Source organism: Heloderma suspectum, chromosome 2 (assembly GCF_057233095.1).
Source record: "Heloderma suspectum isolate Gila_16-S chromosome 2, 16-S_ref, whole genome shotgun sequence".
NCBI lineage: Eukaryota > Metazoa > Chordata > Lepidosauria > Squamata > Helodermatidae > Heloderma > Heloderma suspectum.
Genome location: NC_139459.1, coordinates 359,670,979 through 359,736,122, shown reverse-complemented (window position 1 = coordinate 359,736,122; position 65,144 = coordinate 359,670,979). Strand labels below are relative to the sequence as shown.

The 65,144-nt window shown below is 46.0% G+C and overlaps 2 protein-coding genes and 2 pseudogenes across 8 annotated transcripts; 1 reads left to right on the top strand and 3 right to left on the bottom strand.

The window, feature by feature from the left end:
* Positions 1-4,816: 4,816 nt before the first annotated feature.
* Positions 4,817-7,896, bottom strand: LOC146355616 (uncharacterized; annotated as a pseudogene).
* On the bottom strand, positions 5,994-18,516 carry LOC146355615 (uncharacterized). Its single transcript, XM_084830671.1, has 6 exons — positions 18,246-18,516; positions 14,363-14,486; positions 13,725-13,857; positions 13,332-13,461; positions 11,519-11,602; positions 5,994-10,030 (listed from the first exon to the last, which is right to left on the bottom strand). Exons 4-6 carry the CDS (start codon positions 13,363-13,365, stop codon positions 8,061-8,063), a joined length of 2,088 nt encoding a protein of 695 aa, XP_084686797.1. The 5' UTR covers positions 13,366-13,461; positions 13,725-13,857; positions 14,363-14,486; positions 18,246-18,516; the 3' UTR covers positions 5,994-8,060.
* Positions 18,517-22,744: 4,228 nt separating this feature from the next.
* Positions 22,745-35,153, bottom strand: LOC146355614 (uncharacterized). Of its 7 annotated transcripts, none has more exons than XM_084830663.1 (6): positions 35,017-35,153; positions 30,582-30,705; positions 29,949-30,031; positions 29,558-29,687; positions 28,220-28,303; positions 22,745-26,726 (listed from the first exon to the last, which is right to left on the bottom strand). In XM_084830663.1, the coding sequence occupies exons 1-6, from the start codon at positions 35,020-35,022 to the stop codon at positions 24,079-24,081; spliced, it is 3,075 nt and encodes a 1,024-aa protein (XP_084686789.1). In that variant the 5' UTR covers positions 35,023-35,153; the 3' UTR covers positions 22,745-24,078. The 7 variants fall into 7 exon arrangements, with proteins under 7 accessions (XP_084686789.1, XP_084686791.1, XP_084686793.1 ...); XM_084830665.1 differs by lacking the exon at positions 35,017-35,153 and adding an exon at positions 34,649-34,852 and having other exon boundaries at positions 30,582-30,708; XM_084830667.1 differs by lacking the exon at positions 35,017-35,153 and adding an exon at positions 34,649-34,839.
* Positions 35,154-39,900: 4,747 nt separating this feature from the next.
* Positions 39,901-52,639, top strand: LOC146355613 (uncharacterized; annotated as a pseudogene).
* The last annotated feature ends 12,505 nt before the right edge of the window (positions 52,640-65,144 follow it).

The window sequence follows — 65,144 nt, the reverse complement described above, 5'->3', positions numbered from 1 at the left end:
AATGGAATATCGCGTGAGATTTCTGTTCCAGCACCACGAACTGGAATCTTCAAGCATGTTTTGCTAACTGGCTATGTTTAGTCTGGAAGATTCAGACTAGGCCAGAGATAATTGCTCATATAAATAGCTGTCGTCGTCGTCGTCATCATCATCACCATCATCATTTTCTCTCATTCTCTGTTTCTCTCTTTTCCTTAAATCCTTTCTTTTTAAAATGGATATGATATACTGTACTTAAATTTACTGTCTGAGGGTGTATAGTAATGTGCTGTATATTTTATAGTATAAAATATATTAGTGATTGTTGTAAGGTTGATTTTAGGCTTTATTATTATATAATATAAAATTTATCAGTGATTTGTTGTTATTATTATTTATCCTTTTAAATCTCCTTCCTGTTTCTTATTATTACTACTATTATTGTTTAGTAAGATTTTTGGCTGGTTAAATTGTTAAGCTTTACTATTATATGTTAGCTGAAGGGCAATACATGGTTATTGGAAATGAGTTATAGGCCTGCTTCCTTGCTATAAGACTGATAAGATATTGAAATGTAAGGTTGATTATGCTGTATTGAATTGTAATATTGCCAATGTTGTAGGTATAATTTTTAAGTGGAATGGGATTTGAAGTTTCTGTGTAACGGAGTTTAAATGTAATCCTTGTAAATAATTTTGTATATATCTTTCTTCTCCTTTTTTTGTTTACTTTTTGTCTTTCTTTTTCTTTCATTTTTCCTTTTGCTCTTTCGTTATTGCTGTGGCCTCCTAAGAATACAGTATTGTTGGGAAATTGTAGTTATTGATTAGGTTGTTGGTAATGTTTATTTCATTTATAAAGATAAAAAATAGAATACAAAGTATTCTCAAAAAAGTATTTCAGGGAATACCAGCCAGGGTGGCAGGAAAATAGTTTGGAGATGTTGGCAATAGCAAAGTATGTGTTTGATGGAAGGGGCGTTGAAGGCGCAGAAGGAACGGAAGAAGGAGAAAGAGTTAGAGGCAACGTTGGCGGCAGCCATTATGGGAACAAGGTTCCCGGGGTGTGGCCGAGGGAGAGGATGAGAGTTTGGTCATGGACGTGGTCAGGGAGGATGTGATAGAGGAGCAAGTGCAGGGACAAATGAGGGAGGACAGAGTGGTAGTTCTAACCGAGAGGTGTGCCGTTATTGCAAGCAACCTAGTCATTGGAAAAATGAGTGTCCCCTTCTCAAAGACAAGAAGGTCAGTGGACGTGGCAGTGGCAGGGGCCCGCCACTTACCATGGAGCAGAAAGTGTTGGAACATCAGAATGACGGGTAGAAGGAGGTCTAGGGTTTGTTGGCAGTGAGAGCAAGAGTCAAACCCCAAGCAGCTGGAAATTGAAATTTGCAAACCCTTTTCTGACCCATAACCTAAATAGGAAACCTTATGACTGTCTTCTTGACACTGGCGCTGCAAAAAGCATGCTGAATAAAATCACCTTACCCCTTTCTGGTGCCGCAGAAAGTGTAATGGGAATTGATGGAAAATTATCCACTGTTCCCTTGAGTCAACCAGTTACAGTTAAAATTGGCCCTTTTGCACCAGATCATTCCTTCCTGAGGATGTCAAAAAGCCTAGTAAACCTCTTGGGAAGAGACCTGCTAGCAAAACACTTAAACACTTCTATCAGTTGCAGCCAAGATGGGCTCTATGTCCCCTTGCCTTCCTCCAATGTCATGGCTTTTTTACGGGAGGCCAGTCCCCCGACAGGCGCAGATCTGCCGGAGGAGCTCAGAGGGCTGCCATCTGAGTACCGGGTGGAAGGTTTGGGTGAAGTCGGTCTGCTAAAATCTGCAGCTCCTGTAAAAAAATTACTGTCCGTACTGACATCCCCCCCCCTCCACGGGGGAAGCAATATCCCATGTCATTGGAAGCCAGAGAATGCATTGAGATTGAAAAAGTCATAAAACAAGGTGCCTTAGTACAATGTTCTTCGCCATGTAACACCCCAGTTCTGGCTGTCAAAAAGAGGGAAGAGCCAGGACAGCCCCCCAGTTACCGAATGGTGCAAAACCTCAGGCTAATCAGTACATTTGTGATCCCAAGACATAATGTTGCGGCGACAGCCGACAGGAAGCTCTGGCGTGGGCTGGTCCATGAAGTCACGAGGAGTCGGAAGCGACTGACCGAATAAACAACAACAACAGCACTTGGAAGGATTTGGGGTTTCCAAATGCTCACACATGGTCATTCCTACATTGAAAACATTCTGTTTTAATAGCACCCATAAAGATGGACCGTTTTGGGGTAAGTCCAGCTGTCTTTGAACTCAATATAGTAGCATGAGATTTGACATATCTCACCAGTAAACATATTAGGCTACAGGTAGCAGTTGTAGTATTTGCCAATCATACTGCAGATGCCTTGGGTCTGGTGACTACTCAAATGACTCAAATGTGGGAAGCCAGATTTGTGTTGGGTATTCTATTTGTGGTATTGTTCTTACCCTGTGTCTTTGCATGCTTCACGTCTTGTACAAGAAGACAAGTTAGCCAGCAATTTCTTGCTAGGTATCAAGGCTTGCCACAGGAAGAGGTAGAAAATCAGAAAGAACTGCTGAAGCAGTGGGCTGGTGGCACTGTCTAGGTGATCCAGTATGAAGAATTCAGCCCCTATTGGATCAAATGAGGGAATGTGGAAAAGAACTAAGGCAAAGCCATGATGTCTTGGCTTCTTCGTGCCTACGTGGCAGATTCCTCAAAAGCCTAAAACTGTTGTCTCTGTTTCTTCCATATTGAAGGAGAAACTGCTAGGACAGTAGAGATAAGTTATCTTGTTGGCACAACAGCTCACCCCATGCCTATGAAACATCGTGCTTCCAAAATAATTGGGTCATAAATCTTGGGAAAGTTACAGGGTTCTCAGAGAGGAAGCCGGGGGTTGGGGGAGGGGGGTTCAGTAAAAGTTCAGATGATAATGAGCAGACATGCGTGTTAGGCTTAGCTGATGTCACTTATTTAGCCACAGTATGATTATAAATGTAACTGGTGAGTGTTGATCTGCGCTGCCTCTGGGTTGATGGAGCTGCCTTCATTGTACACGAATAAACTCGAGTTGGATCTTACTCGCGTGTCCAGAGCTTAATTGGAGGGCAGCTGGTTATGGACCTCCAAGTCCAGTTTGGGACTTTTACCACACCAACAGCTAATTCCTTCCCATTATTTTTTCCTCCTCATCCCAATCCACCACAATAATTAATTGGGCAGTGAGTAGGCAGTTCCCGTTGTTTTTTTAAATCAGTTTTTAATTATGAGTTTCAACAAAACAAACTGAAAGCACGACAACATGCTCTGAAGTCTTCAATTTCAAGTTTTACAACATTGTAGAAAAAAGGAAAAAAAGAAGAGATTATACCTACACTTCAGGAAAAACGGACCAAATATCCAAATATTAAGTCCATTCACACATGATGCCTATATACTACTCTTTCAAATGTTGCTAGAGTTGGTAAGTCCATTGCTTTATAGGCGGTGAGCTTTTATCCTTCCATTATTGCAGTATCAGTGTTTTAGCAGCCAAGAGAGCTGGAAAACACCGTTTACGCTGACCATGTGAAAATTCCAAAAAGCAGGTAAATACTTTAAGAGAACAGGTACATCAGCAATTATTAAAGAGCTTGCCAATACAATGGTTATCCGTATGATAACTTCCTCCTCAAAGGAGGCAACAATTGGACACTTCCAAGCATATGAATAAAAGAAGCATAAACTGCATGATGCCTCCAAACATTAGCTGAGTTTGACAAACCTTTGTTAAAGAGAAGTTGTGGCGTCCAATAGACCCGAAACAAGGTTTTGCTGAATAAGATGTAACTGGAGCTTCATAGACATATCAGCAACAGATGCCCAAATGGCAGTCCATTGATTAGACAAAACAGGACGCTCCAGTTGCTCGTTTCAATACTGCGGTAGACCCATGTATTCACTGATAAGCATTTATAAACATGGATCGTGGGTCGATATAACTAGTCAGCTTCATTGTTTCCAATAGCAAAGGGGACTCGGAAGCAGTCAAAGCAGCTAATTCCTTCCCTCATCCTAATCCACCCCAATAATCCTTTGGCAGTGAGTGGGCAGTACCCCTTCTTTGCTAAAGGGATCAGTGGAAGTGGTGGCCGGGGGGTACTTCAAGGACAGAAACCAAGCTGTTCACATTCTTGGAGCACAATGTTCCCTGCCACAGACCCATGGCTGTGCACCACTGCACACAACTCTGGTTCCCGCACGCTGCCCTCTGCTGGCAGGGACCTTCCTTGGCCGCATGAGCCGGTGAAGAACACCTCCTCTCAATGACCCTGAATGTAGGAAAAAATGGAAACTATTCATCCAACCAGATTGATCACAAAACCTTTAGACTAGGGAACATTTGACTGGTTTGCCTTCTTGGGAGTGTTCAGATGATTAGTAGGATGGAAGCTCTGAGTAAAAGCGTTACCACATCAGTACCAAAACTAATATTATTTGCACCAAACCTCTCTGGGCAGGGAGATTTCAGAGGCTCCAGCACTCACAGTTGAGATTGGTTTCCTTCCGAAGGAGATCACAAGAGGCTAATGAGCACTGTACAATATTTGTATTTCTTTACAAAGTGGAGCGTTGTGGAGATTCACAAGTTGAAACACCCCAACATATGCCCCAGACTTCACTGGTTCTCCATGAGATTTCAAAGGAGACCACCTCCTGCATCGGGTCTTTGCAAGGAGCAACGTTGCCCCCTCTGCGAAAAGGGGTGGTCAGAATCAGCACATTCCTTAGGGAGGGGAAGAAGGTGGCAGGAGGAACCCTATCAGAGAACTAGAGAACAGCTCTGTCCTTCCATAAGAAGCCAGGAAGTGAAAGCACTTTCCATAAATGAAAGGCGCTTGGCCTCTCTCCTCTCACGCAGCACTCTGCCGAGCAGAAAACTCTGACACAGAGGGTCCCCAAAGATGCAGGGAAAGCACCATTCCCCTGGTTCCACTGACTTGACCTAGCAATGAAGTTCTTTCCAAGCTCCATACATTTATCTGGTTTCTTCCCACTGTGAGTTCTTTGATGTAGAGTAAGATATGAGTTCTGACGGAGGCTTTCCACAATCCATGCATTTATATGGTTTCTCCCTTGTGTGCGTTCTTTCATGTTTATTAAGTATTCCGCTATCACTGAAGCTCTTTCCACACTCCATGAATTCAGCATAAAAGAACTCCCCTTTGTGGGTTCTTTCATCTTGAGTAAGACTTAAGCTAACACTGAAGCTCTTTCCAAGCTACGTACATTTACATGGTTTCTTCCCACTGTGAGTTCTTTGACGTACAGTAAGATATGAGTTCTGACTGAAGCTCTTTCCACGCTCCATGCATTTATATGGTTTCTCCCCTGTATTTACTTTGATGATACCTAAGTGCTCCAGTATCACTGAAGTGCTTTCCACACTCCATGCATTTATATGTTTTTTCTCCTGTGCAAGTTCTATGATGTCTAATAAGGTGTGGGTGCTGACTGAAGCTCTTTCCACGCTTCATGCACTTATATGGTTTCACCCCTGTGTGAGTTCCTTACCAGCAAAGCACTTTCCACACTCCCTGAATTTGTATGGTTTCTCCACTGTGTGGGTTCTATTATGCATATGAGATCGAACTGAAGCTCTTTCCACACTCCATGCATCTATATGGCTTCTCCTTTTTGTGCGTTCTTTCATGTTTATTAAGTATTTCGCTTCCACTGAAGCTCTTTCCACACTCCACGCATTTATATGGTTTCTCCCCTGTGTGAGTTCTTTGATGTACCCTAAGTGTTCCAGTATCAGCAAAGCTCTTTCCACACTCCCTGCATTTGTATGGTCCCTCCCCTGTGTGTTCTATTATGTACAAGTTGTGAACTCTGACTGAAGCTCTTTCCACACTCTGTGCATTGATATGTTTCTCCCATCTGTGAGTTCTTTGATGTGCCCTAGGTGTTGAACTCACACTAAAGCACTTTCCACACTCCATGCATTTATATGGTTTCTCTGTTGTATGTGTTCTTCAATGTTGCAGAAGTGTTCCAGTATCACTGAAGTGCTTTCCACACTCTACGCATTTATGTGGTTTCTCCGCTGTGTGAGTTCTTTGATGTGCCCTACGTGTTCAAATATCACGGAAGTTCCTTCCACACTCTATGCATATATATGGTTTTTCCCATGTGAGTTCTATTATAGAATCACAGAATCATAGAATAGTAGGGTTGGAGGGGCCTACGCGGCCATCGAGTCCAACCCCCTGCTCAATGCAGGAATCCAAGTCAGAGCTTCCCTGACAGATGGCTGTCCAGCCTCATCTTGAAGGCCTCCAGTGTGGGAGAGCCCACCACCTCCCCAGGTCATTGGTTCCACTGTCGTATTGCTCTAACAGTCAGGAAGTTTTTCCTGATGTTCAGCCGGAATCTGGTTTCCTGTAACTTGAGCCCATTATTCCGTATCCTTCACTCTGGCATGATCGAGAAGAGATCCTGGCCTTCCTCTCTGTGACAACCTTTCAAGTACTTGAAGAGCGCTATCATATCTCCCCTCAGTCTTCTCAAGACTAAACATGCCCAGTTCTTTCAGTCTCTCCTCATAGTTTCCATTCCCCTGATCATCTTCGTTGTCCTCCTCTGAACCCTCTCCAGTTTGTCTGCATCCTTCTTCAAGTGTGGTGCCCAGAACTGGACACAGTACTCCAGATGAGGCCTAACCAGTGCTGAGTAGAGGGGAACTAGTACTCCGGGGATTTGGAAGTTATGCTTCTATTAATGCAGCCCAAAATAGCATTGGCCTTTTTTGCAGCCACATCACATTGTTGGCTCATATTCAGCTTGTGATCGACAGCAATTCCAAGATCCTTCTCACTTGTAGTGTTGTTGAGCCATGTATCCCCCATCTTGTAACTGTGCATTTGGTTTCTTTTTCCTAGGTGCAGAACTTGGCATTTCTCCCTATTAAATGTCATTGTTGTTTTCTGCCCAGCGCTCCAGTCTATCCAGATCACTTTGAATGTTGTTTCTGTCTTCCAAAGTATAAGCTATCCTGCCCAATTTTGTGTCACCTGCAAATTTGATCAGCATTCCCTGCACCTCCTCCTCCAAGTCATTAATACAAGTGTTGAAGAGCACTGGGCCCAGGACTGAACCCTGCAGTACCCCGCTCGTTACCTCTCCCCAGTTTGAGAAGGTCCCATTGATAAGCACTCTTTGAGTCTGAGTCTGTAGCCTGGTCTACAGACTCACGGAGTCTGGGTGGCCGGTAGTAGATTCCCACCATCAGGTTCCTTTTATTCTTTGCTCCATTTATTTTGATCCAGATGCTCTCGATGGGGCTACCAAGCTCATCCTCCTGTATTTCTGTGCAGAGATATGTATTTTTCACATACAGTGCAACCTCACCTCCCTTTCTGTGCCTGTTCTTTTTGAACAAGTTATGTCTTTCAATTGCTGTATTCTAGTCATGAGAGTCATCCCACCAAGTCTCAGTTATACCTATCAAGTCATAATTTCCCTCTTGTATTAAGAGTTCAAATTCGTTCTGTTTGCTTCCCATACTCTGGGCATTAGTATATAGACATCGAAGACCATATGCTTCATAGTCTGGCTTTCTGCCTACATGTCTGAAGACTCTTATTGGGTGCTATTAGAGCTGTTCTCTCCATTGCACTGCATGAGCCTACATCCATTGTTACCCCCAACTTTACATCACCCTTCCCGGTAGGATTCAGTTTAAAGCCCTCCTGATGAAGTTCTTCATGCTGTGGCCAAACACATTCTTCCCATCCTTTGTGAGGTGCAACCCATCCCTTCCAACAGCCTATCTTCCAGGAAGTATAATATGTATACTTAAGTATAATAAGGTGTGAGCACTGGCTGAAGCTCTCTCCACACTCCATGCATTTATATGGTTTCTCCCGTGTGACTTCTTTGATTATTCCTACGTGTCCAACTCACACCGAAGTTGTTTCCACACTCTGTGTATTTATATGGTTTCTCCTGAGTTCTTTGATGTACATTGAGCTCTGAGGATTCACTGAAGCTCTTTCCACACTCAATGCATTTATACGGTTTCTCCCGTGTGAGTTCTTTGATGTGCCCTAAGTGTTGAACTCACACTGAAGCTCTTTCCACACTGCCTGCATTTATAAGGTTTTTCCCCCGTGTGAGTTCTATTATGTATAATAAGGTGTGAGCTCCGACTGAAGCCCTTTCCACACTCCATGCATATATATGGTTTCCCCCGTATGTGAGTTCTTTGATGATTCCTAAGTGTTGAATTCACACTGAAGCTTTTTCCACACTTCCTGCATTTATATGGTTTTTCCCCTGTGTGAGTTCTATTATGTATAATGAGGTGTGAACTCTGAGTGAAGCTCTTCCCACACTCCATGCATTTATATGGTTTCTCCCCTGTGTGACTTCTTTGATGAATCCTAAGTGTTGAACTGACACTGAAGCTCTTTCCACACTCCCTGCATTTATATGGTTTTTCCCCTGTGTGAGTTCTATTATGCATAGCAAGGTGTGAGCTCCGACTGAAGCTCTTTCCACACGCCATGCATATATATGGTTTCTCCCCTGTGTGAGTTCTTTGATGATTCCTAAGGGTTGAACTCACAGAGAAGCTCTTTCCACACTCCTGACATTTATATGGTTTCTCCCTTGTATGTGTTCTTCGATGTTGCGTAAGTGTTCCAGTATCACAGAAGCTCTTTCCACACTCCATGCATTTATATGGTTTTCCTACATTGTGGATTCTGTTATGTATAATAAGGTATGCGCTTTGACCGAAGCTCTTTCCACACTTGGTACATTTATATGGCTTCTCCCGTCTGTGAGTTCTTTGATGTGCCCTAAGTGTTGAACCAGCACTGAAGTTCTTTCCACACTCTGTGCATTTATATGGTTTCTCCCCTGTATGAGTTCTTTGATGTGCCCTAAGTGTTGAACTCACACTGAAGCTCTTTCCACACTCCATGCATTTATATGGTTTCTCCCCTGTGTGAGTTCTATTATGTATAACAAGGTGTGAGCTCCGACTGAAGCTCTTTCCACACGCTATGCATATATATGGTTTCTCCCCTGTGTGAGTCCTTTGATGATTCCTAAGTGTTGAATTCACAGTGAAGCTCTTTCCACACTCCATACATTTATATGGTTTCTCCTGTCTGTGGGTTCTTTGATGTACTCGTAGGTTTGAGCTGTCATTGAAGCCCTTTCCACACTCCATACATTTATATGGTTTCTCCCTTGTATGCGTTCTTCGATGTTGCATAAGTGTTCCAGTATCACAGAAGTTCATTCCACACTCCATGCATTTATATGGTTTCACCCCTGTGTGAGTTCTATGTATAATAAGGTGTGGGTTCTGACTGAAGCTCTTCCCACACTCTGTGCATTTATATCGTTTCTCCCCTGTGTGAGTTCTTCGATGTGCCCCAAGTGTTGAACTAGCACTGAAGTTCTTTCCACACTCTGTGCATTTATATGGTTTCTCCCCTGTGTGAGTTCTTAGATGTAGGGCAAGACTGAAGTGAACACTGAAGCTTTTACTGCACTCTAAGCATTTATATGGCTTCTCCCCTGTGTGACTCCTATGATGTAGACAAAGGTATGAGTGCCTACCAAATCTCTTTCCACACTCCATGCATTTATATTTTTTCACTCCTGTATGAATTCTTCGATGTAGTGTAAGACTTGGGAGAACACTGACGCTGTTACTATCCCCCATGCATTTCTGTGATTCCTCTCCTGGGTGGGATGCGTAATGTATATTTAATTCTACGTCATGTCTGACTATGTTCCCGCACACTGCACTTGTTTCCCTTGTCTTTTCTTTCTGATCTTCTTCAGTGATCAGGACATCATGGATGTCAGCAGTCCGAGAAGTTTTCCCTGTCATTGCTTGGTTGGTGTTGTGATTTTTGGGTCCCCTTTGATTCCCAAATAACTCTTTCCCCTCTTCAACAATGGTAGTTTTCAATGACTTAAGAGGTGGCTCTGGATAATTCTCAATGCCCCGCACGTCACCTGTTTGAGGAAGAAAACAAAAACACACGCCATCTTGTAGGAATTCAAGACAGAAATCGAGGATCTCACTAGGGATCAAGCACAATTCACGGTTTCTCTTAGTTCAAAAGATTCTCCCCCTTCCGCTCAGTGTGCCCCTGGCTGAAACATTGGTCACCTTTGGAGTACACTACTGTCTCCAATGGTAACATTATTTCCTTTCTGTCCCATTTCACGCATGATTGTACTAGGCACTGATGTGGGTGTTGTTTTCTGCTCATGATCAGCTCTGGAATCAATTTTTGCTAGATCATGTAATGAGAAGGGAACTGAAACCGATGTGCTGAAAGGCTAGGTGCATTGATCTGGGGTCCTGAGTCTGTTAGGTCACAGGCAGAGTAGATTGCTTGGCTTACCAAGATGAAACAAAGCCTCTTGTGCAAAAAGATGACTGTTTCTTGATAGAAAATACATGCAGAATATACATGCAAAGAACGTTTACAACTCTCTTCAGCTTATGAAGCTGTCAGAGCTGAATGTCTATTTGAGTCCCCAAACTAGACAGAAGCCGTTCTTAGAGCCACAAAAGTTCTCCAAGCTGGCAGTACAAGTATTGCCCCTGGGAGGGAGACCAAAGAGCCCAGCTTCCGTCTTTGGATTTTACGGACGTCTCCCTCTACACCCAGGAGCTGACAGGATACACCTCTCCCCCTTCTCGGAAGCTCACAGGCCAGCACACACACATTCAGACACAGGAGGGCTCCCTTCCCATGCGAAGCGAAACCTCTCTCATTCTAGACGGAGGAGGTCACTGGCAAAGGCCTTGCAGCTGTAAGCTTTGTTGAGATCTGGAGCTGTAGTTGCTCGGAACTACTGAACACGTGTGAAGCTGCCGGTTCAGCCAGGCTACACAGGTCTGAGGGTGGCTACCTGCTGGCATGCAGGAATGCTGTGAAGTCCACCTTTTTGCTCACTGACAAACTCACTACATTAGGGGAAGGCGAGAAAGGCCATTCTTGGGAAAGCATGCTGTTCTCTGTCCCCCGTTAATCTAGATGCAGTCGAAGGAGTAGATAGTAAGTGGAATTCCTCATCTGCTTACAACCAATTGGTTGTGCATTTTGCCTGCACCCTCTGAATCTGTTATCACTGAGTAAAGGAGAATGCCAAAGGCCACAATCCTGCTTAGATTATGGGGATGAGATGACAAAGGAGGAACCATTTCAGCTTCCACCTCTTATCTGAGCTCCGGTGAAGAAAAGGAGCAAGTGAAATAGCAAGTGGACATGAATGGGAAGAGCAAAGGCACAAGGCACTTCCATCAACAGGATTCACTGCCTGATGGATCATTCACTCCAGAGAGGCTGACCGACCAGGCTCTGTATCCGGCTGGGGGACATCCCTTGTGGCCGAGTAAGCTCACTGACTGAAGACAAGGCAAACAAATCCCCAAGGAACCCACTCAATTCCCAGACAAGAACCCTTCCCACCACCAATCTCAACAGGTACCTGCCAATCTCTCCCCCTCCTCAGAGCGCCGCACAAATGGATCTTCTCCTTCATCCAGCCAGGAAATGAGGTCTGGTTTGGGGACTTTGCAAAGAAAGAGAGGGACTAATGACTGCAATATAGCCACACATTCCAAGTGCTATGTATTTATGTCTTTGTGCTTTACAGTTATTTGTCACCTCTTGACCTAGTTCTCCAGATGATATAGAACAATTAAATAAGGAAAAATGGAAACCCAGATAAAATAATACAAAAAAAATGTCAAATCAAATTCAACCTCAGCACAAAAATAACAAATCCATAAAAGGCTACAATAACCCCATAAGGAGTCTAGAGTAATCAAGGCAAACGACAGAGTAATCAACATCAGCTTTAAAAGAGAACTTCAATGCACCATTTTAAAAACGTCAGAAGATTTTAAAAGGCCTGGGTGTAGGTGTCCCTGTAGGAACCAGGTGGGCCTCTCAAGGCAGAGCATTCAACAGTCAGGGGCCACAACTGACAGGACCATCTCTTTCATTGCCACCTTTCTTACTTGAGATGGAGGGGGCACTCGCAGATGGGCCTCAGTGGATGACCTTAGAAGAAAGGTAGGTACATAATGGCCCAGTTCAGACAGTCATCAGAGGGTACACAAGCCACACTGGCTTGTTTAAACCGTGGTGCAGGCCAGGCATGATCGACACAATCTAACCCAACAACAGCCCATGAGTTATTTGGGGTCATTTCCCCTTCGAACTAGTCATGCCACCTGGGTTTGGATGAACAAGCCGTGGCCAGATGGGCAATTATGCAGCATTGAGGCGGCTGTCTGGCCAGAACTTTGAGGAGGGGGAGTACTAGAGACCCCAAAAGGGTACAGCACGACCTCCCTCAGCTAGCAGACAATGGCTGGGCTCACACAACACGCTACATCACGGTGGTTAGGCACGCTGAGCTGCCCATGTTGGGCTAGCATGTTGTGTGGGGCGTGTTTTTCCCGCCCCTGATGGGTTGATTGCCCCAAATAAGCCACCTGCACAACCTCTGCTGCAGTGTGTGGGTTCCGCGGGTGGCTTATTTAGGGCAGTTAACCTGTGATGGGGGGGGAAGAACACCCCACACACAACACGGTAGCCCATCATGGGCAGCTCAGCCCGCCTAACCACCATGGCTCAGTGTGGGGTATGAATCCAGCCAATGACTGTTTGAAGTGCATCCTGTGAGCACAGGAGCTCAGCAGGGATTTGAAACGATGTCATCCTACTCCTCGTCCTGCATTCTGCCTACTAGACCATACAGGTGGTAACAGTGACAAGGAGTATATTTTTCCACCCAAATGAGCTTTCTACGTGCATTCTTTCATGGGTTATCACATATCCCCACTGGCGTTTCAGCCATCTTGGAAAACAGCAGCTACAGAATTCGTGTACCAGAATGTGTCGGGATAGGTCCAAACACCTCTGCGGGCATACCGCAGGAAGACACGGGAAAAGTCCGAGTCAGATTCTGTGCATATCTTTTTTAAGGGGGGTCTATGGCTGGTCCTGAACTAATGTCTAGCCATCCCCATAGTCAGCTGAAGTGTATACCACAGAACTGCCCACACTTTGCTCAACAGGAAAAGTAGCTTGAGAGCATCTGTGTCAACCAGCCAAATCATCTCTGCCTTCCAGATATGCACCAGGGTTTCAACAGGAGCGCTGGCCGTACCGTAAGCAAAACCCTCCACAGCCCTCTGCAATCCATTAGCCCCTGGGGAGGACCATCCTAATGGCAACGGCCAAGCAAAGAAAGTCATCGCACTGGCGTGAGTTAACCAAGGCGTCTTTACCCAGAGAGGCCACGTTCCCGTAGTTCTCCAGCATGACTTCCACATACAGAGCTCTTTGGCCTGGATCCAGGAGATCCCACTCCCTCTTGGTGAAATACACAGCCACCTCCTCAAAGGCCAGCAGCAGCCACTGAAAGAGAAAAAAAAAAAACCCTCTCCTCAGAAATAGTCTCCCAGTTTAAAAGGGGACGTGGCCGGAATAACTGCGTAGCTTTATGTGTGTGTTTTTATTTCATTTTATTTTTACAGGATGTATGGGAGAAATATAGTAGATTTCACAGGCTTCTTAATTGGTCACCAAAAATAACGGGAAGAGCTCCCTTGCCACCACCTCAACAAAGGGAGAGGCACTCTGGTTGTCCCCTGCACCCATCTCCACCATCCCTCTTTTACCTGAGGCTGTTGCAGAGCAGCTCTTTGCACTCCGCCACAAGGAAGAGGTGATCCAAATCGGGCCTCTGGTGCCGCCGTATGGCCTGTGGAGGAAACAACTGAGGGGTAAACTAGACCAGCTGCTGTTGCCACCCTGCAGTGGAAAGGGAGAAGAAACTGGGTCTAGGAGTGCCTGACAAGCGATGCCATCCCAGGGCCTGTAGAGGAGGGGGCAGCTCATAGGGGGAAGGCCTCCACCCTCGGTACACCTCTGGGGTTCTTGGCTTTGCTTAGGACAAGCGGCCCCAAGCTTGTTGGGATCACCTGAATCAAGCGCTTTGAGCCTCACGCCCACAGGCCAAATCTAGCTTCCTGGGGTTCCCCAGGGACCAGTACCCTTTCCACTGGCCCTGCCCCTTCCCCCTGGCCAGCTGGGGGGCTTCCTGGTCTTGAGAAGGGCTTGCAAGGGAGAAGAAGACTGTGCAGCAACCAGATGGAGTTGGCTCCGCCCCTGGTGAACCTCCTCTGCCTCACCAGCAATCGTGGGCACCAGCATCCTGGACTCCAATAGCCCCTGGGGAGGGGCATCCCAGTGGCAATGGCCAAGCAAAGAAAGTCATCGCGTTGCCATGAGATAACCAGGGAAAAGGAGTCCTTACCCAGAGAGGCCACGTTCCCGCAGTTCTGCAGCATGGCTTCCTCGTACAGAGCCCTTTGGCCTGGATCCAGGAGTTCCCTCGCCCCCTTGCAGAAACTCACAGCCACCTCCACAGAGGACCCTAGCTGCTGAAAGAGACAGAAACAATCTCTACTCAGAAAAATTCTCCCCCACGTACACCACTGCTCTCAGTCTGGAATGGGACTGTCACCCTTTGGACACCTTTAGTTTTCAAGGCTTTCCTTATCATAGGTTGACTTCAGCTTTTGTGGAATGGGGAATGGGAAATAGCTGAGAGCTTCGGCTATTGGGCAGTATAAAAAGGAAATACAGTCAGGGCCAGAAATATTGGAACAAGGATAACTGTTTGGCAGTTAGCCTCTGTGCACCACCACATTGAAGTGGAAAGGAAACACACCCAGATGGGAGCAAAGTCAGGACTTTCAGCTGTAATTCAAGGGGTTTGGCAAAAGTGGGGCACTAACCATTCAGGAAGCACAGCCAGTGGCATACACACGTTGGTGGCTCATAAGTAATGGAACGAATGTCTGACAAGGAGCTGCATGGCCAGGTGCGGCCTGTTTCCTGGGTGCCCCATGACCAATCGAGCAGATAAAAGGCCTGGAGGTGGTTCTGAGTGTTACATTTGCATTTGGTAGCTGTTCACTGGAACTCCCAACAGGAGGTCCAAAGAGGTGTCCATGTGAGTGAGGGAGGCCATCTTTAGGCTGAGGAAACAAAATAAACCCATCAGAGAGATAGCAAAAACAGTGGGAGTGGCCAACACAACAGTTTGGAACAACCTGAAAAAGAATTAACTGGCAAGCTCAGCAACAGCAAAAGGCCTGGAAGACCACGGAAGACAACTAAAGGGGCTGACCGCAGAATTCTGCTCATGGTGAAGAGGAACCCTTTCACAACATCTAGCCAGGTCAAGAATGCTCTTGAGGAAGTAGGCATGTCATTGCCAACATCTACAGTCAAGAGATGGCTTTATGAATGTAAATACAGAGGCTTCTCAACAAGGTGCAAACCACTGGTAATGCTCAAGAACCGAAAGGCCAGATTAGCCTTTGCTAGCAAACACCTAAAAAAGCCTGTCCAGTTCTGGAATAAGATTCTTTGGACTGATGAAGCCAGGATTAACTTGTACCAGAATGATGGGAAAAGTATGGAGAAGGAAAGGAACAGCTCATGATCCAAAGCATACCACATCATCTGTCAAACATGGTGGAGGCAGTGTTATGTCATGGGCATGCATGGCTGCCAATGGAACCGGGTCACTGGTGTTTATGGATGACCTGACTGCTGATAAAAGCAGCAGGATGAATTCTGAAGTGTATAGGGCTATACTTTCTGCTCAGAATCAGCCGAATGCTGCCAAACTGATAGGACGCCGCTTCATATTGCAGATGGATAATGACCCAAAACAGACAGCAAAAGCTACCCAAGAGTTTCTCAAGGCAAAGACGTGGGATGTTCTTCAATGGCCAAGTCAGTCACCTGATCTCCACCCAATAGAGCATGCTTTTCACTTACTGAAGACAAGACTGAGGGCAGAAAGACCCACAAACAAGCAGCAGCTGAAGGCAGCTGCAGTAAAAGCCTGGCAAAGCATCTCAAGGGAGGAAACTCAGCATTTGGTCGTGTCCATGGATTCCAGACTTCAGGCAGTCATTGACTACAAAGGATTTTCATCCAGGTATTAAAGGTGATCCTTAAGTTTGAAATGATGTTGGTTTGTTCCATTACTTATGAGCCACCAACGATGGGGGCGTGTGTATGCCACTGGCTGTCCTTCCTGAATGGTTAGTGCCCCACTTTTGCCAAACCCCTTGAATTATAGCTGAAAGTCCTGACTTCGCTCCCATCTGGGTGTGTTTCCTTTCCACTTCAATGTGGTGGTGTACAGAGGCCAACTGCCAAAACAGTTATCCTTGTTCCAATATTGCTGGCCCTGACTGTACATCGCTAAAAGAAACAAATGGACCACATAAATTAAATAAATGGTATTTCACTGGCTCATCTTATCTTCCTTCAAGCTCTATTTCCTTCGAGGGCCTCGATCTAGGAAGGGCCTGATGTTTGGCCTCTAAATATCTTCTCAACATCCTCCCCCGATTTCTTCAAAACTGTTCCCCATGGCTGCGGAGGTTTCCCTTCCCTTCCCCATCAGATGAGATGGGCCCTTGGTCCCATCTTATCTTCACTCCTGCTTCCAAGAAGCTCTTCCTGCCCACCACAGGCTTTCCCCTTCCATGTTGCATATCATATCGAACGTTGCTTTTGGGCTTTTCCGTTGAGGCCAATGCGTCTCATGAAAAACGTGTCCACATACGCATCAGTTGTGTGAAATCCTCGACAGCTAGAAAGAAGGTTTTGGAAGCATGTCTAATAGCAACAGAGGATGTGCATTTGTACGACCGTCTGTCTGTTAGTGCCATAGCACCAAGACCATGAAAATGAGATCCCTGAAACTAGCCACGCACGCGCAGGGGGCCCAAGGGCGGAACACCTCGGGTCATTTTGTTGTATAATGCATTAATCTTATTCATTTTAATGTGTCCATGTGTTTGGAGCCTGCAGTAACATCTCCACTCACGAGCTGGCAGATGTTGCAAGCCAGTGCATCACTTGGCACTTGATACAGGCTGAAGGTAGGGTGGACTAGCAGACCATGGGGCAGAATTATAAAGTTGCCCCTCCCCACCGCTGTACGGCAGCCCCCTTCAGGGAAATGGAGCACAGAGACCCCTCCCTCAGGGGGTGATGGGGTGCCCCATAGCGGCAGGCTTGCCTAGGGATGCCAGCGCGTGTGCTTTCACTCAGGAGAAACATTGTCCATCTACACCTTACTACGATCCTCCATTCAAACCACGCTATATACACACAAATGTTGCTCTAGTAATTCTTAGATAGTCCTTGGCCAGAAGCACCATATGCAGAAATGGCCTTTTCAGTTTGACCAGTTTGCCAAGTTAGAAAAACTAGGGAAACAAACTGAAATCCTTTTAACAAGCCTTCACATCTATGCAGCCACCATCACTACTCACCACCACTAACATCAACACTAACCACGCGCCTTCATCAGCTATCAGGTGAGCCACCTTCTAACCTTTTAATGCATTTGCTATCAGAAAGGGTAACATGCGGTTGTCCCACGGTCGCAGTTCGGTGCTCTCAGGTTGGGCATTTCTAATACGGAGGTAACACATTCCCACAGGCATGCATAGATATATGTACGGGGGCTGCCTGGGATTCCGGCGCGTGCGTGGACCGGACGGCCAGAGCAGGGCCCCTGTAACGCTGATGGGCCCTCACTGCGCAGCAAGACAGGCCGCCTCGAAGTGTTCCGGATTAAACGGGGGACAACATCCCGCCGCTGGGGACCCGCCGCACTTCAGCTAAGCCCGGAGCGAACGGGGGCCCGGGGCGCGCGGCGCCGGCCTCCCACGGCGAGCCCAGGCTCCGCTGCGCCGCTAGAGAAGCTCCGTGCGGCACAGCGGCGGCGAGCCCAGCTCCCGCGTCCAGCCGGAGCGGGCCACGGCCCCCGCCCCACGAGGGCAGCACCCCCGGCCCAGGGGAGGCTGGTGGCGCCGATGGCGGAGCGGCCGGAGCCCTTCTGGCTGCGGCCGGAGTCAAGGCGCCGCCCGGGCCGAGCCCACTCTGGGGACGGCTCCGCACCTCGGGGAGCTGCGCGGGGGTGCGGCTGGAGCCCGCATGGCGCGGCGGCCCCGCCAGCGGCCCTCAGCAGGCCGGAGGCAGCGGCGCTCCAGGAGGGCGGCGGGAACGGCCTCCTCGCACAGCGGCCCGCCTTCCGCGGGAGGGGGCGCCCCCGCCGCAGCCGCAGCGCCTTCGCGGCAGCCCCGCCCCGCCCGGCTCGCCTCCGCTCCGCTCCGGGAACCTCTCGCCCGCCGCCCGCCGCGCGAAGGCCGGCCGCGCGCTCGCGAGGCCCAGCCCGGCCCGGCCCGGCCCGCTCCTGCAGCGCCCTGCCGCCCGCGGAGCCGCCCGCTCCTCTGCCCTCCGCCCGCCTGCCCTCCCCTGCCGGGGCCTCTGGGCCCCGGCCTGCCTGCCCCACCTGCGGCGCGCGTCCCGGCCGGGCTTCCCTGGGCGCCGCCCGGGCGCGAGGGCCGCGCCGCGCCGCCCGCCTCCCCCGAGGGCGCAGGCGACGCCTCGGCAGCGCAAGGCCGGAGAGGCCTTCGGGGGGGAGGCCGCGCCTGAGGCCCGCGAGGAAGCGGCGTCGGGCAGCCCGGCCGCCCCGAGGGGGCGGGGGACGGGCTCCGGCTCCGCGCGCGTCGTGCTGGCGCGGGGAGAAGCCTGTGCAGGGGCGGCGGAGCCGAGCATTTTGCAGGCCCCTTCCCGCTTCCTTTGCACCCGTTCCCGCAGCGCGGAGAAGGCCTTTGGAGGCCAATGTGCCCGGGCTGGCCTCCCTCGGCACTGTCCCACCTGCATGTGTACTCAATATGACGCCACCGTGGCCCCCGTTTCCAGTGTCATGCTCTTAATTTTATCACAGCTCACCTCTTCAATACATAAAAAGTAAGTTAGTGTTAATATTCAGAAAGCAATAAAAGACACCAATTATCAAAAAATCTATTCCAAACAATGTTGTTCAGTCTTTAAACTGAATGACTCTGGTTGGTTGCTCTTTATTTGGGTCACAGTTTCTTCTGGAAACGCTGCAGCTTTAATTGAAGTGCTGCAGGCTGTATTTTCTGCCTTTCATTTTCACTGGCGTTCCCTACATCCATGTGTGTGCATGGTCCACTCAGGATTACGCACCTCTCGTGCAGCTGAACCGCGGCTACAAAAGCCAATGCTAATGATTTGGGGCATCTTTCTGGGACCCCAGACGCAAGTCTCTCGTACGCACGCTCGCTTTTAAGCCTAACATTATGCAAATTGTTTCATGCTCTCAATTTTATCACAGTTCACTTCAGTACATAAAAAGTTAGTGTTAATATTAAAAAAGCAGTAAAATCTCAATTATCAAAAAATCTATTCCAAACAACGTTGCTGTTGTTCAGTCGTTAAGTCGTGTCCGACTCTTCGTGACCCCATGGACCATAACACGCCAGGCCTTCCTGTCCTCCACTCTCTCCCGGAGTGTGCTCAAGTTCACATTCATTGCATAGCCTCTCAATTTTATCACAGTTCACCACTTCAATACTTAAAAAGTAAGTTACAGTGTTAATATTCAAATGGCAATAAAAGATATAAATTATCCAAAATCTACTCTAAACAATGTTGTTGTTGTTGTTCAGTCGTTCAGTCGTGTCCGACTCTTCGTGACCCCACGGACCATAGCACGCCAGGCCTTCCTGTCCTGCGCTCTCTCCCGGAGCGTGCTCAAGTTCATATTCATTGCATCCGTGATGCTATCTAGCCATCTCATCCTCTGCCGTCCCCTTCTCCTTTTGCCTTCAGTCTTTCCCAGCATCAGGGTCTTTTCCAGGGAGTTTTCTCTTCGCATTAGGTGGCCAAAATATTGGAGCTTCAGCTTCATTATCTGTCCTTCCAATGAGCACTCAGGGTTGATTTCCTTTAGGATGGACTGATTTGACCTCCTTGCAGTCCAGGGGACTCGTAAGAGTCTTCTCCAGCACCACAGTTCGAAAGCATCAATTCTTCGGCGCTCAGCCTTCCTTATAGTCCAGCTCTCACAGCCATACATTACTACTGGGAAAACCATAGCTTTGATTAGACGGACCTTTGTCGGCAAGGTGATGTCTCTGCTTCTTACTATGCTGTCTAGGTTGGCCATAGCTTTCCTCCCCAGGAGCAAGCGTCTTTTAATTTCATGGCTACAGTCACCGTCTGCGGTGATCTTGGAGCCCAAGAAAGTAAAATCTGTCACTGCTTCCATTTCTTCCCCTTCTATATGCCAGGAAGTGATGGGTCCAGATGCCATGATCTTAAGTTTTTTTAATGTTGAGTTTCAAACCAGCTTTTGCACTCTCCTCTTTCACCCTCAACAAGAGGCTCTTGAGATCCTCTTCGCTTTCTGCCATTAGGGTGGTATCGTCTGCATATCTGAGGTTGTTGATAATTCTCCCAGCAATTCTAATTCCGACCTCTGATTCATCCAACCCAGCATTTCTCATGATGTACTCTGCATATAAGTTAAATAAGCAGGGTGACAATATGCAGCCTTGTCGTACTCCTTTCCCAATTTTGAACCAATCGGTTGTTCCATGTCTGGTTCTTACTGTTGCTTCTTGACCCTCGTACAGGTTTCTCAGGAGACAGGTAAGGTGGTCTGGTACTCCCATCACTTTAAGAATTTGCCACAATTTGTTGTGATCCACACAATCAAAGGCTTTAGCGTAGTCAATGAAGCAGAAATAGACGTTTTTCTGGAATTCTCTTGCTTTCTCCATGATGCAGCGAATGTTGGCGATTTGATCTCTAGTTCCTCTGCCTCTTCTAAACCCAGCTTGTACTTCCGGTAGTTCTCGGTTCGCATACTGTTGAAGCCTAGCTTGTAGGATTTTGAGCATCACCTTGCTGGCATGTGAAATGAGCGCAATGGTGCGGTAGTTTGAACACTCTTTGGCGTTGCCCTTCTTTGGAATTGGAATGTAAACTGACCTTTTCCAGTCTTGTGGCCACTGTTGAGTGTTCCAGATTTGTTGGCATATTGAATGCAGCACTTTAACAGCATCATCTTTTAGGATTTTAAATAGCTCGGCTGGAATACTGTCATCTCCGCTAGCTTTGTTGTTACTAATGCTTCCTAAGGCCCACTTGACTTCACTCTCGAGGATGTCCAGCTCAAGTTCAGTGAGCGCACTATCATGGCTATCAGGGACATTCAGATCTTTCCTGTATAGTTCTTCTGTGTATTCTTGCCACCTCTTCTTAATCTCATCTGCTTCTGTTAGGTCTCTGCCTTCTTTGTCCTTTATCATGCCCGTCTTTGCACAAAACGTTCCCTTGAGATCTCCAATTTTCTTGAAGAGATCTCTAGTCTTTCCCATTCTGTTGTTTTCCTCGATTTCTTTGCATTGTTCATTTAAGAAGGCCTTCTTGTCTCTCCTTGCTATTCTCTGGAACTCTGCATTCAGTTGGGTATGTCTTCCCCTTTCTCCCTTGCTTTTCGCTTCCCTTCTTTCCTCAGCTACTTGTAAAGCCTCATCAGACAGCCACTTTGCTTTCTTGCATTTCTTTTTCTTTGGGATGGATTGAGTTGCTGCCTCCTGAACAATGTTACGGACCTCCGTCCATAGTTCCTCAGGCACTCTGTCTATCAGGTCTAATCCCTGAAATCTATTCCTCACCTCCACTGTATATTCATCAGGGATATGATTTAGGTCATACCTGAACAGTTTAGTGGTTTTCCCAACGTTCTTCAATTTAAGCCAAAATTTTGCAAGAAGCAGCTCATGATCTGAGCCACAGTCAGCTCCAGGTCTTGTTTTGACTGACTGTATGGAGCTTCTCCATCTTTGGCTGCAAAGGACATAATCAATCTGATTTCGATATTGACCATCTGGTGACGTCCATGTGTAGAGTCGCCTCTTGTGCTGTTGGAAAAGAGTGTTTGCTATGATCAGTGTGTTCTCTTGGCAAAACTCTATTAGCCTTTGTCCTGCTTCATTTTGTACACCAAGGCCATGCCTGCCTGTTATCCCGGTGATTTCTTGACTTCCTACTTTAGCATTCCAATCCCCTATGATGAATAGGACATCTTTTTTTGGTGTTAGTTCTAGAAGGTGTTGTAGGTCTTCATAGAACCGATCAACCTCAGCTTCTTCGGCCTCAGTGGTTGGGGCACAGACTTGAATTACTGTGATGTTGAATGGTTTGCCTTGGATTCGTACTGAGATAATTCTATCATTTTTAAGATTGTACCCCAGTACTGCTTTTCCCACCCTTTTGTTGACTATGAGTGCTACTCCATTTCTTCTAAGGGGTTCTTGCCCACAATAGTAGATATGATGGTCACCTGAATTGAATTCGCCCATGCCTGTCCATTTGAGTTCGCTGATTCCCAAGATGTCAATGTTCAGTCTTGCCATCTCATGTTTGACCACCTCCAGCTTACCTTGATTCATTGATCTGACATTCCAGGTTCCTAAACAATATTGTTCTTTACAGCATCGGATTTTCTTTTCACCACCAGACACATCCACAGCTGAGTGTCCTTTTGGGTTTGGCCCAGCCGCTTCACTCTTTCTGGAGCTACTTGGAAATACCCTCTGCTCTTCCCCAGTAGCATATTGGACACCTTCCGACCTGAGGGGCTCATCTTCCGGCGTCATATCTTTTAGCCTTGTGATACGTTCCATGGGGTTTTCTTGGCAAGAATACTGGAGTGGGTTGCCATTTCCTTCTCCAGTGGACCACATTTTGTCAGAACTCTCTGCCATGACCTGTCCGTCTTGGGTGGCCCTGCACGGCATAGCTTATGGCTTCACTGAGTTGCGCAAGCCCCTTCGCCACAACAAGGCAGTGATCCATGAAGGGCAACAGCTAATAATCAATTTGGCAGTAAGTAGGCGGTACCCCTTCTCTTTTTTTAAATCATGTTTTTATTGCATCAACAAAACAAACATAACGAAACAAAAAAATGAAAGCAGAAGAATATGCTCTCAAGGCCTCATTTTCAAAGATTACAACATTCTGGGAAAAAAGAATAGGTTTTTCATACATTAAGTAAAAACTGACCAAATATCCAAATATTAAGTCCATTAACACATGATGCCTATATACTACTCTTTCAAATGTTGCTTGTGTTGGTAAGTCTTCACTCCATTGCTTTTTAGCCAGTGAGCTTCATCCTTCTAGTATTGTAGTATCAGTCTTTTAGCAGCCAAGAGGGCATGAAAAATCCATTCATGCTGACCCTGTGCTACATTCCAAAAAGCAGGTAAATACTTTTAAGAGAACATGTACATCAGTAAATATTAAAGGGCTTGCCAATACAAAGTTCATCCGTATGATAACTTCCTCCCCGAAGGAGGCAACTATTGGGCATTTGCAAAACATATGAATAAGAGAAGCATTAACTGCATTACACCTCCAACTATTAACCAAGTTTGACAGACCTTTGTTAAACAGACATTGTGGTGCCCGATAGACCCAAAACAAACATGTTCGCTGAATAAGATTGAACCGGACGTTCATAGACATTTCAGATACAGGCTGCAAAATGACGGTCCGTTGATTAGACAAAATAGGACGCTCCAGTTCCCTGTCCTAATACTGCGCTACACCCTGTGTATCATATCTATTCACTGCTAAGTATTTATAAACATGGATCGTGGGTCAATATACCTGGTCAACTTCAGTCAGTGTTTCCCATAGCAAGAAGCAGGAAAAGCACAGTCCCCCTGGTTCCTCTGACTTAACCTAGCAGTGAAGCTCTTTCAAAACTACATACATTTATATGGTTTCTTCCGCGACTTCTCTGATGTACAGTAAGATGAGTTTCGACTGAAGCTTATCACACCCGATAAATTTATATGGTATCTCCCTTGTGTGCATTCTTGAATGTTTATTAAGTGTTCCACTATCACTGAAGCTCTTTCCACACTCCATGAATTCAACATCAAATAACTCCCCTTTATGGGTTCTTTGATGTCTAGTAAGATTGAGCTAACACTGAAGCTTTTTCCAAGCTACGTACCTTTATATGGTTTCTTCCCACTGTGAGTACTTCGATGTACAATAAGATATGAGTTCTGACTGAAGCGCTTCCCACTCTCCATGTATTTATATGGTTTCTCCTCTGTGAATGCTTTGATGTGCCCTAAGTGTTGAACTCACACTGAAGCTCTTTCCGCACTCCATGCATTTATATGGTTTTTCCCCTGTGTGAGTTCTACGATGTTTCAGAAGGCATGAGCTCCGACTGAAGCTCTTAGCACACTCCATGCATTTATATGGTTTCTCCCCTGTGTGAATTCTTTGATGTTTATTAAGTGGTCCACTATCAGCAAAGCTCTGTCCACACTCCATGCACTTATATGGTTTCTCCCCTGTGTGTGTTCTTTGATGTGTAGTAAGTGCTCCACTAACAGCAAAGCTCTTTCCACACTCCCTGCACTTATATGGTTTCTCCCCTGTGTGAGTTCTTTGATGTTTATTAAGTGTTCCACTATCAGCAAAGCACTGTCCACACTCCCTGCACTTATATGGTTTCTCTCCTGTGTGAGTTCTTTGATGTTTATTAAGTGTTCCACTATCAGCAAAGCTCTTTCCACACTCCCTGCATTTATATGGTTTCTCCCCTGTGTGTGTTCTATTATGTCTAACAAGATGTGAGCTCTGACTGAAGCTTTTTCCACACTCGGTGCATTTATATGGTTTCTCCCCGGTGTGGGTAGTTTGATGTTTAATAAGTGTTCCACTATTAGCAAAGCTCTTTCCACACTCCCCGCATTTATAAGGTTTTTCCCCAGTGTGAATTCTATTATGGATCAGGTGTGAGCTCCGACTGAAGCTCTGTCCACACTCCATGCACTTATATGGTTTCTCCATGTGAGTTCTTTGATGTGTAGTAAGTGTTCCACTAACAGCAAAACTCTTTCCACACTCCCTGCATTTATATGGTTTTTCCCCTGTGTGTGTTCTATTATGTCTAACAAGGTGTGAGCGCTGACTGAAGCTCTTTCCACACTCGGTGCATTTATATGGTTTCTCCCCTGTGTGAGTTCTTTGATGTTGATTAAGTTTTCCACTCTCAGCAAAGCTCTTTCCACACTCCATGCACATATATGGTTTCTCCCCTGTATGGGTTCTTTGATGTTTATTAAGTTTTCCACTATCAGCAAAGCTCTTTCCACACTCCATGCACTTATATGGTTTCTCCCCGGTGTGAGTGATTTGATGTTTATTAAGTGTTCCACTATCAGCAAAGCTCTGTCCACACTCCATGCACTTATACGGTTTCTCTCCTGTGTGAGTTCTTTGATGTTTATTAAGTGTTCCACTATCAGCAAAGCTCTTTCCACACTCCCTGCATTTATACGGTTTCTCCCCTGTGTGTGTTCTATTATGTCTAACAAGGTGTGAGCTCTGACTGAAGCTTTTTCCACACTCAGTGCATTTATATGGTTTCTCCCCTGTGTGAGTTCTTTGATGTTCATTAAGTTTTCCACTATCAGTAAAGCTCTTTCCACACTCCATGCACTTATATGGTTTCTCCCCGGTGTGAGTAGATTGATGTTTAATAAGTGTTCCGCTATTAGCAAAGCTCTTTCCACACTCCCCGCATTTATATGGTTTTTCCCCAGTGTGAGTTCTATTATGGATCAGGTGTGAGCTCCGACTGAAGCTCTGTCCACACTCCATGCACTTATATGGTTTCTCCCCTGTGTGAGTTCTTTGATGTGTAGTAAGCGTTCCACTAACAGCAAAGCTCTGTCCACACTCCATGCACTTATATGGTTTCTCCCCTGTGTGAGTTCTTTGATGTGTAGTAAGTGTTCCATTAACAGCAAAGCTCTTTCCACACTCCGTGCACTTATATGGTTTCTCCCCTGTGTGTGTTCTTTGATGTGTAGTAAGTGTACCACTAACAGCAAACTTCTTTCCACACTCCCTGCATTTATATGGTTTTTCCCCTGTGTGTGTTCTATTATGTCTAACAAGGTGTGAGCGCTGACTGAAACTCTTTCCACACTCGGTGCATTTATATGGTTTTTCCCCTGTGTGTGTTCTTTGATGTTTATTAAGTGTTCCACTATCAGTAAAGCCCTTTCCACACTCCACGCACTTATATGGTTTCTCCCCGGTGTGAGTAATTTGATGTTTAATAAGTGTTCCACTATTAGCAAAGCTCTTTCCACGCTCCCCGCATTTATATGGTTTCTCCCCTGTGTGAGTTCTTTGATGTTTCCTAAGTGTTGAACTATCACCAAAGTTCTTTCCACACTCTACGCATTTATGTGGTTTCTCCCCTGTGTGACTCCTTTGATGTACACAAAGGTATGAGTACCTACCAAATCTTTTCCCACAGTCCATGAGTTTATATTTTTTCACTCCTGTATGAATTCTTCGATGTAGTGTAAGACTTGAGTGAACACTGATGCTGTTACTATCCTCCATGCATTTCTGTGATTTCTCTCCTGGGTGGGATGCGTAATGTATATTTAATTTGACGTCATGTTTGACTATGTTCCCACACATTGCACTTCTTTCCCTTGTCTTTTCTTTCTGATCTTCTTCAGAGATCACCATATCATGGACGTCAGCAGCCCGAGAAGCAGGGGATTTCTTTTTCCCTGTCATTGCTTGGTTGGTGTTGTGATTTTTGGGTCCCCTTTGATTCCCAAATAACTCTTTTCCCTCTTCAACAACGGTAGTTCTCAATGACATAAGAGGTGGCTCTCGGTAATTCTTGATGCCCCACGCATCATCTGTTTGGGGAACAAAACAAAAACACACGCCATCCTGTAGGAATTCAAGACAGAAACCGAGGATGTCACCAGGGATCAAGCACAATTCACGATTTCTCTTAATTCAAAAGATGCTCCCTCTTCTGCTCTGTGTGCCCCTCGCTGAAACACAGGTCATCTTTCGAGTATGCTACTGTCTCCAATGGTAACATTATTTCCTTTCTGTCCCATTTCACACTTGATTGTACTAGGCACTGATGTGGGTGTTGTTTTCTGCTGACGATCAGTACTGGAATCAATTTTTGCTAGATCATGTAATGAGAAGGGAACTGAAACCGATGTGCTGAAAGGCTAGGTGCATTGATCTGGGGTCCTGAGTCTGTTAGGCCACAGGCAGAGTAGATTCTTTAGCTTACCAAGATGAAACAAAGCCCCTTGTGCAAAAAGATGACCATTTCTTGATAGAAAATACATGCAGTATATACATGCAAAGAAAGTTTACAACTCTCTTCAGCTTATGAAGCTGTCAGAGCTGAATGTCTATTTGAGTCCCCAAACTAGATAGAAGCCATTCTTAGAGCAACAAAAGTTCTCCAAGCTGGCAGTGCAAGTATCGCCCCTGGGAGGGAGACCAATGAGCCCAGCCTGCAACTTTGGATTTTACGGACGTCTCCCTCTACACCCAGGAGCTGACAGGCTACACCTCTCCCCCTTCTCGGAAGCTCGCAGGCCAGCACACACACATTCAGACACAGGAGGGCTCCCTTCCCATGCGAAGCGAAACCTCTCTCATCCTAGACGGAGGAGGTCACTGGCAAAGGCCTTGCAGCTGTAAGCTTTGTTGAGATCTGGAGCTGTAGTTGCTCGGAACTACTGAACACGTGTGAAGCTGCCGGTTCAGCCAGGCTACACAGGTCTGCATGTGGCTACCCGCTGGCATGCAGGAATGTTGTGAAGTCCACCTTTTTGCTCACTGACAAACTCACTACATTAGGGGAAGGCGAGAAAGGCCATTCTTGGGAAAGCGTGCTGTTCTCTGTCCCCTGTTAATCTAGGTGCGGTCAAAGGAGTAGATAGTAAGTGGAATTCCTCCTCTGCTTACACCCAATTGGTTGTGCATTTCACCTGCAACTTCTGAATCTGTTATCACTGAGTAAAGGAGAATGCCGAACGCCACAATCCTGCTTAGATTATGGGGATGAGATGACAAAGGATGAACCGTTTCAGCTTCCACCTCTTATCTGAGCTCCGGTGAAGAAAAGGAGCTCTGGCAAGTGAAATAGCAAGTGGACATGAATGGGAAGAGCAAAGGCACAAGGCACTTCCATCAACAGGATTCACTGCCTGATGGATCATTCACTCCAGAGAGGCTGGCCGACCAGGCTCTGTATCCGGCTGGGGGACATGCCTTGTGGCCGAGTAAACTCACTGACTGAAGACAAGGCGAACAAATCCCCAAGGAACCCACTCAATTCCAGACAAGAAACAGTCCCGCCACCAATCTCAACAGGTACCTGCCAATCTCTCCCCCTCCTCAGAGCGCCGCACAAATGGATCTTCTCCTTCATCCAGCCGGGAAATGAGGTCTGGTTTGGGGACTTTGCAAAGAAAGAGAGGGGCTAATGACTGCAATATAGCCACACATTCCAAGTGCTATGTATTTATGTCTTCGTGCTTTACAGTTATTTGTCACCTCTTGACCTAGTGGTGACAAATAACTGTAAAGCACAAATCTTTTTTTGTGACAAATCCTTCTCAAGAGGTCAAGCACCTCTTGACCTAGTGATCGGCACAATCTAACCCAACAATAGCCCATGTGTTATTTGGGGGTCATTTCCCCTTCGAACCAGTCTGGCCAGAACTTTGAGGAGGGGCAGTACTAGAGACCCCAAAAGGGTACAGCGCGACCTCCCTCAGCTAGCAGACAATGGCTGGGCTCACACAACACGCTACATCACGGTGGTTAGGCACGCTGAGCTGCCCATGTTGGGCTAGCATGTTGTGCGGGGCGTGTTTTTCCCGCCCAATGGGTTGATTGCCCCAAGTAAGCCACCCGCACAACCTCTGCTGCAGAGTGTGGGTTCCGCGGGTGGCTTATTTGGGGCAGTTAACCCGTGACGGTGGGGGGAAGAACACCCCACACACAACACGGTAGCCCATCATGGGCAGCTCAGCCCGCCTAACCACCATGGCTCAGCGTGGGGTATGAATCCAGCCAATGACTGTTTGAAGTGCATCCTGTGAGCACAGGAGCTCAGCAGGGATTTGAAACGATGTCATCCTACTCCTCGTCCTGCATTCTGCCTACTAGACCATACAGGTGGTAACAGTGACAAGGAGTATATTTTTCCACCCAAATGAGCTTTCTACGTGCATTCTTTCATGGGTTATCACATATCCCCACTGGCGTTTCAGCCATCTTGGAAAACAGCAGCTACAGAATTCGTGTACCAGAATGTGTCGGGATAGGTCCAAACACCTCTGCGGGCATACCGCAGGAAGACACGGGAAAAGTCCGAGTCAGATTCTGTGCATATCTTTTTTAAGGGGGGTCTATGGCTGGTCCTGAACTAATGTCTAGCCATCCCCATAGTCAGCTGAAGTGTATACCACAGAACTGCCCACACTTTGCTCAACAGGAAAAGTGCCTTGAGAGCATCTGTGTCAGCCAGCCAAATCATCTCTGCCTTCCAGATATGCACCAGGGTTTCAACAGGAGCGCTGGCCATACCGTAAGCAAAACCCTCCACAGCCCTCTGCAATCCATTAGCCCCTGGGGAGGACCATCCTAATGGCAACGGCCAAGCAAAGAAAGTCATCGCACTGGCGTGAGATAACCAAGGCGTCTTTACCCAGAGAGGCCACGTTCCCGTAGTTCTCCAGCATGACTTCCACGTACAGAGCTCTTTGGCCTGGATCCAGGAGATCCCACTCCCTCTTGGTGAAATACACAGCCACCTCCTCAAAGGCCAGCAGCAGCCACTGAAAGAGAAAAAAAAAACCCTCTCCTCAGAAATAGTCTCCCAGTTTAAAAGGGGACGTGGCTGGAATAACTGCGTAGCTTTATGTGTGTGTTTTTATTTCGTTTTATTTTTGCAGGATGCATGGGAGAAATATAGTAGATTTCACAGGCTTCTTAATTGTTCACCAAAAATAACAGGAAGAACTCCCCTGCCGCCCCCTCAGCAAAGGGAGAGGCACTCTGGTTGTCCCCTGCACCCATCTCCACCATCCCTCTTTTACCTGAGGCTGTTGCAGAGCAGCTCTTTGCACTCCGCCACAAGGAAGAGGTGATCTGGATCGGGCCTCTGGTGCCGCTGTACGGCCTGTGGAGGAAACAACAGAGGCGTAAACTAGACCAGCTGCTGCTGCCACCCTGCAGTAGAAAGGGAGAAGAAACTGGGTCTAGGAGTGCCTGACAAGCGATGCCATCCCAGGGCCTGTAGAGGAGGGGGCAGCTCATAGGGGGAAGGCCTCCACCCTCGGTACACCCCTGGGGGTTCTTGGCTTTGCTTAGGACAAGCGGCCCCAAGCTTCTTGGGAGTGGGAAATGGATCACCTGAATCAAGCGCTTTGAGCCTCATGCCCACAGGGGTTCCGCAGGGGCCAGTGCCGTTTCCATTGGCCCTGCCCCTTCCCCCTGGCCAGCTGGGGGGCTTCCTGGTCTTGAGAAGGGCTTGCAAGGGAGAAGAAGACTGTGCAGCAACCAGATGGAGTTGGCTCCGCCCCTGGTGAACCTCCTCTGCCTCACCAGCAATCGTGGGCACCAGCATCCTGGACTCCAATAGCCCCTGGGGAGGGGCATCCCAGTGGCAATGGCCAAGCAAAGAAAGTCATCGCGTTGCCATGAGATAACCAGGGAAAAGGAGTCCTTACCCAGAGAGGCCACGTTCCCGCAGTTCTGCAGCATGGCTTCCTCGTACAGAGCCCTTTGGCCTGGATCCAGGAGTTCCCTCGCCCCCTTGCAGAAACTCACAGCCACCTCCACAGAGGACCCTAGCTGCTGAAAGAGACAGAAACAATCTCTACTCAGAAAAATTCTCCCCCACGTACACCACTGCTCTCAGTCTGGAATGGGACTGTCACCCTTTGGACACCTTTAGTTTTCAAGGCTTTCCTTATCATAGGTTGACTTCAGCTTTTGTGGAATGGGGAATGGGAAATAGCTGAGAGCTTCGGCTATTGGGCAGTATAAAAAGGAAATACAGTCAGGGCCAGAAATATTGGAACAAGGATAACTGTTTGGCAGTTAGCCTCTGTGCACCACCACATTGAAGTGGAAAGGAAACACACCCAGATGGGAGCAAAGTCAGGACTTTCAGCTGTAATTCAAGGGGTTTGGCAAAAGTGGGGCACTAACCATTCAGGAAGCACAGCCAGTGGCATACACACGTTGGTGGCTCATAAGTAATGGAACGAATGTCTGACAAGGAGCTGCATGGCCAGGTGCGGCCTGTTTCCTGGGTGCCCCATGACCAATCGAGCAGATAAAAGGCCTGGAGGTGGTTCTGAGTGTTACATTTGCATTTGGTAGCTGTTCACTGGAACTCCCAACAGGAGGTCCAAAGAGGTGTCCATGTGAGTGAGGGAGGCCATCTTTAGGCTGAGGAAACAAAATAAACCCATCAGAGAGATAGCAAAAACAGTGGGAGTGGCCAACACAACAGTTTGGAACAACCTGAAAAAGAATTAACTGGCAAGCTCAGCAACAGCAAAAGGCCTGGAAGACCACGGAAGACAACTAAAGGGGCTGACCGCAGAATTCTGCTCATGGTGAAGAGGAACCCTTTCACAACATCTAGCCAGGTCAAGAATGCTCTTGAGGAAGTAGGCATGTCATTGCCAACATCTACAGTCAAGAGATGGCTTTATGAATGTAAATACAGAGGCTTCTCAACAAGGTGCAAACCACTGGTAATGCTCAAGAACCGAAAGGCCAGATTAGCCTTTGCTAGCAAACACCTAAAAAAGCCTGTCCAGTTCTGGAATAAGATTCTTTGGACTGATGAAGCCAGGATTAACTTGTACCAGAATGATGGGAAAAGTATGGAGAAGGAAAGGAACAGCTCATGATCCAAAGCATACCACATCATCTGTCAAACATGGTGGAGGCAGTGTTATGTCATGGGCATGCATGGCTGCCAATGGAACCGGGTCACTGGTGTTTATGGATGACCTGACTGCTGATAAAAGCAGCAGGATGAATTCTGAAGTGTATAGGGCTATACTTTCTGCTCAGAATCAGCCGAATGCTGCCAAACTGATAGGACGCCGCTTCATATTGCAGATGGATAATGACCCAAAACAGACAGCAAAAGCTACCCAAGAGTTTCTCAAGGCAAAGACGTGGGATGTTCTTCAATGGCCAAGTCAGTCACCTGATCTCCACCCAATAGAGCATGCTTTTCACTTACTGAAGACAAGACTGAGGGCAGAAAGACCCACAAACAAGCAGCAGCTGAAGGCAGCTGCAGTAAAAGCCTGGCAAAGCATCTCAAGGGAGGAAACTCAGCATTTGGTCGTGTCCATGGATTCCAGACTTCAGGCAGTCATTGACTACAAAGGATTTTCATCCAGGTATTAAAGGTGATCCTTAAGTTTGAAATGATGTTGGTTTGTTCCATTACTTATGAGCCACCAACGATGGGGGCGTGTGTATGCCACTGGCTGTCCTTCCTGAATGGTTAGTGCCCCACTTTTGCCAAACCCCTTGAATTATAGCTGAAAGTCCTGACTTCGCTCCCATCTGGGTGTGTTTCCTTTCCACTTCAATGTGGTGGTGTACAGAGGCCAACTGCCAAAACAGTTATCCTTGTTCCAATATTGCTGGCCCTGACTGTACATCGCTAAAAGAAACAAATGGACCACATAAATTAAATAAATGGTATTTCACTGGCTCATCTTATCTTCCTTCAAGCTCTATTTCCTTCGAGGGCCTCGATCTAGGAAGGGCCTGATGTTTGGCCTCTAAATATCTTCTCAACATCCTCCCCCGATTTCTTCAAAACTGTTCCCCATGGCTGCGGAGGTTTCCCTTCCCTTCCCCATCAGATGAGATGGGCCCTTGGTCCCATCTTATCTTCACTCCTGCTTCCAAGAAGCTCTTCCTGCCCACCACAGGCTTTCCCCTTCCATGTTGCATATCATATCGACCGTTGCTTTTGGGCTTTTCCGTTGAGGCCAATGCGTCTCATGAAAAACGTGTCCACATACGCATCAGTTGTGTGAAATACTCGACAGCTAGAAAGAAGGTTTTGGAAGCATGTCTAATAGCAACAGAGGATGTGCATTTGTACGACCGTCTGTCTGTTAGTGCCATAGCACCAAGACCATGAAAATGAGATCCCTGAAACTAGCCACGCACGCGCAGGGGGCCCAAGGGCGGAACACCTCGGGTCATTTTGTTGTATAATGCATTAATCTTATTCATTTTAATGTGTCCATGTGTTTGGAGCCTGCAGTAACATCTCCACTCACGAGCTGGCAGATGTTGCAAGCCAGTGCATCACTTGGCACTTGATACAGGCTGAAGGTAGGGTGGACTAGCAGACCATGGGGCAGAATTATAAAGTTGCCCCTCCCCACCGCTGTACGGCAGCCCCCTTCAGGGAAATGGAGCACAGAGACCCCTCCCTCAGGGGGTGATGGGGTGCCCCATAGCGGCAGGCTTGCCTAGGGATGCCAGCGCGTGTGCTTTCACTCAGGAGAAACATTGTCCATCTACACCTTACTACGATCCTCCATTCAAACCACGCTATATACACACAAATGTTGCTCTAGTAATTCTTAGATAGTCCTTGGCCAGAAGCACCATATGCAGAAATGGCCTTTTCAGTTTGACCAGTTTGCCAAGTTAGAAAAACTAGGGAAACAAACTGAAATCCTTTTAACAAGCCTTCACATCTATGCAGCCACCATCACTACTCACCACCACTAACATCAACACTAACCACGCGCCTTCATCAGCTATCAGGTGAGCCACCTTCTAACCTTTTAATGCATTTGCTATCAGAAAGGATAACATGCGGTTGTCCCACAGTCGCAGTTCGGTGCTCTCAGGTTGGGCATTTCTAATACGGAGGTAACACATTCCCACAGGCATGCATAGATATATGTACGGGGGCTGCCTGGGATTCCGGCGCGTGCGTGGACCGGACGGCCAGAGCAGGGCCCCTGTAACGCTGATGGGCCCTCACTGCGCAGCAAGACAGGCCGCCTCGAAGTGTTCCGGATTAAACGGGGGACAACATCCCGCCGCTGGGGACCCGCCGCACTTCAGCTAAGCCCGGAGCGAACGGGGGCCCGGGGCGCGCGGCGCCGGCCTCCCACGGCGAGCCCAGGCTCCGCTGCGCCGCTAGAGAAGCTCCGTGCGGCACAGCGGCGGCGAGCCCAGCTCCCGCGTCCAGCCGGAGCGGGCCACGGCCCCCGCCCCACGAGGGCAGCACCCCCGGCCCAGGGGAGGCTGGTGGCGCCGATGGCGGAGCGGCCGGAGCCCTTCTGGCTGCGGCCGGAGTCAAGGCGCCGCCCGGGCCGAGCCCACTCTGGGGACGGCTCCGCACCTCGGGGAGCTGCGCGGGGGTGCGGCTGGAGCCCGCATGGCGCGGCGGCCCCGCCAGCGGCCCTCAGCAGGCCGGAGGCAGCGGCGCTCCAGGAGGGCGGCGGGAACGGCCTCCTCGCACAGCGGCCCGCCTTCCGCGGGAGGGGGCGCCCCCGCCGCAGCCGCAGCGCCTTCGCGGCAGCCCCGCCCCGCCCGGCTCGCCTCCGCTCCGCTCCGGGAACCTCTCGCCCGCCGCCCGCCGCGCGAAGGCCGGCCGCGCGCTCGCGAGGCCCGGCCCGGCCCGCTCCTGCAGCGCCCTGCCGCCCGCGGAGCCGCCCGCTCCTCTGCCCTCCGCCCGCCTGCCCTCCCCTGCCGGGGCCTCTGGGCCCCGGCCTGCCTGCCCCACCTGCGGCGCGCGTCCCGGCCGGGCTTCCCTGGGCGCCGCCCGGGCGCGAGGGCCGCGCCGCGCCGCCCGCCTCCCCCGAGGGCGCAGGCGACGCCTCGGCAGCGCAAGGCCGGAGAGGCCTTCGGGGGGGAGGCCGCGCCTGAGGCCCGCGAGGAAGCGGCGTCGGGCAGCCCGGCCGCCCCGAGGGGGCGGGGGACGGGCTCCGGCTCCGCGCGCGTCGTGCTGGCGCGGGGAGAAGCCTGTGCAGGGGCGGCGGAGCCGAGCATTTTGCAGGCCCCTTCCCGCTTCCTTTGCACCCGTTCCCGCAGCGCGGAGAAGGCCTTTGGAGGCCAATGTGCCCGGGCTGGCCTCCCTCGGCACTGTCCCACCTGCATGTGTACTCAATATGACGCCACCGTGGCCCCCGTTTCCAGCTGGTTTCGCAACAGCCGCATCCCATACGAGGCCCTGCGTGGCAGACACCACTTAGGATGAAATCCAGGGTCCCCTCCCCTCTGGTTGGTTGCGCTTTATTTGGGTCACGGTTTCTTCTGGAAACGCTGCAGCTTTAATTGAAGTGCTGCAGGCTGTATTTTCTGCCTTTCATTTTCACTGGCGTTCGCTACATCCATGTGTGTGCATGGTCCACTCAGGATTACGCACCTCTCGTGCAGCTGAACCTCGGCCACAAAAGCCAATGCTAATGATTTGGGGCATCTTTCTGGGACCCCAGACGCAAGTCTCTCGTACGCACGCACGCTTTTAAGCCTAACGTTGTGCAAATTGTTTCATGCTCTCAATTTTATCGCAGTTCACCACTTAAATACATAAAAAGTAAGTTGTTGTTCAGTCGTGTCCAACTCTTCGTGACCCCATGGACCAGAGCACGCCAGGCCTTCCTGTCCTCCGCTCCCTCCCAGAGTGTGCTCAAGTTCATATTTATTGCATCGGTGATGCTATCTAGCCATCTCATCCTCTGCCGTCCCCTTCTCCTTTTGCCTTCAGTCTTTCCCAGCATCAGGGTCTTTTCTAGGGAGTTTTCTCTTCGCATTAGGTGGCCAAAATATTTGAGCATCAGCTTCAGTATCTGTCCCTCCAATGAGCACTCAGGGTTGATTTCCTTTAGGATGGACTGATTTGACCTCCTTGCAGTCCAGGGGACTCGTAAGAGTCTTCTCCAGCACCACAGTTAGAAAGCATCAATTCTTCGGCGCTCAGCCTTCCTTATAGTCCAGCTCTCACAGCCATACATTACTACTGGGAAAACCATAGCTTTGATTAGACGGACCTTTGTCGGCAAGGTGATGTCTCTGCTTCTTACTATGCTGTCTAGGTTGGCCATAGCTTTCCTCCCAAGGAGCAAGCGTCTTTTAATTTCATGGCTACAGTCACCGTCTGCAGTGATCTTGGAGCCCAAGAAAATAAAATCTGTCACTGCTGCCACTTCTTCCCCTTCTATATGCCAGGAAGTGATGGGGCCAGATGCCATGATCTTAGTTTTTTTAATGTTGAGTTTCAAACCAGCTTTTGCACTCTCCTCTTTCACCCTCAACATGATCCTCTTCGCTTTCTGCCATTAGGGTGGTATCATCTGCATATCTGAGGTTGTTGGTAATTCTCCCAGCAATTTTAATTCCGACCTGTGATTCATCCAACCCGGTGTTTCTCATGATGTACTCTGCATATAAGTTAAATAAGCAGGGCAACAATATGCAGCCTTGTCGTACTCCTTTCCCAATTTTGTACCAATCGGTTGTTCCATGTCTGGTTCTTACTGTTGCTTCTTGACCCTCGTACAGGTTTCTCAGGAGACAGGTCAGGCGGTCTGGTACTCCCATCTCTTTAAGAATTTGCCACAGTTTGTTGTGATCCACACAATCAAAGGCTTTAGCGTAGTCAATGAAGCAGAAAGAGACGTTTTTCTGGAATTCTCTTGCTTTCTCCATGATCCAGCGAATGTTGGCGATTTGATCTCTAGTTCCTCTGCCTCTTCGAAACCCAGCTTGTACTTCCGGTAGTTCTCGGTTCACATACTGCTGAAGCATAGCTTGTAGGATTTTGAGCATCACCTTGCTGGCATGTGAAATGAGTGCAATTGTACGGTAGTTTGAACACTCTTTGGCATTGCCCTTCTTTGGAACTGGAATGTAAACTGACCTTTCCAAGTCTTGTGGCCACTGTTGAGTATTCCAAATTTGTTGGCATATTGAGTGCAGCACTTTAACAGCATCATCTTTTAGGATTTTAAATAGCTCGGCTGGAATACTGTCATCTCTGCTAGCTTTGTTATTAGTAATGCTTGCTAAGGCCCACTTGATTTCACTCTCTAGGATGACCGGCTCAAGTTCAGTGACTGCACTTTCGTGGCTATCAGGGACATTAAGATCTTTCCTGTACAGTTCTTCTGTGTATTCTTTCCAACTCTTCTTAATCTCATCTGCTTCTGTTAGGTCCCTGCCTTCTTTGTCCTTTATCATGCCCGTCATTGCACAAAACGTTCCCTTGAGATGAGATCTCCGATTTTCTTGAAGAGATCTCTAGTCTTTTCCATTCTGTTGTTTTCCTCGATTTCTTTGCATTGTTCATTTAAGAAGGCCTTCTTGTCTCTCCTTGCTATTCTCTGGAACTCTGCATTAAGTTGGGTATATCTTCCCCTTTCTCCCTTGCTTTTCGCTTCCTTTCTTTCCTCAGCTACTTGTAAAGCCTCATCAGACAGCCACTTTGCTTTCTTGCATTTCTTTGGGATGGATTGAGTTGCTGCCTCCTGAACAATGTTACGGACCTCCGTCCATAGTTCCTCAGGCACTCTGTCTATCAGGTCTAATGCCTTAAATCTATTCGTCACCTCCACTGTGTATTCATAAGGGATATGTTTTTGGACATACCTGAATGGTTTAGTGGTTTTCCCTACGTTCTTCAATTTAAGCTGAAATTTTGCAAGAAGCAGCTCATGATGTGAGCCACAGTCAGCTCCAGGTCTACTTTTTACTGACTATATAAAGCTTCTCCATCTTTGGCTGCAAAGGACATAATCAATCTGATTTTGATATTGACCATCTGGTGATGTCCATGTGTAGAGTCGCCTCCTGTGCTGTTGGAAAAGAGTGTTTGCTATGATCAGTGTGTTCTCCTGGCAAAACTCTTATTAGCTTTTGTCCTGCTTCATTTGGTACACCAAGGCCATGCTTGCCTGTTATCCCGGTGATTTCTTGACTTCCTACTTGGGCATTCTAATCCCCTATGATGAAAAGGGATTGTTTTTGGAGGGTTAGTTCTAGAAGGTGTTGTAGGTCTTCATAGAACCGATCAACCTCAGCTTCTCCGGCCTCAGTGGTTGGGGCATAGACTTGAATTACTGTTTGTCAGAACTCTCTGCCATGATAGGAACTTTTTCCTGTCTGGGAATTGAATGGGGGTTTTGGAGAACTTTTCATCTTCTCTTCAGTTGTTGAGCTTAATCAGCCGCACGGCATATCCCCCAACAGAATACAGAGCCTGATTTGATTTCATTTGTACCTTGCCTTCTACCAAAACATGGCACTGAAGGCAGCTTATAGGCACCATTAAAATGGATTAACACAATAAAAATACATTCAAATACAATACAAGCATGACCATTACAGAATAAAAACAGTACCCCTCTTAACAGACTTACGGACAGAAGGTCTTCTTGAATGAAGCGTTCCTTGCCTGTCAGTGGTAGGGCAGCATGCTTCCTGTAACCAGGCCCATCAGCAGTCTGGCTCCAGCATTCTGGACCAGGGAAACTTTCTGAGCAGTTTTTGAAGGCAGCCCCATGCACAGCATGTTACAGTAGTCCAAGCAGGCTGAAATAAGGCATGGTGACTGTGGCCAGATCAGACACCCTAGGAATGTGTGCGGTGTGCAAATGCGCTCCTGGCCACTGCCAAGACCTGGGCATCCGGGTTCAGGGCTATGTCCCAAAGCACCCTGAACTGTGAGCCTGAGTCTTCAGAGGGAGTGTAACGCCATCCAGCACAGGACGAACCTCTATTCCCTGATTTCCTTTCGATTGAGCAGCAACTCCGCTACCTTGTCTGGATTAAGCTTGAATGTATTTGCCACCATCCACTCCATTACCAACCTGAGACCTGCTTCAGAACCAGAAAAGCTTCCTTGGATTTAGATGGAAAGGAGAGAGAGAGCGGGGTGTCATCAGGATCCTGGTGGCACCGAACCCCAAACTCCCAGTGGATTCGTGTATATGTGCAACGCCACGGGGGATGAGGTCGAATCCTGAGGATCACCACAGGCTAGCAGCCACGGCTTCGAGCAGGAATCCCCCAGCACCAACTTCTGAAATTGGACCTCCAAGACGGACCTGAGTGACTTGCGTCTCTGTGTCCCATCTCAGACAGAAGCCATTAAAGGATGCGATGGTCGATGTTATCGAAAGCTGCAGAAAGGTCCAGTTCCTGGTGTAGATCATCCACCAAGGTGACCAAAGTTGCCCCTGTTCCATAGCCTGACCTGAAGCTAGATTGAAATGGATCTAGGTAATCCATGTCATCCAGAAATCCCTGGAGCTGAGAAGCCACCTCACGCTCCAGCACATTGCCCAAGAATTTTTGTGAACCACCCAGAGAGCTTCGGCTATTGAGCGGTATAGAAATTAAATAAATAAATAAATAATGGAATATTGTAGACTGGCTGGAAAGTATCCACCACCGGCCAGTCTCTAATTTGAGTACCACCTCGTTTAGCCATGATAGAATCACACCGTGCCTTTAAGAGGCATTCGCCACTACCCTTACATGCTCAGCCGGTCCCCAACGCCCGGCTGCATGTATAGGCCAGAAGGGGCAAGGGTTCAGCACTCGAGTGGCGGGCCTCACCTCTCCAGGAATCCTGTCCACATCATCGTGCTGTACAGATGGAAAAGTACCCATTGTAATTGGACACGCAGCAGCCAAAGTTACATCCACCGGACATGGAACAAGTACGGCATCAAACCCAGCACAGATACCATCGATTTTATCTGCAAAGTGTTGTGCAAATTAGTCCCCGTAGGCTGAAGTCCAAGTCCAGTTGCCAACGAGCAATAATTGTATGTCTAGTAACTCATATATAGATAAGAAGGCAGATACACAGGCCCTCCCTTCCCTCCTCCAGTCTAGCCAACAGACCGGATGGCCCTCCCCCTCATTCACCTCGAACTGGCTCCAACGAAGGGACAACCTCTTTGGTGGCAGCCCTATCCCAAGGCTGCCCACCTTTTATGCACCAGCCGCAGGAAACTAATACAGTTCTTGGAATGGTGGCAGAAGATCTCTGGGACCAGGGTGTGGTTCTGGGAAGGGACAGTTCTCTTGCCCCAGAAAGTTTATATGGAACAGCCACAGGTAGCAGACAGGAAGCACAATGGTCGAGGTCAGTAACGGTCTACCTGATCAGGTGTCTCTTCTTTGTTCTCGTGTAGCAGTGCAGCTAATTGTGCTTGATTTCTGGTGAGATCTTTGATTTCTTCCGTGAACTCCTAAGACAACGTTCTTTTACTTTCTTTTTTATCCCCAAGCAGATGACAGGCAGGACAATGAGAAATATCAGGAGCCATCTCTGGTTTCAATGGAAACTACCCAGCACAAAGAGGGGAAAGAGTTATTTGGGAAACAAAGGGGATCAAAATATCACCGGAGAAACTTGGCAATAAAGAGGAAGACGAAATCTGCTGTTTCTCAGAGTTCTGACACCCATGAACTCCAGATGTCACGAGAAGATCAGAAAGCAAAGCAAACGAAAAAGCCTGCAATGTGTGGGGAGATACTCAACCATAATTCTGAACTGAATAGACACTGCAGGGCCCACATAGGAGAGAAACCATATAAATGTATGGAGTGTGGAAAGAGCTTCAGTCATAGTGGAAATCTTATGAAACTTCAAAGAACTCACACCAGGGAGAAACCATATAAATGCTTGGAGTGTGGAAAGAGTTTCAGTCAAACATCTAATCTTACTTTCCATCTAAGAGCTCACACAGGGGAGAGACCATATAAATGCATGGAGTGTGGAAAGAGCTTCAGTGATAGTGGAGCATTTACTAATCACCAACGAACTCACACGGGAGAAACCATATAAATGCATCGAGTGTGGAAAGAGTTTCTGTCAGAAGTCAAATCTTACTTTACATCAAAGAACTCACACGGGAAAAACTATATCAGTGTCTGGAGTGTGGAAAGAGCTTTGGTCGAAGCTCGCATCTTACTTTACATAAAAGAACTCACACCGGAGAAACCATATAAATGTCTGGAGTGTGGGAAGAGCTTCAGTCTTCGGTCAGGCCTTACTTCACATCAACAAACTCATGCCGGGGAGAAACCATATAAATGTCTGGAGTGTGGAAAGAGTTTCAGTCGTCAGTCAGGCCGTACTTCACATCAACGAACTCACACAGGGGAGAAACCATATAAATGCATGGAATGTGGAAAGAGCTTCAGTTCTAGCTCAAGCCTTATTAGACATCAACAAACTCACACTGGGGAGAAACCATATAAATGCATGGAGTGTGGAAAGAATTTCTGTCAGAGGACACATCTTACTTTACATCAAAGAACTCATACAAGGGAAAAACCATACAAATATCGGCCGAAGCTCACATCTTAATTTACATGAAAGAACTCACACATGGGAGAAACCATATAAATGTCTGGAATGTAGAAAGAGCTTCAGTCTTTGGTCAGGCCTTACTTCACATCAGCGAACTCACACAGGGGAGAAACCATATAAATGTGTGGAGTGTGGAAAGAGCTTAAGTGATAATGGAAATCTTACTAGGCACCAACCAACTCACACAGGGGAGAAACCATATGAATGTGTGGAGTGTGGAAAGAGCTTCAGTTATAATGGAAATCTTACTAGGCACCAACGAACTCACACAGGGGAGAAACCATATAAATGTATGGAGTGTGGAAAGAGCTTCATAGCTAGCTCAAGTCTTATTACACATCATAGAACTCATATGGTGGAGAAACCATAGCGAGGAGCTAATTGTGAAATCCAGTACTCTGCTTCTGCCGACGGAAGCGGATGGTGCTTTCCTCTCCATTCTAAAGACAACTGCACACCCTCAAAAAATGCACTCAGGATTTGGCGGACCCTGTGTAGCAGAGTTTTCTGTGGTGTAGTATACTGCAGTGGGTGAAGAGTGGCCAAGGTTTTTTAATGGAGTTTGCTCTAAGTAAAAAAAAAAAGGTAAAGGTGTCCCCAACCAGTCGTGTCCGACTCTAGGGTGTGGTACTCATCTCCATTTCTAAGCCGAGTAGCCAGCGCTGTCTGAAGACGCTGTCATGTGGCCGGCATGACTGAACACTGAGGTGCACGGAACGCTGTTACCTTTCCCGCCGAAGCGGTACCTATTTATCTACTTGCAACTTCTTGCTTTCGAACTGCTAGGTTGGCAGGAGCTGGGACTGAAGACGGGAGCTCACTCCGTCACGCGGCACCCAGGTCTCAAACTGCTGTCCTGCCGACCTTCTGGTCTGCAGTTCAGCGTCTTAACCACTAAGCCACTGCGGCCTTTTGCTCTAAGTACCTGGACTCTTATGGAAGGACAGAGCTGTTTTTGAATCAGGTTGCTTCCTCCACCTTCTCCCCCTCCCTATCAGATGTGGTAATTCCCTCAGTGTAAAAAGAAATCAAGGCATGCAGCCTGCGGTGGTTTTCTTTGGGAAAGGGCCCAGAGGGGCAAAGTTGCTCTCTGCAACGATCATATCATAATAGTGATTCCCCAAGAAATCTGATGGAAGACCAGTGAACTTTGGGACATACGTTTGGGTGTTTCATGTTGCAAATCTCCACAATGCTCTATCTGTACATTTGTAAATAAGCACAACAATTATGCAAGGCTGATAAGCCTCCTGTGATCTCCTTCTAAAGAAAACCAGTCTCGAAAGTGAAATCTGGAGCCCCTCAAATCTCACTGCTCAGGGACCTGGGGTATGAGTAGTATTATAAGTGGTATGAATATGGTAAGACCTTTACTCAGGGTTTCCGTCTTCCTAATCATCAGAACACTCAGAAGAAGGCAAACCATTCAAAGCCCAATGTGGCCAAAGGCTCTGTGATCAGTTTGGTTTGATGAAGACTATGGTTTTCATTTCTTTTCTAAACTCAGAGGACGCAATCTGCATTCATGCAGTTGAGAAATATCCCTGCCAGCAGAGGCAGTTGTATGCGCTAGACTTTGCGGAGTGGCCATGGCCATGAGCACGTGGCAGGGAACACCGTGCTCCGAGAATGTGAACGGCATGGTGCATATCATTGAAGTGTCTCCCCACCCACAACTTCCAAGGATCCTTTTAGCAGGGAAGGGGTACTGCCTGCTAAGTGGCAACAGTATTATCGGGGGGAATTGGGATGAGGGGATAAGTCTGAAGGAAAGGAGTTAGCTGATGGTAACTGACACTCCTGCCCCGGGTTCTTCCTTCTCTAGCTTCTACCTGATGAGACTGAGAAGACAACCCCCTCAGGACGCCTTCCTCCTCTGCTCAGTTGTCTGCACTGGCACACGCAGCTTCAGCCTCTTTTACTCTCTGGGTTAAAGAGGCACCCCAAATGTCTAATTGGTTCCTTCTACCCAGTACAGGAGCAGTAAGAAGCGAATACGTTTTTCTAATGGTAGCGCAATAAGAGAAACCTACACGAGGGATTTTGTATTTTGTAAAAACAAAAAAATAAAAACTTATTCAATCCAAGAGGAGTTCTATATAGTTATTAATCAAATTATGCTTGGTCCTAACCTTCCTACCTACTTTATCCCTTCTAAATCCTACTCCCCAAACCCCACTCACTCGATGCACAATACCTGAGCAATCCATATAACATCCCTGTAAGGTTGGCCTTCACGAGAGTCTGTGTGATGTACTGGTTGAGAGTGTTGGGCTTCTGAGACCAAAGAGCAATTGCTCAGTTGGTTAATTTTAGACCTGGGATTTAATGGACTTACAGGGCGGGGAGAGGGAGCTTTAGACGACTGTATTACTTCACGCTGCGAAGGACACAACTAAGCTTTCTCTCCTCCCCCCTCACACCCCACCATTCCATGCTTTGCAACTGCTTCTACATCCCAGAGCCACCCTCCCCCCCACAAAAAAGCCTATTTGCAAACCGTATAAAAAGTAAATACTCTGAGCTTGTGCAATTTTGCATTTTAAACTCACTTATATCTTAGCACCATCATGACTACAGGAATAGAATGGAGTTTGCTTCTGCTGTTCCCATGCCAAAGTCATTTACTTGGGAATAACCACCATTTTGTTGTAGAAAAGGATGGTATCTTATGAAAATACAAATAATAAAATGAGCATCTGTAACCATGAACAACTTGCCTGCTTTCCCCCTGACTCTAAAATGCCTTAAAAATAATAAGAAAGAAAGGGTGCTGTGGCAAGCAGCGTCATCCCTGCTGGGTCCTGGCATGCCCATGGGCTGGCACAAGACCCGACTTCTGGGTGGACGTCCAACCCTAGTGGCACCACTGGCAAAAAGAGACAAAGGTTCAAAATCTCCACTCAGCTACAGAGCTCTTCCAGTTACTCTGTCAGCCCAGTCTACCTCACTGGGTTGTTGTGAAGATAAAGTGGGGAGGACCAAGAACTCGAACCTGATGTGGGATTAAAATGCTAATGATTGAAAATGATATTTTCCCTATATTACGGGGGGGAATAGCTTCCATTTTCCCTATATTATGGGGAGCGGGGATAGCTTCCATTTTCCCTATAATATGGGGGGGGGATAACTTCTATTTTCCCTATATTGGGGGGGGAATAACTTCCATTTTCCCTATATTACGGGGGGAATAACTTCCATTTACCCTATATTATGGGGGGGAATAGCTTCCATTTTCCCTATATTATGGGTGGGAATAGCTTCCATTTTCCCTATATTATGGGGGGGAATAGCTTTCATTTTCCCTATATTACGGGGTGGGGGAATAGTTTCCATTTCCCCAGCAGCATGTTTCTTTGGGAATTTGTTGGTGTAAATAATCAACAGTTGATGGATGTTAATTCTCAGAAGTGCTGACAAACCCAGGTACATTTTGTGAATACAAAATGAAATATGTTTGGGATTCATCATTACTATAAGAAGAGCCCTGCTGGATCAGACCAAGGGTCCATCTATTCCAGCATTCTGTTGACATGGTGGCCAGCCAGCTGTCGACCGGGAACCGACAAGCTGGACACGAGTGCAAGAGCACCCTCCTGTACACATGTTTTCAATCCTGTAATGTCTTGCTTTCTCAAATACTTATAAATACCCCTTAATTACCCCTTAATTCTTGTAAGCATCTGATTGCCAGTTATCCTTTGTTTTTGGCTTTCATTTTGGTATAGGTGGTACAAGGGGTGGAATTCTCCCCATAGTAGCTTATCCGCACGCCTGACTCCTGTTGCTCGAGCCCTGTGTTTACTTGAAGGGAAGGCACTTTTCACTTGTTTGCCCCCCACCCAGAAATCCACTTTGTCTCTTTTGTGCTCCCCAAATATTTTTACCTGAATTTTAGACATCCACTGTACACATATATTAATTATGTATTTATTTACAGTGTTTGTATACAGCTCCATATCTAAAACAGATTTCAGAGCGGGGAACACAAAAGATAAAACAGTAAAAGAATAAAAAGATTAAAACACCGTATTAAAATTATGCTTTCTAAAAAACAGAACGCCAATAGAAACCGTGGCTGGTCAGTTAAGGAATGCCCGCTGGGACAGTGCTGTTTTCAGGAGGTGCTGGAAACGACACAGTGTTGGTGCCTGCCTGACCTCCAGGGGCAGGGAGTTCCAAAGAAAGGGGGCCACCACGCTGAAGGCTCTTCTCCTGGTGGACTCCAGTCAGTCCATAGGTCCATGTGGAACCACTAGGACCATGCCTTCTGATGACCTCAGTGATAAATGCATGCCTGTGGGTGTATATACTTATTTTAAAATAGTTCACATTAGCATACTGAATAATGAGCAGGGAGACCTGTTTCAAATCCTGGCTCTGTTATAAAACTCGGTGGGTGACCGAGCTGTAATGGTCCATCTTCAGGAAAGAGCAGCACCAGCCTAGAATGTGTTTAGTAGGCTCGCAATGTGTTTAGCAGTAGAGGATGTTGGGGCCGCTATAGGTGTAGTGCTGGCCAGAGGGTATAATGGCAGTGGGAGTCAATAACATCAGGTGATTGAGACATCTGTGTGCTTTATACCCTTCCGGGCCTCAGTAATTCTGGTGGCTTGCCTGCAGTCCCCTCTAGCTAGAAGGTTGCTGCTAATGAATGCCAGGTTGACTAGTGGAAAAGGTTGCATCATCCCTAACCTTGTAGCTGAAGAGCATGCTGACCTGGCCTGTGTCACAGAAACCTAGCTGGATGAACAGGGAGGACTCAGTCTCTCCCAAATTTGTCCACCAAAGTTTCTTGTGCAGCACGAAGATGAACTAGATGGGTGGGGAGGGGTGGTAGCCTTTTTCTATAGGGATTCCATGCCCCTGGTCAGATATCCCATCCAACACTTAGCCAGCTTTCAGTGTCTCTAACTGGTGCTGTTCACCCGAGACAGAACTGGGTTTCTGTTGGTGTACCATCCACCCTGCTACCCAACAATCCCCCTGCCTGAGCTGACCAAGGTGGTCTCGAGGCTGGTATTGAAGCCCCCCAAACTTTAATACTTATGCTGCGGCTACCTTGTCAAGAGCGGCTAAGAATTTCATGGCCGTGTCAACCACAGGCCTGTCTCAGATAATATCTGGCCCAACACATGTCGCAGGGGACGCTTTGGACCTAGTTTTCTGTCCTAGATTGGGAGAAAATGATCTGTGAATGGGGGAGCCAGTAGTGATTACGTTGGTATGGACAGATCGTTATCCGATCAGTTTTGACCTTCAGGCTACCCGAAACCTCGAGAGAGATGGGGGACCACATTTGACCCGGCTATTGATATGATAGCTCCCAAACGTCCTTGACCTGGTCATAGAACTGTGTCAGTTCCTTGGTATTCCAAGGCCCCTTCATTGCAGGCTTATAAGGCCCTGAAGATATGCTATTTTAATTTGACCTTCCTCTGATATGTTCATTGTTGTTCCTGTTTTTTCTGTTTTTATTGTGTTTTCATCGCTTTTTAAGGCAGCATTGGTTTTTATTATGTGTTTTATTATTCTCTGCTAGCTTGGGAGGGCTCCTGCCCTGAAAGGCAGCCAAGAAATATTTTTAATAATAATCCTTTGTCAACCAATCCCCATAATCCAAAGAGTCCTGTGGACCTTTGACATTCAGTGTTCTTCAGTAAGATTAGATCCAAAGATAGCAGGTGAAATACAGGCCCAACTGAGTGTGAGCAGACGAGGAATTCTCCTTACAATACAGAACTGCTTTGCAAACGTATGTGGTGTTCGTCTTGGCCTACCCTTGCCTTTTGTGACACATCTCTGGAAAATAGCTGATTTCAGCGGCATTGGAATTGCTGGGAATGCTACTGAGAAATTGCTAACCCACCATCCCAAAGCAATATAAGATGTCTATTTATAAAATGCCAAGTATAGAACCATTGAAAATGCTTTGTTGTTGTTCAGTTGTTCAGTCGTGTCCAACTCTTTGTGACCCCATGAACCATAGCACTCCAGGCCTTCCTGTCCTCTGCTTTCTCCCGGAGTGTGCTCAAGTTCACATTCATCAGTGATGCTATCTAGCCATCTCATTCTCTGCCGTCCCCTTCTCCTTTTGCCTTCAATCTTTCCCAGCATCAGGGTCTTTTCCAGTGACTTTTCTCGTGGCATTAGGTGGCCAAAATATTTGAGCTTCAGCTTCAGTATCTGTCCTTCTAATGAGCACTCAGGGTTGATTTCCTTTAGGACTGACTGATTTGACCTCCTTGCAGTCCAGGGGACTCGTAAGAGTCTTCTCCAGCACCATAGTTCGAAAGCATCGATTCTTCGGCGCTCAGCCTTCCTTATAGTCCAGCTCTCACAGCTATACGTTGCTACTGGGAAAACCATAGCTTTGATTATATGAACCTTTGTCAGCAAGGTGAGGTCTCTGCTTCTTACTGTGCTGACTAGGTGTGCCATAGCTTTCCTCCCAAGGAGCAAGCGTCTTTTAATTTCATGGCTACAGTCACCGTCTGCGGTGATCTTGGAGCCCAAGAAAGTAAAATCTGTCACTGCTTCCATTTCTTCCCCTTCTATATGCCAGGAAGTGAGGGGGCCAGATGCCATGATCTTAGCTTTTTTAATACTGAGTTTCAAACCAGTTTTTGCACTCTCCTCTTTCACCCTCAACAAGAGGCTCTTGAGATCCTCTTCGCTTTCCGCCATTAGGGTGGTATCGTCTGCGTATCTGAGGTTATTGATAATTCTCCCAGCAATCTTAATTCCGACCTGTGATTCATCCAACCCGGCGTTTCTCATGATGTACTCTGCATATAAATTAAATAAGCAGGGTGACAATATACAGCCTTGTCGTACTCCTTTCCCAATTTTGAACCAATCGGTTGTTCCATGTCCAGTTCTTACTGTTGCTTCTTGACAGGTTTCTCAGGAGACAGGTCAGGTGGTCTGGTACTCCCATCTCTTTAAGAATTTGCCACAGTTTGTTGTGATCCACACAATCAAAGGCTTTAGCGTAGTCAATGAAGCAGAAAGAGACGTTTTTCTGGAATTCTCTTGCTTTCTCCATGATCCAGCGAATGTTGGCGATTTGATCTCTAGTTCCTCTGCCTCTTCGAAATCCAGCTTGTACTTCCGGTAGTTCTCGGTTCACATACTGCTGAAGCCTAGCTTGTAGGATTTTGAGCATCACCTTGCTGGCATGTGAAATGAGCGCAATTGTACGGTAGTTTGAACACTCTTTGGCATTGCCCTTCTTTGGAATTGGAAGGTAAACTGACCTTTTTCAGTCTTGTGGCCACTGTTGAGTGTTCCAAATTTGTTGGCATATTGAATGCAGCACTTTAACAGCATCATCTTTTAGGATTTTAAATAGCTCAGCTGGAATACTGTCATCTCCGCCAGCTTTGTTGTTACTAATGCTTGCTAAGGCCCACTTGATTTCACTCTCTAGGATGTCTGGCTCAAGTTCAGTGACTGCACTCTCATGGCTATCAGGGACATTAAGATCTTTCCTGTATAGTTCTTCTGTGTATTGTATTAAAGAGAAGACACACAAAACACAAGGCAGGTTCACAATGAGTTCTGGGTAACTGGTATCAAGAACCTATTGGCATCAAGAATCTATTGATAAATAATATCTAAGAAAGAATGCAGAATTAATGCCCATCACTCAAGATCACGGGATATTTAAGGACTAAAGGAATAAATAATTTCTTTATTGCTTGTTGTTCGGTCGTTAAGTTGTGTCCGACTCTTTGTGGCTCCATGGACCATAGCATGCCAGGCCTTCCTGTCCTAATTACTTTATTATGCTTAGAGTGTGTCAATTAATGGTTGATAATTCATGGGTAGTAAATATTGTATGAACCAATCTGAAATACGGATGTTTAGGAAAGTTTATACGATTAGATCTTAAGTAATAAATTTTGAGATGGGGGTTGTTTTCTCAAAGATGAGATTTAGAATGAATCTTGTCTAGCCTGAAAGATAACCTTAAGCCTTTTTGTGTTTGATCTCATTGGAATTTTTGAGGAGTTCCAATATATGGGGTAGCAAACAATGAAGTAATGGTGTAGAAAGTGTATAAATGTGCACTGATTTTTCAGCATATCAGCTTCTTAACATCCAGAAGGTCACCAATGCCTATGTACCTGCCTATCAGCTAGACAACTTATTCAAAACTGGATAAACAACTTGGACAGAGAGCAATCCTCTTACAATCTTAAGCTAAGATTTTAGAAACATGTGCATTTTTATTGTCATTGTTCTATCCTACATGGTTGTATTTTGATGTCATGTTTTACTGAGAATCTATGTTATTGAATAAAACTCGGAAAAGGATCTATCGATTTTCCCATACTAATTCATGTTAGTATAAAACCAAGATTGAACCCAACCTGTGGCAATTTGTGATGTACTCTTTGTCTCAAGTGTTTAATCTACTGTAAATAGCTGGCAGCCAAGGTTCCTAAAGTTTGGAATTTCCAGAGGGGCGGGCTGTTGCTGACCAGTGCCCCCTTGGGCTTGCGGGCCCAATGCTGGCATGCAAGAATGCTGTGAAGTCCGCCTTTTTGCTCACTGTCAACCTCACTACATTAGGGGAAGGCAAGAAAGGCCATTCTTGGGAAAGCGTGCTGTTCTCTGTCCCCAGTTAATCTAGGTGCAGTCGAAGGAATAGATAGTAAGTGGAATTCCTCATCTCCTTACACCCAGTTGGTTGTGCATTTCACCTGCAACTTCTGAATCTGTTATCACTGAGTAAAGGAGAATGCCGAAGGCCACAATCCTGCTTAGATTATGGGGATGAGATGACAAAGGAAGAGCAAAGGCACAAGGCCTTTCCATCAACAGGATTCACAGCCTGATGGATCATTCACTCCAGAGAGGCTGACCGACCAGGCTCTGTATCTGGGTGGGGGACATGCCTTGTGGCCGAGTAAGCTCACTGACTGAAGACAAGGCGAACAAATCTCCAAGGAATCCACTCAATTCCCAGACAAGGAACGGTCCCACCACCAATCTCAACAGGTACCTGCCAATCTTTCCCCCTCCTCAGAGCGCTGCACAAATGGATCTTCTCCTTCATCCAGCTGGGAAATGAGGTCTGGTTTGGGGTCTTTGCAAAGAAAGAGAGGGGCTAATGACTGCAATATAGCCACACATTCCAAGTGCTATGTATTTATGTCTTTGTGCTTTACAGTTATTTGTCACCTCTTGACTCTTTACGGACGTCTCCCTCTACACCCAGGAGCTGACAGGCTACACCTCTCCCCCTTCTCGGAAGCTCACAGGCCAGCACACACACATTCAGACACAGGAGGGCTCCCTTCCCATGGGAAGCGAAACCTCTCTCATCCTAGACGGAGGAGGTCACTGGCAAAGGCCTTGCAGCTGTAAGCTTTGTTGACATCTGGAGCTGTAGTTGCTTGGAACCAATGAAGGCGTGTGAAGCTGCTGGTTCAGCCAGGCTACGCAGGTCTGAACTATAGCTCAGTTACACTTAACAGAGGCAGAATTCACAACACTTTGAACCTAATATCCTGATATGTTGATAGCAGCTAGATTAACAGGAGCCAGTGGGAACTTAGCTTTTCCCTGTGTGGGCATTCTCTTCTTCCCCTAACGGTGCAGCAGTTTTGTTTTTCTTGCCTTCTCTTAAAAAGCAACCTTGCAAAGGGCACAGAGAGGAAAGGTGAAAATCTTGGAGATAGTGAAATAAGAGAAGCTGCTACTTGGTCATGATCCCTGGTGAGGTCCGCTGTTTCTGCTTTAAATTCCTAACAGGATGTTCTTTTCCTTTTTTTTTTACTCCCAAACCAGGAGACGGGCAATACGAGGAGAATTATCGGGAGCCATCTCTCATGTCATCTGAAACTAACAAGCACACAGAGGGAAAAGATATATTTGGGAAACAAAGCAGACAAAAAAATCAGAAGAGAAACCAGACAATGAAAGGAAAGAAGAAATTCTCTGCTTCTCAGGGTGAACGTCTGATCTCACAAGAAGATAAGGAAGAAAAGGAAATGAACAAGTGTGCGGTGTCTGGGAAGATATTCAAAAGTACTTCAAAATTAAATATACATTACAAAGCCCACGCAGAAGAGAAACCATATAAATGCTTGGAATGTGGCATCAACTTCAGTAAGAACATATATCTTACTAAACATCAAAGAATTCACATAGAGGCAAAGCCGTATAAATGCGTGGAGTGTGCAAAGAGCTTCAATATGAGCTCAGAACTTACTGATCATCAAAGGACATACAGAGGGGAGAAACCATATAAAAGTATGGAGTGTGGGGAAAGTTTCAGTTGGAGCTCAAGCATTAAGCTACATCAAAGAACTCGTACGGAGGAAAAACCATATAAAGGCGTGGAGTCTGGAAAGAGCTTCAGTGTTGGCGCAAACCTTCGTATGCATGAAATAATATACACAGAAGAGAAACATCCTAAAGGCATGGATTGTGGAAAAAGTTTCAGTGAATGCACAAAACTTACTATCTGTCAAAGAATACACACAGGGAAGAAACCATATACATGTATCGAATGCGGAAAGACCTTCCATCAACGCTCAGCCCTTACTGTACATGAATGAACAAACACAGGGGAAAAGCCATATAAATGTATGGAGTGTGGAAAGAGCTTTGGTGATAGTGGGACACTTACTAAAAATCAAAGAACCCACACAGGGGAGAAACCATATAAATGTGAGGAGTGTGGAAAAAGCTTCAGTGTGAGTTTACACCTTATTGTGCATCAAAGAACTCACACAGGGGACAAATTGTATGGAGTGTGGAAAGAGCTTTAGGCAGAGTGGAACATTTATTCAACATCAAAGAACTCACACAGGGGCAAAACCATATAAGTGCATGGAGTGTGGGAAGAGCTTTGCTGGTAGTGGAACACTTACTCAACATCAAAGAACTCACACAGGGGAGAAACCATATAAATGTATGGAGTGTGGAAAGAGCTTTGCTGAAAGTGGAGCACTTACTGTACATCAAAGAACTCACACAGGGGAGAAACCATATAAATGTATGGAGTGTGGAAAGAGCTTTGCTGAAAGTGGAGCACTTACTGTACATCAAAGAACTCACACAGGGGAGAAACCATATAAATGTATGGAGTGTTGAAAGAGCTTTGCTGATAGTGGAACACTTACTCAACATCAAAGAACTCACACGGGAGAAACTATATAAATGTATGGAGTGTGGAAAGAGCTTCAGTCAGAACTAATATCTTACTGTACATCAAAGAACTCACGGTGGGAAGAAACCAGATAAATGTATGGAGCTTGGAAAGAGCTTCACTGCTAGGTCAAGTCAGTGGAACCAGGGGGACAGTGCTTTCCCTGCTTCTTTGGGGACCCTCTTGAGTCAGAGTTTTCTGGGGTACTGAGTGCTGTGTGAGAGGAGAGAGGATAAGCGCCTTTCATTTCTTATGGAAAGTGCTTTTACTTCCTGGCCTCTTATGGAAGGACAGAGCTGTTCTCTAGTTCTCTGATAGGGTTCCTCCTGCCACCGTCTTCCCCTCCCTAAGGAATGTGCTGATTCTGACCACCCCTTTTCGCAGAGGGGGCAACGTTGCTCCTTGCAAAGACCCGATGCAGGAGGTGGTCTCCTTTGAAATCTCATGGAGAACCAGTGAAGTCTGGGGCATATGTTGGGGTGTTTCAACTTGTGAATCTCCACAACGCTCCACTTTGTAAAGAAATACAAATATTGTACAGTGCTCATTAGCCTCTTGTGATCTCCTTCGGAAGGAAACCAATCTCAACTGTGAGTGCTGGAGCCTCTGAAATCTCCCTGCCCAGAGAGGCTTGGTGCAAATAATATTAGTTTTGGTACTGATGTGGTAACACTTTTACTCAGAGCTTCCATCCTACTAATCATCTGAACACTCCCAAAAAGGCAAACCAGTCAAATGTTCCCTAGTCTAAAGGTTTTGTGATCAATTTGGTTGGATGAGAGTATAGTTTTCATTTTTTCCTACATTCAGGGTCATTGAGAGGAGGTATTCTTCACTGGCTCATGCGGCCGAGGAAGGTCCCTGCCAGCAGAGGGCAGCGTGCAGGAACCAGAGTTGTGTGCAGTGGACAGCGGTGCAGAGCCATGGGTCTGTGGCAGGGAACATTGTGCTCCAAGAATGTGAACAGCTTCGTTTCTGCCTTGAAGTACCCCCCGGCCACCACTTCCACTGATCCCTTTAGCAGAGAAGGGGTACTGCCCGTTCACTGCCAAAATAATGGATTGAAGACTTAAGGCTAGCAACATTTGAAAGAGTAGTATATAGGTGTCACTTGCAAATGGACTTCTATTTGGATATTTGGTCTGCTTTTCCTGAAGTGTAGGTGTAATCGATTCTTTTTTCCTTTTTTCTACAATGTTGTGAAATTTGAAATTGAGGACTTTAGAGCATTAGGATCAGGATGAGGGAAGGAATTAGCTGCCTTTACTGCCTCAGAGTCCCCTTTGCTATTGGAAACACCCACTGAAGCTGACCAGCTATATTGACCCACAACCCATGTTTATAAATACTTATCAGTGAATAGATATGATACATGGGGTCTACAGCAGGAATGGAACAGGGAATTGGAATGTCCTATTTTGTCTAATCAATGGACTGCCATTTGGGTGTCTGTTTTGGAGACGTCTGTGAACCTCCGGGTATGTCTAATTCAGCAAAAACTTTTGTTTCAGGTCTATTGGACGCCACAATGTCTCTTTAACAAAGGTCTGTCAAACTCAGCTAATGGTTGGAGGTGTAATGCAGTTTATGCTTCCTTTATTCATATGCTTCGGAACTTTGTATTGGCAAGCTCTTTAATATTTACTGATGTACATGTTCATTTACCTGCTTTTTGGAATGTAGCACACGGTCAGCGTAAATGGAATTTTCATTCTCTCTTGGCTGCGAAAAGACTGATACTGCAATACTGGAAGGATAAAAGCTCACTGCCTATAAAACAAGGGATTGAAGACTTAACAACGCTAGCAACATTTGAAAGAGTAGTATATAGGTGTCACTTGCAAATGGACTTCTATTTGGATATTTGGTCTGCTTTTCCTGAAGTGTAGCTATAATCTATTCTTTTTTCCTTTTTTCTACAATGTTGTAAAATTTGAAATTGAGGACTTTAGAGCATGTTGTTATGCTTTCAGTTTGTTTGTTTTGTTGAAACTCATAATTCAAAACTGATTTAAAAAAAGAGAACGGGAACTGCCTACTCACTGCCAAATTGAGTATTGCAGTGGATTGGGATGAGGAAGATAAAATAATGGGAAGGAATTAGCTGTTGGTAACACCGTTTAGAGTACATTTTTTGATAATTGATAACTTCTATCACTTTTTGTTGAATATTAACACTTTAACTTTTTATGTACCTAAGTGGTGAACTGTGCTAAAATTGAGAGTATGTAGCAATTTGCATAGGTTAGGTTTAAAAGTGAGTGTGCCTACAAGAGACTTGCGTCTAATCCTCAGTAGACTATACACACATATGGATGTAGTGACCTCCAATGAAAATGAAAGGCAAAAAATACAGTCTGAAGCAATTAAATTAAAGCTTAAATGATTACAGAATAAACAGTGATCAAAATAAAGAGAAACCAACCAGAGGGGAGTGGACCCTGGATTTAATCCTAAATGGTATCATACAGGACCTAGCGTGAGATGCGAATGTTATTGAACTAACTGGAAACCGTGACCATAGTGGTATCATATTTAATATATATCGAAGTGGAAAATTGCCAAAAGTCCAACCCAGTCATAAAATGTCTCCAAAATGAAGGAACTGGTACAATGGAAGTTGAAAGGGGGCATCAAAAGGGTTCCATCCCTTCAAAATGCTTGGAGTTTACTCAAAACCACCACAAGAGAGCAATCCTATGTCCTCCAGACAGGGTCTGGGGGAGATAGGATTTGTCAGTTTTCCATCTCTGAGCTTGTAGACAGTGCTATGATCTTGGGGCCAGGAAACCGTGTTTCCCACCCCCTCTCCCTTGTAGCTTGTGCTGAGAGAACCGCGCCAGCTGCCCACTTGGAGCACGGAGAGGGCGCAAAGGGGGTGGCCCCAGGGGCAGGGGTGGAGGAGATCGCGGAAGCTGTTTGAGACAGCTTCCAATGCGGCCTCCAGCCCCATTCCCACCCCCTCCCCAAAGCCGTCTAAGGCAAACTGACGGGCAGCTGGAGCGCAGAGGGAATTCTTTTCTTTTTTGGTAATTTTTGTATTTGGATTTTCTAACAATAATAAGTACATCAATCCCTCCCTCAGAATCCCAGATAACTACAAAATAATTATAACAAATATGTCAAGTACAGTCACACACATAAGTTGTCAATATACCTGTAAATAATATAATTAAAATATTGTGTCTCATTAATTGGTCTGTTTCCATATGGAATTAGAATTTACTACACCAAAGTGCAATTGATTAGTTTGGAGGTCCATCTTCAACGTATAGTTCTCAGAAAAACATTAAGAACCGGTACCAAGTTGCTACAGCATTGTCTTCTTTCCTTTCTCCTCTAGGTACATGAAAACAGTTGGTTAATTTCTCTGCCAGAGCAACAGACCATATTCCATCAAGGTATCTCTGGAATGAGAGACCTGAAGCATTTTCCCAAGTTCTAGCAATCTCAGTTCTTGCAGCTCCTACAAGCATTGCCAACAATTCTTTATAACACAGTCCCTCGTTCTCCCCAGTAAACAATGAAAAAAGTAATAAAGTTTCATTTGGAATTAGTTTGCAATAATTGGAAACAACTAGTTCTTATTTGGGCATATTATCTTTTAGTTGTCTGATTGAAATTGGTTTTCCTCTTATAAATAAGTCTCCAAATCTATAAATCCCAATTTCTTTCCATGATTTATATTGCACGTATTTATCTTGAAAATTAAAATGGGGATGTTCCAGAATGGGACATAATGGGGACATGGGAGAAGCTAAGAACTTCACATATTTATGCCGTATTTCAACCCGTTAGTGAAAGGGTTATGTATCATAACTTTATTTTTTGGGAGTTTGGGTAGATATAAATGAGAGGCAGAGAAGTTAGTCTCTTCTGATCCTTCTATCTGAGTCAAGTCAAGAGCATTATCCAGCTTTAAAGTTTCACAGCTTGAGCTATCTGAAAAGCTTCATAATATTGTATTAAATTTGGTACTGCCAATCCTCTTGGAACAGGTCTATATTTTACACTATAAACAAATCTTAAGCTTTTATTGTTCCCAGCAATAAACCTCTCCAATCTTTTGTGCCAAAATTTTATTTTTTTTTAACATCTGGATATAAAGGAATATCTTGAAAGAAGAATAAACATTTTGGTAACATACGAGCTTTTACTATTGCAAGCTTACCTAGTAAAAATAAATTTAGCCCATTTTTTTTCTTTTATAGCATTAAGAACATTCTTATAATTTCTATAAACTAATTGATTAGTATTTTTGTTAGCCAAATTCCTAAATCATAGAATCATATGATTGGTAGGGTTGGAAGGGGCCTACAAGGCCATCGAGTCCAACCCTCTGCTCAATGCAGGAATCCAAGTCAGAGCATCCCTGACAAATGGCTGTCCAGCCTCATCTTGAAGACCTCCAGTGTGGGAGAGCCCGCTACCTCCCTGGGTAATTGGTTCCATTGTTGTATTGCTCTAACAGTCAGGAAGTTTCTCCTGATGTTCAGCCAGAATCTGGCTTCCTGTAACTTGAGCCCATTATTCCGTGTCCTGCACTCTGGGATGATGGAGAAGAGATCCTGGCCTTCCTCTCTGTGACAACCTTTCAAGTACTTGAAGAGTGCTATCATATCTCCCCTCAGTCTTCTCTTCTCAAGGCTAAACATGCCCAGTTCTTTCAGTCTCTCCTCATAGGGCTTTGTTTCCAGTCCCCTGATCATCTTTGTTGCCCTCCTCTGAACCCTCTCCAGTTTGTCTGCATCCTTCTTAAAGTGTGGCGCCCAGAACTGGACACAGTACTCCAGATGAGGCCTAACCAGTGCTAAGTAGAGCGGAACTAGTACTTCCCGGGATTTGGAAGCTACGCTTCTATGAATGCAGCCCAGAAGAGTATTTGCCTTTTTTGCAGCCACATCACCTTGTTGGCTCATATTCAGCTTGTGATCTACAACAATGCCAAGATCCTCGCTTGTAGTGTTGTTGAGCCACGTATTCCCCATCTTGTAACTGCATTTGGTTTCTTTTTCTTAGGTGCAGAACTTGGCATTTATCCCTATTAAATGTCATTCTGTTGTTTTCTGCCCAGCGCTCCAGTCTATCCAGATCACTTTGAATTTTGTTTCTGTCTTCCAAAGTATTAGCTATCCCTCCCAATTTTGTGTCACCTGCAAATTTGATCAGCATTCCCTGCACCTCCTCCTTCAAGTCATTAATACAAATGTTGAAGAGCACTGGGCCCAGGACTGAGCCCTGCGGTACCCGACTCGTTAACTTTCCCCAGTTGGAGAAGATCCCATTGAAAGAACTCTTTGAGTCCAATTCTGTAGCCAACTGTGGATCCACCGGATCGTTGTTTCATCTAGCCCACTTTGAGCTAGTTTGCTCATCAGGACATCATGGGGCACTTGGTCGAAAGCTTTGCTGAAGTCGAGGTATATGATGTCTACAGCATTCCCACAGTCCACAAGGGAGATGACTTGATAAAAAAATGAGATCAGATTTGTCTGGCAGGACTTGTTTTTGACAAATCCATGTTGGCTTCGAGTAATCACTGCATTGTTTTCAGGGTGCTTCCAGATGGATTGCTTTATCATCTGCTCAAGAATTTTCCCAGGGATTGATGTCAGACTGACTGGTCTGTAGTTCCCAGGTTCCTCCTTTTTACCCTTTTTGAAGATAGGGACAACGTTAGCCCTCCTCCATTCATCTGGCACTTCACCCGCCCTCCATGATTTCTCAAAGAGAATAGACAGCAGTTCTGAGAGTTCTTCTGCCAGTTTTTTTATTACTCAAGGATGCAATTCATCTGGCCCTAGAGATTTGAACTCATTCAAAGTAATGAGGTGTTCCTTGACCATATGCCTATCGATCTCAAGCTGCAATCCTGCCCCTTCAGCCTGTACTTTCCCTTTGCCACGGGGGTCATAGACCCTCTTTTGGGAGAAGACTGAGCCAAAGTAGGAATTGAGCACCTCTGCCTTTTCTTTGTCATCTGTTATCGTTTTGCCATCCTTATTTAATAGCTGATCCACCATTTCTTTCCTCTGCCTTTTACTATGCATGTAGCTGAAGAAAGCCTTTTTGTTGCTTTTAGCATCTCTCGCTAACCTCAGCTCATTCTCAGCTTTAGCCTTCCTGACGCCATCGCTGCAATTCTGTGCTACCTGCCTTTGTTACTTGGCCTTCTTTCCACTTCCTCTATGTGTCCTTTTTTGTTTTCAGGTCATCTCTAAGCTTTTTGTGAAGCCACATTGGCTTCTTCTGTTGTCTTCCACCTTTTCTTCTTTTTGGAATTGTTTGTCATTGTGCCTTGAGAATTTCCTTTTTTAAAAGCTCCCACCCATCTTGGTGTTAAGAGTATCCCATAGTAATATAGACTTCACTTCATCTATATCATTCATTTCATAGAATAATTTAATATCATTCTTTATTTTTTCAACAATTTGTGGATTTCTGTGTGTATTAGTGCTTAACCTCCAAATCCCGGATTTATTTATTGGATCGTTATTACCCCATTGTACTTCTGAGCATGGTCAGACACGAGATGGGGGCAAAATCTATCCTGGATTGGTCTAAGTGGTTCTGAAATAAATGTATGATCTATACGTGAGTAGCTGAATGTTTTTTTGAAAAGAAAGTATAGTCTCTAATTTTAGGGTTTAAAAACTTCCATCAATCCACAGAATTCTCCATTTTAAGTAGCCTCCCTATTTTTACCCCTTCAGTAGATGTTTTTCTAGATCTTGATGTTGTGTCCATTTTTATATTCAAGACACAATTGGTATCCCCTCCTAAGATTATTCCTCCCCATGCAAATTGCCTAACTTTAGCCAGGAATTTTCACATAAATTCAGCTTAAACTATATTAGGAGCATAATAAGATCCAATGGTTAATAATCTGTCTCCCGGTTTACCTTTTATAACTATAAACCTACCATCTGGGTCCTTTAACTGATCCAGAACTTTGAATCTAGAGCTCTTCATAAAAAATATGGCTACTCCCCTTGATTTTGATGTTCCACTGGCACTGTATTGTTCCCCCAAAGATGGATAATTTATAATACGCTGTACCTGTTTTCTAGTATGTGCTTCCTGTAGCAATAAAATATCAGCACCCAGTTTCTGGATGGTCTGCATTCTTCTATACAGTTTCGCTGGAGATCCCAGACCATTTGTGTTGAAAGAAATTATGTTTAAACTATCCAACATATTAACCATTAGGTTTGCAGCTCATGCTTTTAGTCTTCTCGGACCAACAACTTGCACACTTCTTTAAGTTCGAAATATTAGAAAACAGTAAGTGACTGTATCACAACCACGAAGAAAGGATTGTCTGCGACACCCCCCTCCCCTCCCTCCCCCCTCCCTTGTCCAACATTTGGAATTGAGGCTAACAAGCCTCCAGCTCTCAACAGAGAGCTGCTCCATTGTGGATTGCACCGAGAAGCCAAGAGCATTTGCTCCTGAGGCTGAATCCCTCCTTCCCCCAGCCCTTCCACCCACTATAAATCTTTCTAAATCTTTCCAACGTGGCGTGAGTCAACAGCTTAACTGTCAACTAGTCTTCCCAGGTAGAAACACAGTCCAGCACTAAATATAATTATTAAAGTCTAATTACTCTTCTCCCCTTCTGATAGAGATAAAACAATGCAGTGTCCTTGGTGTCTGTGGGGGAGTGATCAAGTTAGTTTCACCATGTCTTCAATATTTTCCTTTCCTTTCTGCTTTCTTCTCCCGCAGCCATTTTTTCTTCTCGTGAAGCGTCTCTTCCTCCTGTATCATTAAATCAACCTCAGACGCATAGATCTTTAATTTTTTTACAGAAGTCTTGCAACTGCTCTACAGGAGTTATAATAGTTGTTTTGCGCTCAAGCCGAACAATCAATCCCCACGTATATTTAATTCCCTGGTTTCTGAGCGCCTCTGTCTACGGCTTCCACTGTCTGCATTTCTTAATGGTTTCAGTTGCCAAGTCCTGGAACATTTCCACCCTATCTCCTTCATACTGCAAGTCTCCTACATTGTTCAGTGAACGGTAGGTTGCTAATTTCAATAACAAGCAACCCTTGCAATAATATCTCTCCGACGGCCCTCATATATTTGTTTAGGGCCCACTCTGTGAATTCTTTCTGGATCCTCTGATGAAATTTTTAGATTCGGGCAGAGGTCTTGAATCCATTTCACAACTTTATCTTTTACCTTCTCTCTCCTCTCCTACTTGAAGCCTCTCTGGCAAATATTAAGATGGCGTTCGCAGTTTTCCTGGTCTTCCAGCTTATCTCTAAAGTCCATTTTTTCTTTCTTCATATCATGAACTCTAGCCTCTTGGTGCTGGACCTCGGCTATTGGGCGGTATAGAAATGAAATAAATAAATAAATAAATAAAAGCTTCACTCGCCTGTTTTTCCTGTTTCTTTAATATTTATCTTCATTTCCACTAGCGTCTCTTTTATCGGTGCTAGAGCTCTACTCCAGTCTATTTATAAATCTTTCCTTGATTGTTTTAAAAGGCTTTTTCACATCCTCATCAAGTTCACTAGTCAATGTAATTTTCATTGATTCATTTGGAACTTCTCTGGCTTCGGGCAGGGAAGCCATTGAGCTCAACGGTGCTCTTGGCTCCGGAGATCCGTGCCTGCATGCCTGACCCGCAGCCACCCAGAGAGAGAACGAGGAGGCTCCTGCTGTTGTTGCGCTGATTTTGGCTCTAGAAATCCAAACTGTGTAGGAGACAGAGCTGGAAATCCAGGAAGAATCCCACTGTGCTTTATGGAAAGCAGGGAAAGCCCTTCCCTTGTGAACCCTGTGATTCAGCAGCTCCTCTGTGCGCATGAGTCTTAAAATCCTCCTCCATCGGGGCGGGGGGAGAGAAAGGAGAGTGCCAATGGTTGGAGATGGTGTCTCACGGCAATTGTTATTTGTTTACATCAGTTTTGGATTTAACTTTGGAAATAGTTAAAGGAATGGTGCTCACCAGAAGGGCATACAGAACCCTGGGGATCATACCCACTATAGATAGTGTCCCTTTAAACAGCCAAAAAAATCAAACAAAGATTACCCAATTCTTTCCAGCAAGGGAGGAAGAGAAGGGGATGGATGATGAAGCTCTACACACATCAGATTCCATCTTAGACTGGTCTGTATGTCTTAAAGGCAGTTGTCAAGATCTAAAAGAGGACACATCATCTGTCAATCTTGCATTAGAGTTGGCAGCTGCCAAGAATAGAGCATCACATCAGTGAATGCAGCCACCGGTAAACAATAATCAGTTGCACGAACTGATGCTGAGGCAACTCTCAGAGTTAGCTCGCTGTGATGAAAAAGCAAACAAGGGAGAGTCCTCCAATCAGAGTCGTCATCATCATGGCGATCACTCATGACCGAGTAAGATCGTCTTCCAGAGATAGAGTCTTAGCAGTGGGTCTGCAGGTGGCTGTGAAGGCCAATTCTGGATCCACACAGCCTCCCACAGTGAGGACATAGGTTTCCAGGGGGAAGGCGGTCACGGTGAGGGTTTGCTTGGCGTGCCTTCCGCTGAGCTCGTTTCTCCCTTTTGCTCTATACTCGAGCTTCTTCAAAGTCCATAGCGCCTTTAATATAGGCTGACCTCCAGATGGAACGCTCATGGGTTAGAGCTTCCCAGATCTCAATGCTTCTGTTACATTTTTTAAAAATTAGCTTTAAGAACATCTTTAAATCTCTTTTGCTGTCCACCAATATTCCATTTTCCATTCATAAGCTGGGAATAGAGTAGCTGCTTTGGAAGACGATAATCAGGCATTCGAGCAACATGGCTGATCCAGTGAAGTTAATGTTGGAGAATCAGTGTTTCAATGCTGGTGGTCTTTGCTTCTTCCAGTATGCTGACATTAGTCTGTCTGTCTTCCCAAGTAATTTGCAGAATTTTTTGGAGGCAGCATTGATGAAATCTTTCGAGAAGTTGGGAGTGGCGTTTATAGATGGTCCATGTTTCACAGGCATACAGTAAGGTCGGTAGTACAATGGCTTTGTAAACAAGCATTTTGGTCTCCCTGCAAATGTCCCGATCCTCGAACACTCTACGCTTCATTTGGGAGAATGCTACACTCGCAGAGCGCAGGCGATGCTGAATTTCAGCGTCGATGTCGGCTTTTGTGGAGAGATGACTGCCAAGATAGGAAAAGTGATCAACATTTTCCAGCATCACACCGTTAAGCTGGATTGATGGCGCTACAGAGGGATTGGTTTGTGCTTGCTGGTAAAGCACTTTGGTTTTTTTGATGTTAAGCAAGAGGCCGAGCTTTTCATATGCTTCTGCGAAAACGTTTAGGATAGTTTGGAGATCTTCCTCTGAGTGTGCACACATTACGTTATCATCAGCATATTGAAGTTCTATGACAGAGGTTGTAATTACCTTACTTTTTGCTTTCAGCCTACTGGGATTAAAAAGTTTTCCATCTGTTCAATATATGATTTCTACACCAGTGGGAAGTTGCCCTTCAACAAGGTGTAGAATCATAGCGATGAAGATAGCGAATAAGGTTGGAACAATGACGCATCCCTGTTTAATGCCTGAATCCACTTTGAATGGATCACTTTGAGAGCCATTGTTATCCAAGATTGTTGCCGTCATGGAGGAGCCGCAAGATGTTCACAAATTTATTAGGGCATCCAGTTTTCAGAAGGATGGTCCAGAGAGCAGTATGGTTTACCGTGTCGAAGGCCTTAGTCAGATCAATAAATGTCATTATGGGGGGGGGGGGGTGTTGCTCCCTGCATTTTTCTTGGAGCTGTCGTGTGGTGAAGATCATATCCACTGTCCCCCTGGAAAGGCAGAAGCCATTTTGGGATTCAGGGAGGATGTCTTCTGAGATAGGTAGAAGGTGGTTTGCGAGGATCCTTGCCAGGATTTTGCCTGCCGTAGCTAGAAGGGAGATGCCTTGGTAGTTTCCACAATCTGTTCTGTCACCCTTTTTAAAGAGAGTGATAATTATGGCATCCCTGAAGTTTGCTGGGATCTCCTCCCTCATCCAGATTTTTTCGATGAGCTTGTGAAGCTGTTGTGTAGCTTCAGGCCCTCCTTCTTTAAAGACTTCAACAGGGATCCCATTGGCTCCACTAGCTTTATTATTTTTCATTTGGTTAATGGCTTTACTGACTTCCTCCAAACTAGGCGATACCGCAAGCTCATCTCTAGTTTGTTTTTGTGGGATTTGCGAGAAAACCTCATCAGCCACAATAGAGTTACGATGAAGGAGGTTGTGATAATGCTCTTTCCAACACAGTGCAATAGACTCTTTGTCCTTTAGAAGTTCGGCACCATCTATTGAGCATAAGCAGTTTGTACCGTGGTTTGTTGGTCCGTAGATGGCCTTTGTGGCATTAAAAAAGCCCCATGCATCATGGGCATGTGCAAAATGCTGGATTTCTTGAGCTTTCTTTATCCACCAGGTGTTCTTAAGTTCTCTAGTTCTTGCAGTGATGAAAAAGCAAAGAAGGAAGAGTCCTCCAAGCAGAGTAACAGCTTACCAAGTGAAGGCTGGCTCTTTTTACTCATGAAGGATATTGAACATGTTAAACTCTTCCTGTCTGAATGCAATACACTTCTGACTACACTTGTGGAAGCCTTTAAAAGGGCTGCCCCCAGGCTAAGAGGAGAGTCAAGGGACAAAGCCTAGTAAATACAAATCACAGGCAAATAAGCTAATAGTGAGGAAGAGCGGGATACGCACAAGAGCGGTTAGAAAGAAGGAGAGCAATAAATTAAGGAGTCGGACACGACTGAACGACTGAACAACAACAACAAAAGATATTAAAAATCTTAAAGGAGCTTGTTTTAGGAAAATGGATTTTAAGGAACTTTTTAAATGATTAGATAATAGTCCCAAACACATAATAGAACAGACAACTAAGATGGAAATTAAGAATAAAGAAAATAAAATGACGACGCCAGACCCCAGCTTCAAAATGCAGAGGGGCCCTCACTATGGCCCCATCCATCCATACTAGCCCAGGACGAGGACTCTAACTTACAGGATCCATGGTCACCTATGCCATCAGGAATAAAATATGCCAGAAGAAGTTTTTAAATAGCAAGAACTGGAATTTAGTACTGAACTGTAATAAGGTAGTTTTATCCAACTACCCTAAACCTAAGGGGTTCTTTACACAGAAGGAACGTAAGTTACATCTTCTACAAATCTCAGATATGATGTTCCCAGGCTTGTTTACCATCATTGACCTAGTATATGTGGAAGATCTGTATTTCAACTATTTTTGCGCTCGTGCAGTGGTCACCTTTCGAGAGCAAGGTTTAGCCAAAACTGTGTATAATAGCAGAGGCATATTCTTGGAAAAGGGGATAATGGTCTTAAGATTCTTTGAGAACCAGGCACCCCAATTGGCTATAGCTGGCTACTCTTACACACGAACAAAAGGTACTGGAGTTGAGGAAGCCAGCAGCACTCAAGATCTAATTGATCCATGGCGGAATTCTCTGACATCCCTAGTTACCACCATGAATTTCGGATTACCACCTACCCTGGACTGACAAACACAATGCCAACCTAATTCTCAATTAAGACTTTTGTCCTGGAACATTGCAGGATGGTTGAGTAAAGTATCAGACTCTTCTTTCATAGATTTCATTAACAGATTTGATATTTTATTACTGCAAGAGACCTGGGCTAGGAACTTGTTAGATCTCAATGATTTCGCTGCATACTCTCTCCAAGCAGTATCTAGTCACATGGGAGGACG

Bases quoted from the DNA above. Each gene is read 5' to 3' on its own strand.
- LOC146355615 (XM_084830671.1), bottom strand. From the start codon at position 13,365: ATGCTGGAGAACTACGGGAACGTGGCCTCTCTGG. The intron at 11,603-13,331 runs GTAAAGACGCCT...TTCTTTGCAAAG, and splicing joins CGGGAACGTGGCCTCTCTGG to TCCCCAAACCAGACCTCATT. The intron at 10,031-11,518 runs GTACCTGTTGAG...TTCCTCAAACAG, and splicing joins GGAGGGGGAGAGATTGGCAG to GTGACGTGCGGGGCATTGAG.
- LOC146355614 (XM_084830663.1), bottom strand. The intron at 29,688-29,948 runs GTAAAAGAGGGA...TTTCTCTTTCAG, and splicing joins CTGCTCTGCAACAGCCTCAG to TGGCTGCTGCTGGCCTTTGA. The intron at 26,727-28,219 runs GTACCTGTTGAG...TTCCCCAAACAG, and splicing joins GGAGGGGGAGAGATTGGCAG to ATGATGCGTGGGGCATCAAG.